This window comes from Schistocerca piceifrons, chromosome 9, assembly GCF_021461385.2.
Source record: "Schistocerca piceifrons isolate TAMUIC-IGC-003096 chromosome 9, iqSchPice1.1, whole genome shotgun sequence".
Classification (NCBI taxonomy): domain Eukaryota; kingdom Metazoa; phylum Arthropoda; class Insecta; order Orthoptera; family Acrididae; genus Schistocerca; species Schistocerca piceifrons.
The window spans coordinates 135,877,316-135,949,404 of NC_060146.1; the positions used below are offsets into that span (position 1 = coordinate 135,877,316).

The 72,089-nt window shown below is 42.9% G+C and overlaps 1 protein-coding gene across 1 annotated transcript; it reads right to left on the reverse strand.

Moving 5' to 3' along the window:
* Positions 1 to 7,760: 7,760 nt before the first annotated feature.
* LOC124717178 (gamma-interferon-inducible lysosomal thiol reductase-like) lies at positions 7,761 to 53,260 on the reverse strand. Its single transcript, XM_047243955.1, has 6 exons — positions 53,106 to 53,260; positions 39,884 to 40,033; positions 28,802 to 28,972; positions 16,726 to 16,872; positions 10,346 to 10,405; positions 7,761 to 7,900 (listed from the first exon to the last, which is right to left on the reverse strand). The coding sequence occupies exons 1-6, from the start codon at positions 53,163 to 53,165 to the stop codon at positions 7,874 to 7,876; spliced, it is 615 nt and encodes a 204-aa protein (XP_047099911.1). The 5' UTR covers positions 53,166 to 53,260; the 3' UTR covers positions 7,761 to 7,873.
* Positions 53,261 to 72,089: the final 18,829 nt, after the last annotated feature.

Consider the following 72,089-nt stretch of genomic DNA (forward strand, 5'->3'; position numbering starts at 1 on the left):
GATCCAACGGAGAGCAGCGCGCTTCGATACAGGATCATTTAGTAATCGCGAAAGCGTTACGGCGATGATAGATAAACTCTAGTAGAAGACTCTGCAGGAGAGACGCTCAGTAGCTCGGTACGAGCTTTTGTTGAAGTTTCGAGAACATACCTTCACCGAGGAGTCAAGGAGTATACTGCTCCGTCCTACGTATATCTCGCGAAGAGACCATGAGGACAAAATCAGAGAGATTAGAGCGCACACAGAGGCATACCGACAATCCTTCTTTCCACGAACAATACGAGACTGGTATAGAAGTGAGAACAGATGGAAGTACTCAAGGTACCTTCGGCCACACACCGTCAGGTGCCTTGCAGAGTATGGATGTAGATGTAGAAAGACAGACAGCGGCAAGGGCTGCCGAGTGTACGCACACCAGATGACGTGAAGAGCCCGGCTGAGCAAGCCGACGAGGCGTAAGTAAGCGGGGCCCGACCCTGCGTAGCACGCACGAGCAGTGGGCGACAAGAGACTTACTAACGACGGCTCATCGCAGCACAGATTATTTTAATTAGAGGGAATTCCAACACACAGCTGTGCATCAAATAGATACGAGAGTTGTCCAGAAAGTAAGTTCCGATCGGTCGCGAAATGGAAATCACAGTGAAAACCAGAAACGTTTTATTTCGAGCAGTTAGGCACACCTTCCTCCTACTTCTCTACATAGTCGCCTCTCCAACTTTGAGTGTTGTCGTAATGTTGTATCTAATTTCCAATATCCTCCTCATAGAAGGCAGCCGCCTGTGCTTTCGGCCAGTTATCTGCACTGGTCTGCAGCTCGTTGTCTGTGGAAAAATTTTGTCTTCATAGCCAGAGGTTATTGTGAGCAGAGATGAGATTCAGGGGGAGACAATTACGGACTGTATTGTGGGTGATCAAACACTTCTGGTCGGAAACGTTGCAGGAGCGTCTCCATTGCCCCTGCAGTGTGCGGCCGAGAATTGGCACGACTAAGGAACTGCTCGACAGTTATGTGGGCTACATGACACAAGCGAAATCTCTAACCAGGCCGTCATACTTGGCCCGAGACGCTATTCAATACGCGTCTTTACGTGCTCACTGTTCATTCAAAACTGAAAAGAGCGACGCCACACGATCGACGGGCGTACTAGAGACACTGCCCAATACATCTGCCCAAAGCTTTATCGGATTTTCCCAGTGGTTTCCATTTCGCGACAGATCGGAACTTACTTTCTGGACAGCCCTCGTGGACAACCCTCGTAAGTCTCAGGGTAGAATTAATTACTCTGAACTCTAACCCAACACCATAAAAGTTAACTGCTTTTTAATAAGTTAACCAAAACATTTAACAAACCAACTACCAATATTTTGAAAAAGTTGTTGCAGCAATAAGAAGGTAATATAAAAAAAAATTGTTTGCAGCAAACCATTAGAACAGCCCCAAGGATACTTGCATGATATTAAAAGCTCATCAGTATTCACATTAGTCCATAGCGGTTCGGAAAGAACAAATGCTTTCTGGAATGGTCTAAAATCTATCCGAGCGACTTACATAGAACAGACACACCATGTAATATCTTAGACAGCGTAGACCTTTATTATTGGCTTCAAAGAAACCAGAACAACAAAAGCAATTTATAAATTGCGAAATAAAAATAGCAAAACAGACACACATTCTGACATGAAGAATTAATCATCTGTGGTAACTGGTAATAATAAAGATTTCGCTGCGCCTCCAATTGAAAATTACAAGATCAATCAACAACACGGCGAATGGACCGCTCAGCACCGGCTCCACGTTCTCTTCACCTATGAGTGTCGCATATCCCTTAACCAGACGATCGTCGGAGACGTGTTTGAAGGCAACCCGGTCAGGTTTAAAGCCTTAGACACTGTCCGGCGAGTGCAGCAAGTTGGAGGTCCCCTGCTGTTTCGGGGTGGTATTATGAGGGGCCGATGGACGCCGTTGGTGGTCTTGGAAGACTCCGTAACGTCTGTACGGTACGTGAATTCCATCCTCCGACCGATGATGCAACCATATCGGCAGCATACTGGCGAGACATTCGTCTTCATGGACGACAATTCGCGTCCCCATCGTGCACATCTTGTGAATGACTTCCTTCAGGATAACGACATCGCTCGAGTAGGGTGGCCAGCATGTTCTCCAGACATGAACCCTATCGACATGCCTGGGATACATTGAAAAGAGCTGTTTATGGACGACGTGACCCACCAACGACTGAGCCATCTACGTCGATTCGCCGTTGAGGAGTGGGACAGTCTGGACCAACAGTGCCTTGTGGATAGTACGTCACGACGAGTACAGGCATACATCAGTGAAATAGAACGTCTCACTGGGTATTAGAGGTACCGGTGTATACGGCATTCTGCACCTCCACCTCTGAACGTTTCACTGTATGGTGGTACAAGATGTAATGTGTGGTTTTCATGACCAATAAAAGGGCAGAAGTGATGTTTATGTTGATCTCCATTCTAATTTTCTGTGGAAGTTCCGGTACCCTCGGAACCGAGGTGAAGCAAAACTTTTTTTGATGTCTGTGTAATTCTCACTTTCTGATTTCATTCACCGACATCACATCATCCTTGTTATACTTTTACTGATCCCCATTTTTTGTTTATTGTTGTTTTCAGACATTATTCATTTAGCCAGTCTCAAATATTTGATATGTTAGAATTTAAGTATGTTAGACTTTAAAAGGTACATCCAATCATATTCATCACACAGAGAGCGCGCACACACACACACACACACACACACACACACACACACACACACACACACACACACACACACACCTCTCTCTCTCTCTCTCGACGAACCGATTCCACAGACCGAACGTGAGGAGAGGGGCTAGTGTAATTGTTTAATACAAACCATACAAAAATGCACGGAAGTATGTTTTTTAACACAAACCTACGTTTTTCAAATGAAACCGCGTTAGTTTTGTTAGCACATCTGAACATATAAACAAATACGTAATCAGTGCCGTTTGTTGCATTGTAAAACGTTAATTACATCCGGAGATGTTGTAACCTAAAGTAGACGCTTGAAACCTCCGACGTTCAGTTGCGTGTTGTAACAAACACGGGCCACGGTCTGCGAGCAGCATCTGCAAGGACATGTTTACGATGACGACCGTGTTTACGAGTGTGGCTGTAGTGCACTGTTGTGGTTTGGTCTAGCTGTCGCAGTGTACGCATGTAGCGCTTGCTGCTATTGTTATTCTGCATTCGTCTTCGCACGCAGACCAACTGTAGTACACCGTGTTACCAGATGTCTGTGATGTGTAGTGTTGTAGGAACTGTGACCATGGTGTATTCGAACTCTGAAAAGGCGGAGATGATACTCATCTATGGCGAGTGTCGACTAAATGCAGCTGAAGCCTGCAGGGTGTATGCAGAACGGTACCCGGACAGAGAGCATCCAACGTGCCGCACATTGCAAAACATCCACCACCAACTCTATGCAACAGGTATGGTCGTAGCACGCAAACGGGTCCGTAACAGGCCCGTCACACGAGAAGCGGGTGCAGTTGGTGTGTTAGCTGCTGTTGCCATGAACCCACACATGAGTACACGGGACATTGCGAGAGCCGGTGGACTGTGTCAAAGTAGTGTCATGCGCATACTGCATCGTCACCGCTTTCACCCGCTTCATGTGTCGCTACATCAGCAATTACATGGTGATGACTTTAATCATCGAGTGCAATTCTGTCAATGGGCATTAACAGAGAATGTGTTGCAGTTCTACCTGTTTACCGATGAAGCGGGTTCAACAAACCACGGGGCAGTGGATCTACGGAACATGCATTACTGCTCCGTGGACAATCCTCGCTGGCTCAGACAGGTAGAGCGACAGCGACCGTGGACTGTAAATGTATGGTGCGGAATCATTGGTGACCACCTCATTGGTCCTCACTTCATTGCAGGGGCCCAAACAGCTGCAACATACATCGCGTTTCTACAGAATGATCTGCCAACGTTTCTCGAAAATGTCCCACTGGAAACGCGGCGACGTATGTCGTATTAGCATGATGGTGCACCTGCACATTCCGCAATTAACACTAGGCTGACCCTTGACAGGATGTTCGACGGACGTTTCATAGGACGTGGAGGACGCATAAATTGCCCAGCCCGTTCTCCTGATCTTACACCTCTGGACTTCTTTGTGTGGGGTACGTTAAAGGAGAATGTGTACCGTGATGTGCCTACAACCCCAGAGGATATGAAACATCGTATTGTGGCAGCCTGCGGCGACATTACACCAGATGTACTGCGGCGTGTACGACATTCATTACGCCAGAGATTGCAATTGTGTGCAGCAAATGATGGCCACCACATTGAACATCTATTGCCCTGACATGTCGGGACACACTCTATTCCACTCCGTAATTCAAAACGGAAACCACGTGTGTACGTGTGCCTCACCCCTCATGGTAATGTACATGTGCGTCAGTGAAAAAGACCAATAAAAAGGTGTTAGCATGCGGACGTAATGTGCTGTTCCAATCTCTTCTGAGCGTAAGGTCCATCACCGTTCCCTTTGGATCCCTATGTAATTCGGTGCTCTCCGATACACAAGATCGAACAGCGGAGGAGTGGTAATCAAGCGTCAGCTTTAGTTTACAATATCTCCGGATGTAATTTGCATTTTACAATGAAACAAACGGCACTGATTACGTATTTGTTTATATGTTCAGATGTGCTAACAAAACTAACATGGTTTCATTTTAAAAAAACGTAGGTTTGTGTTAAAAAACATACTTCCGTGCATTTTTGTATGGTTTGTAATAACCAATTATACTAGCCCCACTCCTCACGATCGGTCTGTGGAATCGATTCGTCAGTATTTGACGTGGTTTACGAAATATATCCAGCGGTAATGTTAGGTGACTCACCCTGTATATATATATATATATAAGAAGAAATGCAGATGATAAACGGGTATTCATTGGACAAATATATTATACTAGAACTGGGAACTGACATGTGATTACATTTCCAAGCAATTTGGGTGTATATATCCTGAGAAATTAGTACCCAGAACAACCATCTCTGGCCGTAATAACGACCTTGATACGCCTGGGCATTGAGTCAGACAGAGCTTGGATGGCGTGTAAAGGTACAGCTGCCCATGCAACTCCAGCACGATACCACAGTTCATCAAGAGTAGTGACTGACGTAATGTGACGAGCCAGTTGGTCGGCCACCATTGACCAGACGTTTTCAGTTGGTGAGAGATCTGCCCGAAAGGCCCGTACAGGACCTGCAACATGCGGTCGTGCATTATCGTGCTGAAATGTAGGGTTTCGCAGGGATTGGATGAGGGATAGAGCCACGCCTCGTAACACATCTGAAATGTATCGTCCACTGTTCAAAGTGCCGTCAATGCGAACAAGAGGTGACCGAGGCGTGTAACCAACGGCACCCCATACTATCACACCGGCTGACACGCCAGTAAGGCGCTGACGAATACACGCTTCCAATGTGTGTTCACCGCGTTGTTGCCAAACACGGATGCGACCATCATGATGCTGTAAACAGAAGCTTAATTCATCCGAAAAAATTACGTTTTGCCATTTGTGCACCCAGGTTCGTCGCTGAGTACACCATCACAGGCGCTCCTGTCTGTGATGCAGCGTCACGGGAAACCGCAGCCATGGTCTCCGAGCTGATAGTCCATGCTGCTGCATTCGTCGTCGAACTGTTTGTGCAGATGGTTGTTGTCGTGCAAACGTCCCCATCTGTAGACTCAGGGATCGAGACGTGGCTGCACGGTCCGTTACAGCCATGCGGATAAGATGCCTGTCATCTCGAGTGCTAGTGATACGAGGCCGTTGGGATCCAGTACGGCGTTCCGCTTTACCCTCCTGAACCCATCGATTCCATATTCTGCTAACAGTCATCGGATCTCGACCAATGCGAGCAGCAATGGCGCTGTACGATAAACCGCAATCGCGATAGGCTACAATCCGACCTGTATCAAAGTCGGAAACGTGATGGTACGCATTTCTCCTCCTTACACGAGGCATCACAACGTTTCATCAGGCAACGCCGGTCAACTGCTGTTTGTGTATGAGAAACTGGTTGGAAACTTTCCTCATGTCAGCAAGTTTTAGGTATCGCCACCGGCGCCAACCTTGTGTGAATGCTCTGAAAATGTAATCATTTGCATATCAGAGCATCTCCTTCCTGTCGGTTAAATTTCGCGTCTGTAGCACGTCATCTTCATGGTGTAGCTATTTTAATGGCCAGTAGTAAGACTCATACAAAATGTTTACAATGGTTTATCAGAACAATTAAACGATGATGCGTTCATCTGCCAAAAAGTGAAATTTATCTCGATACAGTGCGATTAGTGACGTCACTGATACGGAGATGATGTCGGCTGCCCGTGGTGTCGCAGTAACACAGTCGATGTCCTCCTCCGTGTTGCAGTGACATAAGGCCGAATCAACCAACAGGTGTATCGGTGAGAACAGCCCATGGCTCAAGTGGACGTGAAACGTGGCAGCCGGAAACTTTCTGTGCTACACACTATCCTTTCCGTTGCTACACACTATCCATTCCGTGAAACCGCTCCTCCAATTCTTTTTGCGTCTCTGGCAAAGTTGCAATGTCATCAGCAAATCTGCAAGTCACTGTTACTTCTGTCAGAAAATTAATTCGGTTTCCAAGTTTTCTCCTTTGTTTCCTGAACTGCTTGCTCAGCGTTCAAAGTGAATAACATAAAGAGCAGGCCACAACCGTGTCTCACTCCCATCTCAGCTAATGCTTTCCATTAAGGTATTTCGACTCTTAGAACTGCAGTGTGGTTTATGTGTTACGAAGTCTCTTTTGAATGTATGTATCAGGTGTGTAGACTTATGTCATCTTGCTCGGATAGGAATGCACAAGTCATATTTTAAGGTCTAAAACAGCAAACCAGTCAAATCTTTTGTGAAATATTTTAGAGGAATAAAGCTAGACCCACTGAAGATGACACATAGGTGTCGAAACATGTATACATAAATGATAAATGAAAAATGTTTGGTTAAAGGTGTAATTTTAATATCAAAATGTAGTCTAATGTGTTACGTAAAATGTGGACAGCAAATAGGACGAACAAAATGACAACAGAAGCGTTTTAAATATGATGCTACACATGACTACTGAAGATTATACATGTAGATTGAGAAACTAATGAAGATCTACTGATGTAAATAGTGAGAAAGAGTTTTGTGACGCTACTTCCCAAGACGTTATGGATGTGATGTTACATGGTATTATGCTCAAGGTTTTTCAACAAGTTTCAGTATATTAAGCGTGCATGCAGTTTTCACACGTGCTTCTCGAAAATAATGAATGGGTGGCCTTAAATTAAAATGTAAGGGGAAACAAAGAGATAGGACACATACTGAGGTGTGAAGGAGCGTTTTAAAATGTGACAGTTTGGTAGTGGGTGCCACTGGGCAAGTGGGGAGGGTAATAATTGTGAAGGGAGACTTAAGGCTTAGCTCCAGTGACACGAACTAGTCTATTAATAATGATTTCAGTGTAACATTTTCAAGGGATTATATGGTGTACTGCTCACTTGTCATACTCTGTGTGTTCTTTTTTAGTTTGGTATCTTTCCTCAGTCCTGGTTAAGATCATTGTAAGCAGTTACTTGTATCATATTTAAAATGTGAATGGTCACAAAATGTTTTTGGGCCTTATGAATAATTCTGTATTCAGCAACGAATGAAACAATGACTATATATGTTCATAATATTTTATTTTATACAGTAATACAATGTGGGCTGACAATCAGAATCTGTGCTCTGCCATCGTCATCTATTCCTTAGTGTTAGCCACTGGAGCGTGATTCAAGTCATGGACAAGTTGAAGGCTTCGGTTGCTGGAACAATTTGCACATTGTCAATTAGTCGTACTTCACACATTAGAGTTCTCTCAAACGATAACAACACATAATGAAATTTGGTGTATACATAAAGATTCATTGCCTGATTCTGATGGAGTTAACATATTCATTCAGTCTAATGAGTTAACAGACTAATCTACCCTTCGATTCCGTAACAATGGCAGAAATCTGATAAATATATGAAACACTTTTAATCGTTTCTTAATATTGTTATGTATAATACCATGTAAAGACAAGTTGTTGTTTAAAGTTGTTAGCAAATATCTGGAAAAGTTCTTGAGTGATATACATCAAATTTTTACATGATATTTTAATAAATATTCGGACAGACATAGCTCACACATTTTTAAATATATGTGGTGTATAAAGTTAAATGCACTACACAAAGGGGAAATGTTTTTATGAAAAATTTCGAAAAGTTCTTGACTGATTTACTTCAAATTTTAACGCAATAGTCTAATAAGTGTTCAGGTAGACATAAGCTAAATATTTTTAAATGTATATGGCATACAAATATATATATATGAAATATATACAACTATACAGATGTGTTGCTACCGAAATTCTCGAGAAGTTCTTCACCGATTTACTGAAAATTTTGACACGATACTGTAATTATCATTCAGTCGAACATAGACTAAATTTTTTGAAACAACAGTGTACAGGCACTCGATTAAAAGCGACTGCAAGAAAGAGAATGTTGTGCAGTGTTCTGCTCTGCTGTGGAAACGTGTGGTTTCGTTTCATTTTTAGCAGTTAGTTTTAACTACAAAAACAGGCGCTTCAACCATCAAACAAAAGAACAGGCAACTTGTATTGATGTCTTATCGGCATATGATTAGAATACTACTACGGAATCTGAACTTTCAATAACAATAAACGAGACTCAGAGTCTAGGAGAGGTGTTAATAGGAGGTGGACAGAGAGGGCAGGGGGAGGAAATGGACATAAATAGGAGGAAGTCTGAAATGTAAAGAGAGAGGGGGAGCAGGAGGTGTACAGAAAGAGGAGAAGGAGAATAGGACGTGTATCGAATTATCCTACATCTTTAGCAACTGCGTTACTGGGTCTGTTAGTTATATTACATTGTGTACTTATTTTGTGACCTTCTTTTTTTAAAAGTGGCTTGGACAATGTGAGCCATGACACACCGTTATGGAATGAAACAGTATGTATACGATAAAATATTGATTTGAAAATTTACAAATATCAATATTCATAAATTAAAGAATTAGAAAAATAGAGAAAAATTGTGAGAGTAGAGAAATAAACAAGACATTACAAAGGAAAGTTCATATCTACCAGAAGGAACTCCTGTACAGAATAGAAGTTATTCACAAGAAAATTTTACAGCTTACATCTGAAGGCTTAGGTGGTATTATTAATTTTTTCAATTTTTTCAGTTGTGTTGGAAGGCTATTGAAACTGATAGCATTCTGTACAGTACATAAGAAGTATCTAAATGCAAGTTTTGTCTGAGAGCCTAGAGTTCACTGAATGCATGTTGCAGTTTCACCCAGTTAAGTCAGTACTGTCAACAACAAACCCCGTGATGGAATATGTGTACAGAGATGGCAGAGTTATAATTCAGAGGCACCCGAACGATGTCTTACATGAAGTTCGTGAGCTGACGCACTAGACCAATCTGAATACCATTTTTTTGCCCGAAGAATAGTCTTGATGGGTGCACAGAGTTGTTCGAACATTTGATACCACAGAAAATAATAGTATGATGATGAAATTAAGCAAAGGAACTCGAATGCTTCAGTGTGAGACATAGTGGAGATTGCAGCATTCGGCACCTGCGCAAGGTCTTGAACGTAAGCTCCCAAGTAAAATTTTGATCTATTCACAGTCCTAAGAATTTAAAATGGTAGATTTCACTGACTCTTTGGTTACCTTGGAACAATAATTTTTTTCTTTTACAAGAGCTATGTGCCAGAAAATGCGTGCACTGCATTTTGTGGCTGTCAAGACTTGATCCTTTCTCCGAAAGCCATGTGCTGACATTAAACGCTACCGAGAACAGAGCTCTGTGGCAGCCCACACCTACCCCACTTTACATGACACCAATTGCACCAGGCAGATCCGAATATCCTCCCTGTTTTTTGACACTGACGCTGGAGGACAACCTTCTGGTCCCTAATGCAGATAAGAAGAGGATAAGAAGAGGATGTGTGCGTGTGCGTGTGGGTGTGTGTGTGTGTGTGTGTGTGCGCGTGTTGTATACTGGTATTTTGATCGAAATAAGTCCACTTCATAATGGGAATATCAATAAAATCGACTTATTACAGTTATTTGTCTATTTCAGTTAAATATTCTCAGCAATATAACGTAAGTCTAATATAAACTTAAGCAAATGAAATCTACCTTGATTATGAAACAAGTGTTCACTAATATTATTTCTTATATAGTACTTACCAACACTTTACAAATCTCATTCCAGAGGTTTGTGCGTAATTGTGTTTCATCGTTCTGGCTCTGAAAGCAGATAAACAGGAAGTCAGTTGAAGATGATTACAAACACCGCTAGTGTCAAGCTAATAATCTACATTTAAATATATACGACCGTCAAAAATCAGCAATTTCTAATTTAAAAAAGAATAAATTGAAAGAAATGGAATGAATAATTTTCATAATGTGAAAATATGTGCTGTATATGCATCACAGAAGTGAAACAGGGTTTTGACCACAAAAGCATAGTGTCGGGCTAAAATCGAAAGAATGACAAATACTGAAGTAGGGGAAACTTCAAATACGATATTAGATGGTTCAAATGGCTCCAAGCACTATGGGACTTAACATCAGAGGTCATCAGTCCCCTACAACTAAGAACTACTTAAAGCTAACTAACTTAAGGACATCCCGAGGCAGGATTCGAACCTGCGACCGTAGCAGCAGCGCGCGTCCGGACTGAAGCGCCTAGAACCGCTCGTCCACAACGGCCGGCCACGATATTAGAAATGACGTTTCACACACCAGTAGAATGAGCTGTGTGGAACAACCTTATTGTTGTTGTTGTTGTGGTCTTCAGTCCTGAGACTGGTTTGATGCAGCTCTCCATGCTACTCTATCCTGTGCAAGCTGCCTCATCTCCCAGTACGTACTGCAGCCTACACCCTCCTGAATCTGCTCAGTGTATTCATATCTTGGTCTCCCTCTACGATTTTACCTTCCACGCTGCCCTCCAATACTAAATTGGTGATACCTTGATGCCTCAAAACATGTCCTACCAAATGATCCCCTCTTCTAGTGAAGTTGTGCCACAAACTCTTCTCCCCAATTCTATTCAATACCTCCTCATTAGTTATGTGATCTACCCATCTAATCTTCAGCATTTGTCTGTAGCACCACATTTCGAAAGCTTCTATTCTCTTCTTGTACGAACTATTTATCGTCCATGTTTCACTTCCATACATGGCTACACTCCACACAAATACTCTCAGAAACGACTTCCTGACACTTAAATCTATACTCGATGTTAACAGGTTTCTCTTCTTCAGAAACGCTTTCCTTGCCATTGCCAGTCTACATTTTATATCCTCTCTACTTCGACCATCATCAGTTATTTTGCTCCCCAAATAGGAATTCTCCATTACTACTTTAAATATCTCATTCCCTAATCTAATTCCCTCAGCATCACCAGAGTTAACTCGACTACATTCCATTATCCTCGTTTTGCTTTTGTTGATGTTCATCTTATATCCTCCTTTCAAGACACTGTCCATTCCGTTCAACTGCTCTTGCAAGTCCTTTGCTGTCTCTGACAGAATTACAATGTCATCGGCGAACCTCAAAGCTTTTATTTCTTTTCCATGGATTTTAATACCTACTCCGAACTTCTTTTGTTTCCTTTACTGCTTGCACAATATACAGATTGAAGAACATCAGGGAGAGGCTACAACCCTGTCTCACTCCCTTCCCAACCACTGCTTCCCATTCATGTCGACCCTTATAACTGCCATCTGGTTTCTGTACAAATTGTAAATAGCCTTTCGCTCCCTGTATTTTACCTTCAGAATTTGAGAGTATTCCAGTCAACATTGTCAAAAGCTTTCTCTAAGTCTACAAATGCTAGGAACATAGGTTTGCCTTTTCTTAATCTAACTTCTAAGATAAGTCGTAGGGTCAGTATTGCCTCGCGTGTTCCAATATTTCTACGGAATCCAAACTGATCTTCCCCGAGGTCGGCTTCTACCAGTTTTTCCATTCGTCTGTAAAGAATTCGCGTTAGTATTTTGCAGTCGTGACTTATTAGACTGATAGTTCGGTAATTTTCACATCTGTCAACACCTGCTTTCTTTGGGATTCGAATTATTATATTCTACTTGAAGTCTGAGGGTATTTCGCCTGTCTCGTATATCTTGCTCACTAGATGGCAAAGTTTTGTTAGGCCTGGCTCTCCCAAGGCTGTCAATAGTTCTAATGGAATGTTGTCTACTCCCAGGGCTTTGTTTTGACTTAGGTCTTTCAGTGCTCTGTCGAATTCTTCACGCAGTATCATATCTCCTATTTCATCTTCATCTACATTCTCTTCCACTTCTATAATACTGTCCTCAAGAACATTGCTCTTGTATAGACCCTCTATATACTCCTTCCACCTTTCTGCTTTCCCTTTTTTGCTTAGAACTGGGTTTCCATCTGAGCTCTTGATATTCATGCAAGTGGTTCTCCTTTCTCCAAAGATCTCTTTAATTTTCCTGCAGGCAGTATCTATTTTACCTCTAGTGAGATAAGCCTCTACATCCTTACATTTGTCCTCTAGCCATACCTGTTTGGCCATTTTGCACTTCCTGTCGATCTCATATTTGAGACGTTTGTATTCCTTTTTGCCTGCTTCATTTACTGCGTTTTTATATTTTCTCCTTTCATCAGTTAAATTCAATATCTCTTCTGTTACCCAAGAATTGCTATTAGCCCTCGTCTTTTCACCTACTTGATCCTCTGCTACCTTCACTATGTCATCTCTTAAAGCTAGCCATTCTTCTTCTACTGTATTTCTTTCCCACATTCGTCTCAATCGTTCCTTAATGCTCTCCCTGAAGCTCTCTACAACATGTGGTTCTTTCAGTTTATCCAGGTCCAATCTCCTCAAATTCCCACCTTTTTGCAGTTTCTTCAGTTTTAATCTACAGTTCATAACCAATAGATTGTGGTGAGAGTCGACATCTGCCCCTGGAAATGTCTTACAATTTAAAACCTGGTTCCTAAATCTCTGTCTTACCATTATGTAATCTATCTGAAACCTGTCAATATCTCCAGGCTTCTTCCATGTATATAATCTTCTTTTATGATTCTTGAACCAAGTGTTGGCTATGATTAAGTTATGCTCTGTGCAAAGGTCTTCCAGGCGACTTCCTCTTACGTTTCTTACCCCCAATCCATATTCACCCACTACATTTACTTCTCGCCCTTTTCCTACTATCGAATTCCCGTCACCCACGACTATTAAATTTTCGTCTCCCTTCACCGTCCGAATAATTTCTTTTATTTCATCATATATTTCTTCAGCTTCTTCGTCATCTGCAGACCTAGTTGGCATATAAACTTGTACTACTGTAGTAGGCGTGGGTTTCGTGTCTATCTTGGCAACAATAATGCGTTCACTATGCTGTTTGTAGTAGCTTTCCCGCACTCTTGTTTTTTTATTCGTTATTAAACCTACTACTGCATTACCCCTATTTGATTTTGTATTTGTAACCCTGTATTCACCTGACCAAAAGTCTTGTGCCTCCTGCCACCGAACTTCGCTTATACCATACAGTAAAGCTGCATGGCCTTGGGAAAAATTACGGCTGTAGTTTTCCCCTTGCTTTCAGCCGTTCGCAGTACCAGCACAGCAAGTGCCGATTTGGTTAGTGTTACAAGGCCAGATCAGTCAACCATCCAGACTGTTGCCCCTGCAACTACTATATGGCTGCTGCCCTCTTCAGGAACCACACGTTTGTATGGCCTCTCAACAGATACCCCTCCGTTGTGGTTGCACCTACGGTGCGACTATCTGTATCGAAGAGGCACGCAAGCCTCCCCACCAACGGCAAGCTGTGGTTCATATGGGGGAGGGGGGGAGAACAACAACATTATTAAAGTTGTTTAAATTCTGTGTGTGTAATTAAAACAAAATTTGCATTTAGTTTTATTCATATAAAACCCCATCAGCTGTCTGCAATGAAACAAATTTGGAACCAGCTGTCACCTATAGCTGCACTCCCACATTAGTAGTTTTGTTAAGGTGAGTGATGGTGAGTAAGTGAGCAGTTGTACATGCAATGACGTCAGCTGTCCTCAAGTGTCTCCCTGCTCAGGTGAGCATGGCTTGTCCTGTGCATCCCCCCCACCCGCACCCCCGCCCAGTCAACTGATCTAACACGTGGCGTGGTAGCACGTACGTCGTCGCTGCCGACCAGTGTATGCAGGGGGTTAGGGGGCAGGAATGCACGTCTATGCATTGTGCTATTGAAGTAGCTACGGAGTACACAGCGCTTAGACTATACAACAAATGTAATAATTTTTTAACATGGTTTACCTTCACTAATAGAAGAAAGATATTCCATTGCATACTTCACCCTCTTAGGATTAGACTGTTGTATGCTATCACGCTATCAAATTTCATCGAACTGGATCAGCAGTTTAGTCGCGAAAACAAAAAGACAGAGTTATTTTTGTATTTCGTAATATCACTATGGAACTGGTAAAATTGTGTCAAAATATACAGACAATGTAAAATACAGACACTGACCTACTGTATTTCATGGCAAAGCAAGCAGCCTGACGAAAAACAGATTCTCTCCCTGTGTGGGAATCACACGATTTGTGTGCGAGCACCAAGGGACGTAGACACCAAGACACATGGAAGTTATTTCGGTCCTGTAGATGTCCTTAGACAGGGTAGGTGGTTAAGGTGACCGCTTGCGTGTAGTGGGAGATCGGGGTTCATGTTTCTGTCTGGTACAAAATTTCGTATTTTACTAGTAAATCGCATAGCCATTGTACAATCGTGTTCTCCATTGGCGAATGCATTTCATAGTTTAATATGGCTGCTCCTCCAGGAATGCATGCATGTAAGGAGGTATGTTACATCGAACTTTAAAGACGCTGTAAAATGAAGAAGGGGGTCGACCGAAGCGTCCGATCCCACCCGTCGGCTTTGAGCAGTAACGTAAGGCTGTTGTGGTGTGTGACGTCACGACGGCGTGGAATTTAGTTTGTGAGAGTGGCGTGTTTGTAGGTGTCGTTTTGATACGATCGGTGGTGCTCTCTGGTGGTGCGTTAGGTGATGTTTTTGGTTTAGTTTGCGAGTGTGGTGTCGTGTGTGAATTCTGGTAAATTGATTTTTTTTATGTCTTTGGTAGGTATGGATATGACTGACAGGGTCAACGATTTCGGTTGTCGCTCCACATACCGCCGCCCCTTGTCCGTGACGCCGGAACTTTAAGTAAGCCCCATTTCTTCACGACATACTGAACACGACTTCATCCAAAAATTCGAATAGTTGAAGAAATTTTATTAGAGACAACGCACTGTCCCCCATCATAGCCGACAACCGAAAGCTGTTTTGGGGAGTTTTGTGATGTCGGTTTTTTGCGTCGTTTTGCGTGGGGGTGGGTGTCTAAATTTGTTTATATTTGGTATGTCCCCACCCTAAAACACCCTATTTCCCGCGCTTGTACCGTTAGTGTCATTAGGCGTTTTGCGGAACGTGTGTGAGTTTGTTTTTCGATATGTGTTTTAGATGGAGTGCTATCGTCTATTGTGACGAAAAATGAACAATACGGCGAAGAGAGTAGAAATACGTAGAAGCTTTTAAGATGTGGATGTGGAGATGAATGGGCGGTGTGGAATGGGCAGATGTAGCAAAGAGTGTTATTGTGTTACAAAAGCTGAACGAGAAAAGACAAATACTGGAAACAGTTTAAAGGACCAAAAGAAATTGGCTAGGCCACTGCATGAGAAATGACTTTATAATAAATAACTTCTAGAAAGCATTTCATTTCAAATATAGAGAAACAACAGATAAAATCACAATCGAATTTGGTGTTACAGCAGAATCAGTAAACATGTTCACATGGGGATGAAATGATGATGAGACAACACAACACCCAGTCCCTGAGTGGAGAAAATCTCCTACCCAGCCGGAAATCGAGCCCTGGCCCGCAGGACGGCAATCCGTCACGCTGACCAATCAGCTAGCGGGGCGGACATCATGCAACTGATGTGGAGGTATTGAATAGAATTGGGGAGACAAGAAATTTTTGGCACAGCTTGACTGGAAGGAGGGATGAATTGATAGGGAACATTGTGAGACATTAATCGATTACGAATTTTGTACTGGAGGGGAGTGTGTTTGTGTGTGTGTGTGTGTGGGGGGGGGGGGGGGATTGTGGAGGGGGCGTAAATATCGTAGAGGGAGACCAAAGGTGAATACAGTAAGCAGATTCAGAAGGATGTAGGTTGCAGCAGTTATTTGGAAATGAAGATGCTTGCATAGGATGGAGAAGCTTGGAGAGCTGCATCAAATCATTCTTGGGACTGAAGATCCTGACAATAAAGTGCCATCTGCGAAAAGCCGCTTATGGGACAAGAGCCCCATTCTCGGCGGAAGTCTCTTTCCGCAGCATTATCTCCCCAAACAGGTGTTTCAACCTTAAAGAATGCTGTGTTGTGCGGTGATAGACCTGCCTAATTAGCAGAACACATGATCGTTGTAATCATCGTAACCAAGCAATTTCACCGAAAGTAAAACCTCGTTCAAACAGGCGAATAAAAAGGATAATTTCCGTCGTGGTCGGTCACCCACTCACCCCGTTCAACGTGATGGTGGGTACGTCCTTAACTCCCGGATTCAGCTCTTTAGTTTTGTCTCCGTTGAGTTTCAGCAGATGGCTGCCATTCGTCGACTTGGCGCAGTCCGCTATCGGCTTCAATTCGATCCCCAGGTTCGTGGCACACTGAAAACAAACACAACAATAAATTTTCTTGAGGGATAAAAGCGTTTATGTACAAATCCACATGGATTTACAAAGTATAACTCGTGCTGAATTTATACGCATACAAAGTATTATACAGCGTGTTACAAAAAGGTACGGCCAGACTTTCAGGAAACATTCCTCACACACAAAGAAACAAAATATGTTATGTGGACATGTGTCCGGAAACGCTTACTTTCCATGTTCGAGCTCATTTTATTACTTCTCTTCAAATCACATTAATCATGGAATGGAAACACACAGCAACAGAACGTACCAGCGTGACTTCAAACACTTTGTTACAGGAAATGTTCAAAATGTCCTCCGTTAGCGAGAAAACATGCATCCACCCTCCGTCACATGGAATCCCTGATGCGCTGGTGCAGCCCTGGAGAATAGGGTATGAACCACATGTTGTGTCGTACTTGTAAAGGCACATGTTCTAGCAGCACAGTACCCCGTATGAAATCATGATAACGTTCTCCATTGAGCGTAGGTGGAAGAACATGGGGCCCAATCAAAACATCACCAACAATGCCTGCCCAAACGTTCATAGAAAATCTGTGTTGATGACGTGATTGCACAATTGCGTGCGGATTCTCGTCAGCCCACACATGTTGATTGTGAAAATTTACAATTTGATCACGTTGGAATGAAGCCTCATCCGTAAAGAGAACATTTGAACTGAAATGAGGATTGACACATTGTTGGATCAACCATTCGCAGGAGTGTACCCGTGGAGGCCAATCAGCTGCTGATAGTGCCTGCACACGCTGTACATGGTACGGAAACAACTGGTTCTCCCGTAGCACTCTCCATACAGTGACGTGGTCAACGTTACCTTGTACAGCAGCAACTTCTCTGACGCTGACATTAGGGTTATCGTCAACTGCACGAAGAATTGCCTCGTCCATTGCAGGTGTCCTCGTCGTTCTAGGTCTTCCCCAGTCGCGAGTCATAGGCTGGAATGTTCCGTGCTCTCTAAGACGCCGATCAATTGCTTCGAACGTCTTCCTGTCGGGACACCTTCGTTCTGGAAATCTGTCTCGATACAAACGTACCGCGCCACCGCTATTGCCCCGTGCTAATCCATACATCAAATGGGCATCTGCCAACTCCGCATTTGTAAACATTGCACTGACTGCAAAACCACGTTCGTGATGAACACTAACCTGTTGATGATACGTACTGATGTGCTTGATGCTAGTACTGTAGAGCAATGAGTCGCATGTCAACACAAGCACCGAAGTGAACATTACCTTCCATCAATTGGGCCAACTGGCGGTGAATCGAGGAAGTACAGTACATACTGACGAAACTAAAATGAGCTCTAACATGGAAATTAAGCGTTTCCGGACACATGTCCACATAACATCTTTTCTTTATTTGTGTGTGAGGAATGTTTCCTGTAAGTTTGGCCGTACCTTTTTGTAACACCGTGTATATCAGAGCTTTGTCTTCATCTCATTTACGGGCACGTAAGTCAATGTGAGAGCGTATTAACGGATAACACATGTATTATCCTCTATTATGTTATAAATAAATATTCCCATCCTATCCTACTGCCCATTACAATCATAGCACTATTTAGTAAGCTGTATGATGTTGATAGATGAAAAGACTTTACGATATAAAGCTTATTAGTTGTATCCTTGGAGTGCACTATCTTTGCTACGTGCACAGGCAGTATCTTTAGTAAATGTATTTTCGCGCCAACTGACTTAGCTCCACATGTTGTCAGTGCACCTGAACTTGTATGTGTGATAGATTATTAGAACGATCGTAACATCGACAGTTCAGTATATATTTAACAACATATTAAGATGTAATAAGTGTCGTACTCATCGGACCTTGTGGGACTCTCAATCAAAAGGCTGCATTTTGACGACATGTCTTTCCCTCCACCTTAACTCCCGTCGCTCCGCTGTCTTTGTTTCCCTTGATCTCCAGAACGCCAATGCGCGTGTCTGGCATCCCGGGCTTCTCTTCAAACTCCAGACCTATGCTCTCCCCATCAACTTCGTCCATCTCGTTGCTTCCTTCCTCTCCCATCGTCCCTCCTATGTGACTATCCACAATTCCAACTCCCGTACTTTCTTCCCTCTGCCGGCGTGCCCCAAGGTTCTGTCCTTTCCCCTCTCCTCTATCTCCTGTCCACTGCTGATGTGCCCAAACCTCCCCCTCCTGGTAATCTTCCCCAGTTCGCTGATGACACCGCCTTCCTAGCCCTTTATCCTACCCTTCAACGGTCCAAACTAACTTTGACCAACTCACTTTGACCAACTCACCGCTTGGTGCAACCAGTGGTTCCTCCGTGTTAATCCCTCCAAGACCCAGGCGATCATCATAGGTCGCACCACCCGCTCCCTCTCCCTCTGCCTCACCATTTATGGCCGTCCTATCCACCTCACTCCTACCCTCAAATACCTTGGCCTCCTCACACTCGACCGCCACCTCACCTGGACTCCCCATCTCCTTACCATCCAAAACAAAGCTGACAACCGCCTCTGCCTCCTGAAACTCCTGTCCAGCCGGATGTGGGGTTTGCATCCTTCCACCATCCTTCACACCTACAAATCCTTGATCCGCCCCATCCTCTGTAATGCCAGCGTAGCTTGGATTTCCGCCCCTTCCCGGTTCTGTAAAGCCCTCCAAATCCTCGAATGCCATGCGCTCGACCTCGCCTTTCGCATCAGCCTTCCGTCCCCCACGTGCATCCTCTATGACCTCTTCCCCTTCCCCCACCTACTCCTTTTCCTTGAACACATCCGCACACTATATATTGTCCGCCGCCTTGATCCCCCTCACCCCCTGGTGTCTCCCTTCCTCTCCACCCCCATCCAGTTGCCGCACCTTTCCCATTGTGTCCCACCCTCTCTCCATATCCAGACCCTCTATCTCCTTTCCCAACACAACTTCCACCGTCTACCCCTCCCGGATGATGATCTTCGCCCTGACATCTACCCTTCCAACTCTAACCCCCTCTTCCTGCCTCCTCCTCAGGGCTCCCTCTTCTCCCCCTCCCTCCTCCTGAGCGGCTTCCCCCTCCTACTCCCCCTCCATCTCTTGTGTCCCCTTTCAGTGTCTCTGCACTCTCTCCTGCCCTGTCTTCCCTCTTCATCTCCTGCCTCACGTGTCTCCTGCCTCTTCGTGTACCCACTGATGCCCCTCCTCTCCTCATCCCGCCGCTTCCCCTGCTGCCCCATGCTCTCCCCTCCTTTTCCATCCTCTCTGCCCTTTCCATCGGCAGGTCCTGCCTGGCAGTTTTATTCTTCATCGTGTGTACTCCAAATGGGTTTTAAGTGTGTTATTCCGGAGTGTTTTTACTACTGTGGCCGACTTTTAACGTGTGCATGTCCATTCAGTGTCTCCTCTGAGTTTTGAAGAATCGCCAACTGTGTTTTTTAACTTTCTGGTGACCTTTTTTTTAACTGTCCTCCATGAACGTCTCCGTGTTAGTCTAATTTTTACCTCCATTTTCTCCCATTATTCTGTTTTAAGTTCCCCTTTATCGCCTTATGTATACAACATTTTATTCTTATTTTAAGTTGTCATGTTACTCGGCTGAAGAGCGGCAGATTGTGCCGCTGACAGCCCTCCCTGCCGATGTGGGGCAGGGTAATGAAATGACGATAAAGAAGGGAAAAAAAACGACGACATTCTGACAGAATGTAAGTAATGTATATCTCTCTCCAATTTTTGTAATTGAGCTACTTTATTAATGAAATGTTTGCTTAATTATGTATATACACCCTGTGCTTCACTTTTGTATTTTTGAGTTTAGGTGACTTTGCAGTGTTACTTGAAAATGGCCATAAGGCCGAAATTGCAATAGTAACAATAAATATTTTATACAGTCAACGGCGACTATGATGTCTTTTAAGAAATATTATATGACTGTGATTCCCAACCATGAGAAGTTCATCAAATTCTGAACAGTTTGTAAGAAATATGGAGTTGTGACAGGTTGGATGTTTGTTGCGGCAATAGGTGTTTTGAGATAACGAGTTTTAAAGTATCACTTTATTACCATTGTTTGACATACTTAAGAAACAACTTCTGCACATATATTACCCTTAAAACGTCCTTTGGCAAATGGTACGGAGTTTTTAAGATAACGTTACACATTATGTGGTCAGCCCTATAGCAAATTAAACTATACATAAATTTAAAACTAAGTAAACTGGTTCCAGATTGCGAGAAATTAGTCAATGCTGTGCTGCCTTTTTTGACAAAATTTTCATGTTATTATTCTGTGTTATGACCAACTATAAACTGGCAACACCTGTAGGCATTGATAACTCTCATATAACAAGGAACTATTTGTCTTCTTTGGCGCCAGTGTAATCACAATATGTTCTTTTTTATACAAAGCTACTCTGAGTTCCTTAAAATGCCTTTGAAATTTCGGATGTGGAACTTTGTGAGGCATTACATACCCAGCTACGAGATTTAAAAAAAAAGTGTCTTTTTCCGGTGTTATTTCCACATAACGACGGAAGATCTGTTTTCAGAAGATTCATGTCTATTGCATTCAATGTTGTTGTTCACTGCTGTCGGATACGAACAACATTCAAGTCGACACTAGCATGTACAGAATGAAGTGAATTACTGTAAAACACAAAACTACAGAAGCGGATATTTTAGACATTGTAGAACGTTTTCGCTCGCGCCGAGAATTTTGCTTCTCCGATAAGAGGTCCCTTCTTGATATCCACCTCAGATACGCAGACTGAAGCGACGAATGAAAATTTTATACCAAGACTAGGATTCGAATCCAGGTCTGCTGCTCACTAGGCAGACCACTACGCCATCATCATTCTCGTCGGACAGGGAGTCACGAATCCCGTCTCTAGTGAAATTTTGCGTTAATGGGCTATGGCAGCAGGCGACGAACGTGAGTGCCTTGCCTGCGTCAGCCTCCTCATGGTGCGACGGGTGTGCCAATTCCTCGCCTGTCCTACTTCCCCTGCGTACCCTACCGTTGCCCGACCGCCTATGGAACGTCTCTTTTCCAGTCGCCCAGCTCAACGAGACCATTTGGGATTCGTGCCAAACATTTGCTTGACTCCCTTGGTGTGGAGCGTGTGGCACCCTAACTCCAGGGTTTTACCCGCCTGCCTCCCTGGTTGCTCCAGAGGCCCAGCGTCCTTTTAGACTTGTCAGAGTACTGGAGGAGCTGCACTCCTGCGTTTGTTTTTACCTCCTTATTTTACGATATTTTGCACCAGCATCCCTACCATGTACCAGTATTTACGGATGGCTCTAAACAGAGGGACACTGTTGGTTGTGCTGTTGTTTTCCATGATCGAGTCGTCAAGTTACGGCTTCCTGCGGCGTTTACCATCTGTGATGCCAAATTGTTTGCGATCTTGCGGGCATTGGAGCAGATGATATGTGTTCCCAGTCTTAAGTTTCTCATCAGTTCTGACTGAGTGCCCTTCAGACCATGCAACCTTGTACCCAGCGGATACGGTCGACCAGAACATCCATAATGCCCTACTCCACCTGCAACGACAGGGGAAGGAGGTTTCCTTCTGCTGGGTGCCGGGGCACCTGGGTACTAGGGGAAACGAACTGGCGGATGTGGCTGCCAAAGATGCATGTTCTCTCCCTCACGTTGTTGAATGTCCCCCTCCATGCTGTTACCTCCCTTTTGCGTTTTCGTGTTATGCGTCAATGGGAAGAGAAGTGGCTGGCAGTCGGTGAAAATATGCTGCGTCTGGTCAAGGCTACCACGCGGCCATGGCGTACGTCCTACCAGTCGTGCAGGCGGGATGAGGTTCTCCTCACTCGCCTCCGCATCTGGCACAGTCCCTTAACGCACGGTTTTTTACTCCGGCGGGAGGACCCCCCGATCTGCAGTGCTTGTGGCGTTCAGATTGCTGTCCGCCGCATTTTACTTGACTGTCCTTTATTCTCTGACCAAAGGATGGTGGTTTCCTTGCCACCGGATTTGCCCTCTATTTTGCAAGACGACGCAACGACTGTGGTTAAGGTCTTACGGTTGTGAGTCCTGTCCAATTTGTTGCCTCGGATTTTAGGGAGAGGATTTTAATGTGCTGCTGGGTGACTGGCTCACCCAGGTTTTAGGTAAGAGGTCCGCCAGTCACGATTACCTACTTGTTTCACTTCGATTTCTGTTCTTTTCCTTGTGTTTCCTTTCCTTTTTTAGTGCGTTTCTTCTCCTCTTGTTTTGCCTCTCTATGTGAGGATTTGGAACTGCGTCAGGTCTGTCTCTTTTAGCCGTTCTCCTTGTTCGATGTCCGTCTTCGTCCCTTCACCGCATGTGTTCCTGTTTCTATGCGTTTGGGCGCTGATGACCATGCTGTTTAGCGCCCGAAAACCTCAAACCATACGCACACGCACACACAGACACACACACACGCGCAAGTGCCTTTGCTAACAGCACGACATCGCCTACAGTGCCTCTCCAGGCCTTGTGATAATATCAGTTGGATCCTAGACGACTAGGAAATCGTGGCCCTGTCTGGTAAGTTCTGATTTCAGTTTCTGAGAGCTGATGACAGGGTTCGAGTGTAGCGCAGACCCCACAAAGCCATGGGCCTTGTTTTGCTCGACAAAACAAGGCACTGTGCAAGCTGGTGTTGGCTCCACAATGTCTTGCACTGTATTTACATACAATAAATTGGGTGCTCCGGTCCAACTGAACCAATCGTTGAGTGTAAATGGGCATGTTCGGCTACTTGGAAACCCTTTGTAGCCATACACGGATTTCATGTTTCCGTGATAATGCGCCCTGTCACTGGGCCACAAATGTTAGCAATTGGTGTGGAGAAAATTCTGGAAAATTCGAGCGAACGGGTTGGCCACCTAGATCTCCCAACGTGAATCCCATCGCACATTTATGGGGCACAATCGAGAGGTCAGTTCGTTCACAAAATCCTGCACCGGCAACACTTGAGGAAGTATGGACTGCTACAGACGCAGCATTGCTCATTATTTCTGCAGGTGTCTTCCAACGACTTGTTTAGTACATACCACATCGAGTTGCTGTAATACGCCGGGCAAAAGAGGTCCGACACAATATTAGGAGCTATAGTGTGACTTTTGTCACTTTAGTGTATTACCCCCTTGGTATCCCTATGGTGTAAAATAATCCCGGTAGCAGAAGTGTTGACGTCATTATCTCAGGGGCTGATCACATTCAACAGCGAAAACCATAACAGTTGTTAAACCAGTATTATTTTCATCAGGTTGCCCTCCATGGGGTGGGTGCACGCAACGACTGTGGTTATATTGGGTTAGATAGAGCAGCAATTAGTCGTAGAATTAAGTTGCTTAAATACGACATTTATAGTCACAACGCAGATCAGATTTCGAACTGTGTCAGGTCATTATCAATGCTAAAAACAAATACAAGAGTATATATTACAATGTGATTTACAAAAGTTGTAAGTCCATCACATCGTTGTCTTGTAATGTCAACATTACATACCAGTCCGGAATTGTAGCAGTTGCTCGTGCTCAAGTGAATGCTTACACAGTTCAACCATTACTGTCGTAAAATTATATGTTGGTTTCACAGTGCACATCGGATTTGCGTATGGCGCCCTCTATGAGCTGCGCCTGAAGTTTACAGTTTTGACGACATTTTTTGTAATATTTATGTTGTATAATAACTAAGTAGCATCATGAAATAGCACGAAACAGCGACATTTTACGCCTCATGGGCTAAAATTAATTATAAAACTGCTATGGCTACGTAAAGTACGTCATAGGAAGTATTGCATATTTTGTCGTGTTGGGACCTGTCTTAACTTAATTAGGTGTTACTTAACAAAATAGATAACGTGAACTTATTTACAAAATGCACTTTGTTGGCGCTAGAAGCGCTTGTAAGCATCATTTCAATATGTCGCACTTAGTGGCCGAGAAATAAAAACAATATGATAAAGCGTAATCTTTTGAACACTTATTTTGAAAAGTGACAGTTTTACGTATTAGTTGTTGCTAATAGTTACCCTCGTGAGTTTGTGTTTTATTTCTCGGCCACTAAGTGCGACGTATTGAAATGATGCTTACAAGCGCTCCTAGTGCCAACAAAGTGCATTTTGTAAATAAGTTCAAGTTATATCTTTCGTTAAGTAACAACTAATTAAGTTAAGACAGGTCCCAACACGACAAAATATGCAATACTTCCTATGACGTACTTTACGTAGCCATAGCAGTTTTATAATTAATTTTAGCCCATGAGGCGTGAAATGTCGCTGTTACATGCTATAGTAATTTTGAACATCTAGCACATTACAGACATGAGAAAAAGTAAGAATTGTAATTTTACATAGTTTTACTCATAATAATTTCATGTTACTACTTAGTTATCATACATTATAAATATTACAAAAAACGTCGTCAAAACTGTAAACTTCAGGCGCAGCTCATAGAGGGCGCCATACGCAAAACCGATGTGTACTGTGAAACCAACATATAATTTTACGACAGTAATGGTTGAACTGTGTAAGCATTCACTTGAACACGAGCAACTGCTACAATTCCGGACTGGTATGTAATGTTAACATTAAAAGACAACGATATGATGGACTTATAACTTTTGTAAATCACATTGTAATATATACTCTTGTATTTGTTTTTAGCATTGATAATGACCTGACACAGTTCGAAATCTGATCTGCGTTGTGACTATAAATGTCGTATTAAAGCAACTTAATTCTACAACTGACTGCTGCTCTATCTAACCCAGTATTATTTTATTGTTCACAATAAACAACAAAATATTACTGGTTCACCAACTGTTGCGATTTTACTCCATTTTGAGAAAATGGGCGTATACAGTTGTGGTTACACAACGAAAAGAAGTCTTTGTACCATCAACAGTGTGACATGCCCTCACTTGATAAGACACTACACACGGTTTTGGAATTTAATATCGGACACTGGCGCGCAAACTCTGATGACCAGAAAATTTGCGCGACGACCTGTCCTCCCCTTTACTGCCCACCAGATACTGGCAGTTAAAATTTCATCCACGTCTAGGATTTGAATCGGCTTACTTCCGAGCGGACTGCCGCCCAACTGCTGTGCGTTAGCGAGTTATTTTTTCCCCGATTCTTTTATTGCACTAAAATACAATGAACTACGATGTTATACAACTGTTGATACAAACTTTTCACTATCAAACCATCCTTCAAATGATTACATTAATCAAGAAACTAAGTTTTCAAAAAATTAAGTGGACAAACTATAAGGCAAAATCAGCAAACACAATTCTTCAAAACACTAACACTGACGATATCTAAAGATAAATTTGTAGGAGCACTACCTCGGCCATTTGAAATAAAAATTGCTATTAGACAAGGGGACGGTTCATCCCGTTTACTGTTTCACTGCGTTCCAGGAAAAATACGCTACTGGCAATTAATATTGCTACACCATTAAGATGACGTGCTACAGACGCGAAATTTAACCGACAGGAAGGAGATGCTGTGATTTGCAAATGACCAACTTTTCAGAGCATTCACACAAGGTTGGCGCCGGTGGCGGCACCTACATCGTGCTGACATGAGGAAAGTTTCCAACTGATTTCTCATACACAAACAGCAGTTGACCGGCGTTGCCTGGTGAAACGTTGTCGTGATGCCTCGTGTGAGGAGGAGAAACGCGTACCATCACGTTTCCAACTTTGATAAAGGTCAGATTGTAGCCTATCGCGATTGCGGTTTATCGTATCGCGACATTGCTGCTCGCGATGGTTGAGATCCAATGACTGTTAGCAGAATATGGAATTGGTGGCTACAGGAGGGTAATACGGAACACCATCCTCGATCCCAACGGCCTCGTATCACTAGCAGTCGAGATGACAGGCATCTTATCCGCATGGCTGTAACGGATCGTGCAACCACGTCTCGATCCATGAGTCAACAGAAGTGGACTTTTGCAAGACAACAACCATCTGCACGAATAGTTCGACGACGTTTGCAGCAGCGTGGACCATTTTCTCGGAGACCATGGCTGCGGCTACCCTTAACGCTGCATCACAAACAGGAGCGCCTGCGATGGTGTACTCAATGACGAACCTGGGTGCACAAATGGCTAAACGTCATTTTTTCGATGAATCCAGGTTCTGTTTACAGTATCATGATGGTAGCATCCGCGTTTGGCGACATCGCGGTGAACGCACATTGGAAGCGTGTATTCGTCATCGTCATACTGGCGTATCAGCCGGCGTGATGGTATGGGGTGCCATTGGTTACACGTCTCGCTCACCTCTTGTTCGCATTGACGGCACTTTGAACAGTAGACGTTACATTTCAGATGTGTTACGACCCGTGACTCTACCCTTAATTCGAACCCTGCGAAACGCTACATTTCAGCAGGATAATGCACGACCGCATGTTGCAGGTCCTGTACGCGCCTTTCTGGATACAGAAAATGTTCGACTGCTGCCCTAGCCAGTACATTCTTCAGATCTCTCACCAATTGGAAACGTCCGGTCAATGGTGGCCGAGCAACTCGCTCGTCACAATACGCCAGTCACTACTCTAGATGAACTGTGGTATCGTGTTGAAGCTGCATGGGCAGCTGTACCTGTACACGCCATCCAAGCTCTGTTTGACTCAATTCCCAGGCGTATCAAGGCCGTTATTACGGCCAGAGGTGGTTGTTCTGGGTACTGATTTCTCAGGATCTATGCACCCAAATTGCGTGAAAATATAATCACATGTCAGTTCTAGTATAACATATTTGTCCAACAAATACCCGTTTATCATCTGCATTTCTTCTTAGTGTAGCCATTTTAATGGCCAGTAGTGTAGTAAGGATCTGGAATTTGGAGCTAGAAAGATCACAAAATTGAATCAATAATTCCATGAAGGAAGACAAATGGTATTAAGGTAAACTGCCTGGCTTTTGGAGCCCAATTTGGAACACAAGAGATGCAGTTATTCAAATAAATCTTCTGGAAGAAATAGTGAAAAATCTGGTCTCAAAATTTTAGCTGAAAAAAAAAACCAAATTCATGACAAATATAAAAAATGCACCAAAATTCATAGAAAAACAGGTAGGTAAAACAGAGTGAGTAAGTAAATTTAAATATCTTGGAGAAGCTATACAACAGAAGGGAGTAGAAAATTTTGAAATATATGTAAGAGGTAACGATAAGGAGGGAGCATATGATCTGACAAAGAATACTTACAAGAAGAAATACATATCTAGAAAAACGAAACTAAAATACATTACCACAATAATACTACCAGAATATTATATGGATCTGAATGCCTAACAATGAACTATAAGCTGGATAGGATAGAGGTCCCTGGAAGATGCATTGTTGAAAAAAAATGATGGACGCAATACAAACTACAGATACCTGGAAAATGGTAAATAGTGAGAAGATAGACAAAAACACAAAGGAAATATCAAAAGCAATGGTTACAAGAAGATTAATCTTTTTCGGACACCTCTACCGAATAAATGAGAACAGGCTCGCGAGATAAATGTTTCTGTATTTCTGGAAGAAGAAATCACAACAGCATGAATTATAGAAACAAGGAAAGGAATAGAAAAAAATTAGAATAAAAAATCGGAAATAGCAGAACGAAATCTTTTTAACAATAAAATACTACATTCAGAAGGCTTTCAGTGGAGATAAAATAAGAAATGCGGAACAACATGGAAAGAAGGAAGGAGAAGGCAACATAGGGAGAAGGTGAAGGACTACTGCAATAACAGAATACAAGGAAAGGAGAGGGTCTGAATTTATTACTTGTCCACAGCTGGTTAATAAGAAGATAAAAAACTATAAAAATAAGAAGCAATATCTGCAAGGCTACAAAGGCGGGGAGCGCTTGGTTAAGTCGTTCTCACCGCCCGAGCTCAGCTAATCTGAGTCGACTGAACGATAATCGATGCGAATTCACGGCTGGCTTACCTCAGTCAGAATTGCTTCTGGGTCTGTCTGGTTGCGGATCGTGCACTCCGTCAGGTTTAGCAGCGTGGTCTGGTCTTGGATGAGGGATACGGCACACGAGTGGATTTTGAGTCCTTCGCACTCCGTTTCACCGTGCTCGCATGTGAAAATGTAAGGATTCGTGCTATTAATCTGTGAAAGTAAAAGCAATTGACACACACAGTCTGTAATAAACATAAGCAAGTAAAAACTGCATAAGTTAGTAACTAAGTTAAGAGAATCTTCCGTCAGTTCTTGGTGCTTTTCATTAATTAGTAACAAGTCATCGAATCTGTAGCTGAGTTTCTGTACACTGCTAAAAAAACAAAAAAGAAAAAAATTCACACACCTGGAAAGACGACGTCGATTTCCATCCATGACGGCATATGAGACCTGGGATACACTCATGCTCATAAATTGAAGATAATGCTGATACATGATGAAACAACGCTCTGGTGGGCGCTTTGCGGGTTTAAATCACCTCCGGATAAGACCATGCGGTGCATTTGACCTGCGGTCGTCGCACGATGGCGCTGGCAGAAGTCCACATACGCAGAGGTGTCTTGGTGCGTGTCAGAGTACGGTGCAGCGAATAAGTGTGCAGACGTTTTCAGACGTGCTAATGGTGACTGTGTGCTGAAAATGGCTCAAAGAGCACATATTGATGACGTTAGGAGGGGTCAAACACAACAGGTCGTAGCACAGGCCGTCCGTGTGCCACAAAGTGTGATGTCAAGATTATGGCAACGATTCCAGCAGACAGGAAACATGTCCAGGCGCTACAGTACGTGACGGCTACAGTGTACAAGAAGACCAATATCTCACCATCAGTGCCCGCAGACGGCCACGGAGAACTGCAGGTAGCCTTGCTCGGAACCTTACCGCAGCCACTGGAACAGTTGTCTCCAGACACACAGTCTACAGAAGACTGAACAGACATAATTTATTCGCCCAGAGACCTACAAGGTGCATTCCACTGACCCCTGCTGTTAAGAACACCGTACAAGGTCACTGGAACAGTGGTTCTAGGTTATGTTCACGGACGAGTTCAGGTATAGTCTGAACAGTACACCCCTGCACGTCTTTGACAGAGAAGCTGTGACAGGTCAGGTGTATCGGGACGTCATTTTGCAACAGTATGTCCGCCTTTTCAGGAGTGCAGTGGGTCACACCTTCCTCCTGATGGATGATAACGCACGGCCCCACGGAGCTGCCATCGTGGAGGAATACCTTGAAACAGAAGATATCAGGCGAATGGAGTGGCCTGCCTGTTCTAAACCCCATCAAGCACGTCTGGGATGCTCTCGGTCGACGTATCGCTGCACGTCTTCAAACCCCTACGACGCTTCCGGAGCTCCGACAGGCACTGGTGCAATAATGGGCGGCTACACCCCAGCAGCTGCTCGACCACCCGCTCCAGAGTACGCCAATCCGTTGTGCGGCCTGTGTAGTGTGCATGGTGGTCATATCCCATATTAATGTCGGGGTACATGCGCAGGAAACAGTGGCGTTTTGTAGCACATGTGTTTATGGACAGTATTCTCAACTTATCACCAATAGCGTGGACTTACAGATCTGTGTCGTGTATATTCTCTATGTGCCTATGCTATCAGCACCAGTTTTGCGTAGTGCCACGTTGTGTGGCACCACATTCTTCAGTTATCCTTAATTATGAGCGTGAGTGTAGATGTACTGACACTGAATGTTATCCCACAGCAAGTGGCGCAGCTACGGGAGCGCCGTCTGTGTCTACACTTTAATCGGGAATGCTCCCACCCAGAAGGCTCAGTATGGTGCAAAAGTGTGAAGCAGGCAGGCAACCTTGCCACGGACAGGCACTCGTGCCACCTACAGCCAAATGAGCGTGAGTGACAGGGATCAGATTGTGGCGGGATGGTTCTTTTCGAGAATTACCACACACGTTGGACGTGCTGCATCAGTTGTGTAACGATGCTGAGATCAGCAGTCACGTGAACGTTCTCATAAACCGTAGGTGACGTTCTGGACGTTGACGCAGCACAGACGCCCACCAGGATCGTGGTATTGCAAGGGCAGCAGAGGCAAATGGTACAGCTACCAAGTGGCTCATGAGAAAGCTTGTGAGCCCAGACGTGTCAACAAGAACTGTTGCGAACTGTTTATTAGCAGTGGGGACAGGTACACGATTCGCGTGGTGTCGTCAGAAGATCGCTCGGGAGAGGAAATTGTGCGCCGTGGTCTTGAGCAATGAAGGTTCCATGGGACTGGAAGAAGGCCCAGACATAGCAATCTATAAGAAAGGGTAGAAAATCGGATGCACATAGTTACTGGCCCATTTCACCGACATCGATTTGTTGTGTTCAGACATAGTGACCTTTATAGACTCTGAGAAGCTGATCTGCAGAAACCAGCACGGTTTTAGGAAAAAGCGGTCATGCGAGACACAGCTGGACCTCTTTGTGCATGATATACAACAGGTTCCAGATACCAACTCCTAGGTTGATGCCATATTTCTCGACTTTCGAAAGGCGTTCGACTCAGTTCCGCACTGTCGCTTGCTCCAAAAAGTGCGCGCTTACGGTTTATCCGATGAGATATGCGATTGGATAGAACGTTTTCTAACAGACAGGGAGCAGTATATCGTCCTGATCGGGGAGACTTCAACAGAAACAAGGGTAACTTCAACTGTGCCCCAGGGCTGCGTAATAGGTTCGCTGCTTTTTGCGATTTACATAAATGATCTTGTTGATGGTATTGACTGTTTGCCGATGATGCTGTAGTCTACAGGAAAGTAGTATCAAACGAAAGTTGTGAACATATCAATGAGGATTTGCAGAAACTAAATGCGTGGTGTAATGACTGGCAGTTATCTCTCAATATTAGTACGTGTAACCTATTGCGTATAACAAGGCGAAAATCCCCATTAATGTACGGGTACAAAATAAATGCCCAGTCTTTGGAAGCGGTAACATCCGTCAAGTATCTGGGTGTGACTATTCGAAATGATCTCAAATGGAATGATCAGATTACACAAGTAACGGGTAAGGCGAACTCTAGGTTGCGTTGTATTGGTAAAATCTTGAAGCGACGAAGTCCTTCAACAAGGACAATGCGTTAGTTCGTCCAGTCTTAGAGTATTATTTGTCTGTATGGGACCCTTACCAGTGGGATCTGATTCAAGAGATTGAGAAGGTCCAAAGAAGAGCGGCAAGATTCGTTACTGGTACATTTATCTATCGCGAGAAGGTTACAAATCTCATAGAAACTTTGAAGTAGGACACACTTGCAGATAGAAGGCGCGCTAAACGGAAGGGGCTGCCCACTAAATTCCGAAATCCGATCTTCACCGAGTATGTAGAGCATATATTATTATCACCAACTTTCAAATCCCACAATGATCACCATTCAAAGATAAGGAAAACTAGAGCTCGTACTGAGGTGTTCAGACAGTCGTTTTTCCCTCGCACGATCCGCGAGTGGAACAGAGGGGGCGGAATATGACCTTGGCGCGAATTGTGCCCTCTGCCACACACCGCTTGGTGGCTAGCGGAGTATGTACGTAGATGTTGAGGTTCTACCTGCACGCAAGTGATGGTCGCTTGCGCGTACGACGTAGACCTGGTCAGTGCTGTCTCTTAGAGTGCATTCGTCCAAGATATACTGACCCAAACCCAGGCCTTATGGTGTGGCGTGCACTAAGCTACAACTGTCGCTCACATGTGCTGTTTTTGGAGGGGACGTTAATCAGCGCCCGGTACTTGCAGTATGTTGTTATACCCACTCTTCTGCCTTCTTTGGAAAAGAAAGGTAACGTATTGCTCCAACAGGATAATGCCCGCCCACACGCTGCCCCTGTTGTGCAAGACGCGCCGCAGCTTCCCTGGCCACTACGATCTGCGGACTTGTCTCCAAACGAGCACGTGTGGGCTACGATGGGACGAGGAGTGACTGGTGCGGCTCATCAACCAACAACTACTACAGAACTACGTGAACACGCCGAGCAGTCGTGGCATAACGTTTCCCTTCGTACGATCGACTGGATGCCAGATTCAGCGCCTGCATTGCCGCCTGTGTAGACTGCACCACGTACTAATATGGGTGTTTCAGCATGGCTCGATACCTCACACCTCAGAACCGCCTGTGCTATTGATGTGTAAATGTAATCATTTCGTGTACTCCATATACAGTGTTGCAACAATAAATCTTGAGTGAATTGGAAATCCCTGAAAGGGTGTACTAATTTTTTTTCCGCTAGTGTACTTATCCGTCTGTGCGGGAAGATGCGACTTTTCAGGGTCTCATATCTTGGCTCCTATTCATAACAGAGGTAAGCGGTCATATGTTTTGGAGAACCGTTTGCCTAACGACCGTTTGTATATACATCGGAAGAACGGGCATACTGTAAGTGTCCTGCATTACAGGGTCAAAATTTAAACATTACATACGTCCTCCGCTCCAGCCAAATTGGGCAGATCAGTTGATTCTTCTGCGTTAGGAGCGGTCTAACACCGACCTTAGGCTCTATTTGTTCATCAGCGGTCCGTGAGAAAACTACTAAAAAAAAACATGATTTTTGAGTACGAAAAGTACCAATTGTGGGAATGGCAACTTTTATGATTTATATTCATAGCAGATCGTCGAAATTTGTACCACAAATCCTTAAGATAATTTTCTGAGGACCTTGAAACTTTTTTCGAAATCATTATCCGTTATCGAGGTCTATGTTAGACATAACACACATAAAAATGCGCCTGATATTCGGTCTTAGGCGTAAATGTAATTTTAACTGACGTAGTGAACACATGGCAAGGACTATAGGCTCATCGAAATAGTTCGGACGTCACCAAACTAAGTTTTTAGTCGGCATCTTCTCACGAATAAAACCTTGTGACTTGCTGTCTCTAAGGTGGACACTTCATGCCTTCACAAATATGCCGAGCGTAGTGCTGGAAAACATGTGCTGAAAAAGGTCTCAACATACCAAACTGAACTTAAAATCAATGTCAGAGATTTTATAAAATTGGCATGACTGAAAATTCAGTGAAATATTTTTAATAATATTTTTACAAATCATTAACTGCGAATTTTCGATGAAATGCGATCGGTGAACAAAGTATTCAGAAGAAATACAAACTATTTTGTCTTAATCTCTTACGATGCGAACTTATTTGTTATTTGATATTTGAATGTATCAAAGTATACAGTATTTCCAAGCACATAAACAAACAGTCAAAACTTTGGTGACGTACATAATTCGTTTTATATAAGCAGCACACACTACTATAGCAAGGAAAAGAAGGGGAGTAGCAGAAAAATACTCCTATCAGAGCACAAATATGGCGGATATGTTCCTCTCGGAAAGACTGACAGGGAAGTCAGTACCCATTCCGTCTTCCTCCCAAAACTTTTTGTGCTGGAACACAGCAGCAAAGAGACGGTGGCGGCGGCGGAGAGAGGAGGCATGGCAGTGTGAGAGAAAGGGAAAGGAGGCGGTGGTGATGGAGGAGAAAAAGACGTCAGTGAAAGAGAACGAGAAATAGATGGAGATAGATGCACTGGGACCGAAAGAGACAACAGACTGGAACTTAAAAATACAGATGGGTCGATCATCCATAGTCTTCCCAGACCGGCAAATTGGGGAGTAAAATAGGGGAGGGCGCATTTTGGACCGAAAATTTAAAGATGCGTGTGCAGGAGCTGGACTACTCAGAATTATTAAGCTACCAATTTATGGTGGAGACAATAGTAGTGGGAAAGAAAGACAGAGGGAGACATTGTAAGAGGGAGAGAGAGAAATAGGAGTGATAGTGGGATATACTGTAAATCAATTGGAGGTAAAGGAAACAGTGGGAAAGGGACATATGTGGATAGTGGCAGTTAGAGGGGGATGCTTTGTACAAACGCTTAACTACAAAGAGAGACTGGGTTAAATGATTTACAATGTTCTTGTTAAAAGAGTGAGAATGCATTAATCTGTCAAAAATTTTGGGCAGGAAGATGGGATGAGGATTGAGACAGCTGATTTCCCACTTTCCTGTCTTTAAAAGAGGAAGAGCGTTTGTCCACTCGTGTGGTAATGAATTACATGCAGTAAACGAAGTCGGCGTGTGAAACGCAGACATACCTCAGGCGTATAAACCGCGTGGAAAGGCCTCAGCTTCTCTCCACTCGGGACACTTAACAAAGAAAGAGAGTTTAAGAAAATAAACACCTTGCTCCCAATCGCGGATTCTTACTGCATACATACTCACGATCTCAGTTATGTAGTTACAGGCCTACGGCTTAATTAATTAAAAAGTTAGTAAGATTAATTGGTAAATTTATGGACGGAAAACAGTTTTTGCCTGTCGTAACTGTTATAGCATAGCACTCCATCTTCAGGTCACAAGTGGCCCATCGGGACCATCTGACCGCCGTGTCATCCTCAGGTGAGGATGCGGATAGGAGGGGCGTGTGGCCAGCACACCGCTCTCCCGACCGTTATGATTGTTTTCTCCGACCGGAGCTGCTACTATTCGGTCGAGTAGCGCCTCAATTGGCATCACGAGGCTGAGTGCATCCCAAAAATGGCAACAGCGTATGGCCGCCGGAATGGTCACCGATCCAAGTGCCAGCCACGCCCGGCAGCGCTTAACTTCGGTGATCTCACGTGAACCGGTGTATCCACTGCGGCAAGGCCGTTACGTAACTGTTATAAGTTTCCTATATGTCATTTGGTTAACACCAGACACCAGGTCACAAGCAAGTTATTTGATGTCTGAGCGGATATCAATATGCACGGATATCTTTGGTGAAGTTGACTTTAAAGACAGAAGAAACCTCCACCGATCGTGAAGTTTTTCTACCACTGTCCACGACGATAAATTGGCGGAAAAAAATTAGAACTCAAAAAATAGAGTATTTGCAAGCAATTAAAGGTCTTTACACGGCTAGTCAGGCAGCAGTTAGAGTTGACGGTAAATTGAGTTCATGGTTCAGAGCAGTTTCAGGTGTAAGACAAGGCTGCAACCTGTCTCCACTGTTGTTCGTATTATTTATGGATCATATGTTGAAAACAATAGACTGGTTGGGTGATATTAACATATGTGAACACAAAATAAGCAGTCTTGAATATGCGGATGACTTAGTTGTGATGGCAGATTCGATTGAAAGTTTGCAGAGTAATATTTCAGAGCTAGATCAGAAATGTAAGAAATATGGTATGAAGATTAGCATCTCCAAAACGAAAGTAATGTCAGTGGGAAAGAAATATAAATGGATTGAGTGCCAAATAGGAGGAACAAAGTTAGAACAGGTGGACGGTTTCAAGTACTTAGGATGCATATTCTCACAGGATGGCAACATAGTGAAAGAACTGGAAGCGAGGTGTAGCAAAGTTAATGCAGTGAGCGCTCAGCTACGATCTACTCTCTTCTGCAAGAAGGAAGTCAGTACCAAGACTAAGTTACCTGTGCACCGTTCAACCTTTCGACCAACTTTGTTGTATGGGAGCGAAAGCTGGGTGGACTCAGGTTACCTTATCAACAAGGTTGAGGTTACGGATATGAAAGTAGCTAGGATGATTGCAGGTACTAGTAGATGGGAACAATGGCAGGAGGGTGTCCACAAAGAGGAAATCAAAGAAAAACTGGGAATGAACTCTACAGATGTAGCAGTCAGGGCGAACAGGCTTAGATGGTGGGGTCATGTTACACGCATGGGAGAAGCAAGGTTACCCTAGAGACTCGTGGGTTCAGCAGTAGAGGGTAGGAGGAGTTGGGGCAGACCAAGGAGAAGGTACCTGGGTTCGGTTAAGAATGATTTTGAAGTAATAGGTTTAATATCAGAAGAGGCACCAATGTTAGCACTGAATAGGGGATCATGGAGGAATTTTATAAGGGGGGCTATGCTCCAGACTGAACGCCGAAAGGCATAATCAGTCTTAAATGATGATGATGATGATGATGAAGATGAAAATAGAGTAATGAAATTTCGGGAACACATTTGTATAGGTAACAATTTAAGTGATTAACATTGCTAGATCACAGATAATATAAGCGCGAGATAAGCCATTATAACTGTGAAAGCAGGTGCATGAACAACAAGTGTAACTGCAAGAATGTTCAACGCAAGCAAGCAAACATGCATGCATTGTATTGTATAGGTGCGGTTGTCAGTTTTTAGGATGGAGTTCCACGCCAGTTTTACACTTGGTCGTTCCATATAGGAATGCTTAATGCTATTTGTGGGTAACACTGGAGTTGCTGCCCCATCATGTCTCATTTGTGCTGGACTGGAGACAGATCTGGTGTTCGAGCAGGTCAAGGCACATGTCGACATTTTGTACAGCATGTTCATTTACAAGAGCGGTATGTGGGCGAACGTTGTCCTGTTGGAAAACACTCTCTGGAATGCTGTTCATTAATGACAGCATGACAGGCCGAATCACCAGGCTGCGTACAAATTTGCAGTCAGGGTGCGTGGGATGACCCCGAGAGTGCTCCTGCTGTCATTTGAAATCAAACCCCAGACCTTAACTCCAGGTGTATGTAAAGTGTGCCTACCTCGCAGACAGTCTGGTTGAAAGTCCTCCATTGGCCTCCTCCTAACGAACGAATGGCCATCGCTGGCACCGAGAGAGAGAACCAGCTTTCATTGAAAAACACAACAGACCTCCACCCTGCCCTCGAATGGGTACTCACTTGGCACCACAGAAGTCGCAAATGGTGGTGGTTCGGGGTCATTGGAAAGCACGCTACAGGCCGTGTGGGTCGGAGATGTCCTTCAAGTAACCAATCTGTAACAGTTGTGCCATTGTTGTGCCAACTGCTGCTCAGATTTCTGCTGCAGATGCAATGCGCCATAGCCATACTCCAAACACGATGGTCTTCCCTCTCGGTAGTGCCAAGTGGCTGTCCAGAGCACGGTTGTACATTCTCGTGACCAGCGCTGCCAGTAATTATGTACAGTGGCTGAAATATCGCAAAAGGAATGTCCAGCTTTTCGAATCGTCAGAGACGAGGGTATGGTCAGGAGTCCTCCATGGAAGAGTAGGTGGACCACTCTTATTCTCCACACACAAAAACGTCCCGACGAACAGGGTGAGCAGCAATTAACAGCTGTTTGCTGATGTACAGGAAGATGGCGAGTATGGGTGGTGTGTGCGAATAATCTCTAACTCTGTATGAACATGCCTCTCAAGGCACAGCGGCACCGACCGACCGCCGTGTCATCCGCAGCCGTTAGGCGTTACTGGACGCAGATGTGGAGCGGCATTTGGTCAGCACACCGCTCTCCTGGCCGTTGTGAGCTTTTGTGACGAGAGCCGCTACTTCTCAGTCAAGCAGCTCTTAAACTAGCTGTCGTGTACATAGTTCCGTGTAGTCAGCACGTACACAACTTTCCCACTAGAGTGCGCCCCGCTAAGCACAACAGCGCAGGCGCAGCGCTCGTCCGTCTCCGCACTACGAGATGGCGCTGCCTTAGAGATGGACCAAATTTTGCTTCCGCCGATCCGTGTATTAATATGTAACGCAGCCAATGAGATTACTGCTAACGTAGAACCTTTTCTCCTCGCAGATCATACTCGCGCATTGATACATGAACGCGCGAGGTATTATAACGAGTGTACAGATCTCCGATTAGTCAGTCTGTACCAGTCTGCATTTGTCTGCACCAGTGTGTACCAGTCTATAGTCAAGTTTCAGTCTGTGCCTAATAAAATTACCCATATTCCTGTACATAGCTATGAAGATAAATGAATAGACACTTTTGTCAAGTATCAGAGATATGTGAGAATAAGATTAACGTACCAAGACCAAAGGAACTTCAGATTGTCAATTGTAAACAGCATCCAGAATCAAGTTACGTAATGTCTATGCTTTTTATTATTTTAACAAATGTGTGTGAAAATTAATCAAGTTCTGTTTAAAGTTGGTCACCTTCAATCTGCTACTCTAAGCTTGCAAGTGGCATTTCTATCTGACCTAACGGCAGAAGATAAACGTGCCACGATAAGACCACAAGACATATTGCTGACACTCACCTACTTCGTTAGAGCGACGAGTCAAATAATTTGATGGTGTGTATACCAAAGGTCTTACAGTACGTGCACCACACTGGCCTCACAGGCTGATTGCACACTGTTTGCCAACAGTGTTTGGCAGACCCCAAATGGTCACCCACCCAAGTGGTAGCCAAGTCAGACAGCGCTAAGCTTCGGTGATCCGGTGGGAACCGATGTTACCACTGTGGCAACGCCATTCGACGCTAAATGGTTAGACACAGGGAGTGCTTCTTCGTACAGCCGGGCAGCTGGATTTGGCATTCGCCAGGCTGAAGTGAGTTGTGTCTGGGCTAGTGGTCGTCCCACCGTAGAGCCTCCTGGAGCGTCGCTGTGCTGTGGAAAATGGTTTGGATCCACTTTTGCCTTGGACAGTAATTTATTTCTTGACTAGTCAGGTGTTTTGGTATTGGGAAGATGGCTGATTATGTGGGTAATACCCATTTTCATGCTTTGCAATTCCTTATGCTTTTACTTGTGGCGCTGTTCGCTGTGTATTTTAGGAAGTGCCTTTTAAGCTGTGATATGAAGATATATGTTACCTTCATTTTTTTAAAAAGGAAAAGGAAATACAAAACGTTCCAGCTGATTTCCTAGCAAGTGTTATTTAAGATGCCTGTTTCTGACATAAGCTTGATCTTGATAAGGAATGAGCTCTTTCTATGATGCTAAGACTGAAATGTGTCGAATTTTTTCATTTTGAGAATACTATAAGGCATATAGGCAGTCGTTTTTCTAGCGCTCTGTCTGCGGCTTGAACAGCAAAGAAAACGAGTACTAGTGGTACAAGATACCTTCCGCCATGCACCGTAGGGTGGTTGGGAGGCAATGTATGTAGATGTAAATGTAGATGTAGATGTATAGAGTAGAATGTGCTGTCTTCTGAAGCAGGTCTGTGTGTGTGTGTGTGTGTGTGTGTGTGTGTGTGTGTGTGTGTGTGTGTAATGTAACACTGATGAGTGGTGTGAAATAAAGCTTTACGTGTAGTTTACTGTGTTTCAATCGTCTTAAACAGTAGAAAGTAGAGAGAAAGTGTTACTTACCACAGTTTTGCCAAATGGGACCAGTCTAACGGTGATACGATCTGGAGCCTGTCTATAAGCCGGAAGCAGCTGGTTTATGAAGAATCCTCTGCACACTGGGCTCAGCGTTTCATAGTAGACGCCAACTGTCGCTGTGGTATCAGCAAATACCTGTAACATTATATCTTCCGTAACGACTGGCAGTACACATACATGATGGAAAAGAGCCACCGTTGTACAACAACCGAGCTTGAAAACTGCTGCGGAAGCAAAGGGAACTTCACAGCAAACATAAACATAGCCAAAGCCTTGCAGACAAACAAAAACTACGCGAAGCGAAATGTAGTGTGAGGAGGGCTATGCGAGAGCCGTTCAATGAATTCGAAAGTAAAGCACTATGTACTGACTTGGCAGAAAATCCTAAGAAATTCTGGTCTTATGTCAAAGCGGTAGGTGGATCAAAAAAAATGTCCAGACACTCTGTGACCAAAATGGTACTAAAACAGAGGATGACAGACTAAAGGCCGAAATACTAAATGTCTTTTTCCAAAGCTGTTTCACAGGGGATGACTGCACTGTAGTTCCTTCTCTAGATTGTCGCACAGATGACAAAATGGTAGATATCGAAATAGACGACAGAGGGATAGAGAAACAATTAAAATCGCTCAAAAGAGGAAAGGCCGCTGGACCTGATGGGATACCAGTTCTATTTTACACAGAGTACGCGAAGGACATGTTTTTTGCTCGAGTATCATGTCGTTTTTGGAAACCCAGAATCTACTATGTAGGAATCAACATGGATTCCGGAAACAGCGATCGTGTGAGACCCAACTCGCTTTATTTGTTCATGAGACCCAGAAAATATTAGATACAGGCTCCCAGGTATATGCTATTTTTCTTGACTTCCGGAAGGCGATCGATACAGTTCCGCACTGTCGCCTGATAAACAGAGTAAGAGCCTACGGAATATCGGACAAACTGTGTGGCTGGATTGAAGAGTTTTTAGCAAACAGAACACAGCATGTTGTTATCAATGGAGAGACGTCTACAGACGTTAAAGTAACCTCTGGCGTCGGCCGGTGTGGCCGGGCGGTTCTAGGCGCTTCAGTCTGGAACCGCGTGACCGCTACGGTCGCAGGTTCGAATCCTGCCTCGGGCATGGATGTATGTGATGTCCTTAGGTTAGTTAGGTTTATGTAGTTCTAAGTTCTAGGGGACTAATGACCACAGATGTTAAGTCTCATAGTGTTCAGAGCCATTTGAACCATTTAACCTCTGGCGTGCCACAGGGGAGTGTTATGGGACCATTGCTTTTCACAATATATATAAATGACCTAGTAGATAGCATCGGAAGTTCCATGCGGCTTTTCGCGGATGATGCTGTAGTATACAGAGAAGTTGCAGCATTAGAAAATTGTAGCGAAATCCAGGAAGATCTGCAGCGGATAGGCACTTGGTGCAGGGAGTGGCAACTGTCCCTTAACATAGACCAATGTAAGGTATTGCGAATACATAGAAAGAAGGGTCCTTTATTGTATGATTATATGATAGCGGAACAAACACTGGTAGCAGTTACTTCTGTAAAATATCTGGGAGTATGCGTGCGGAACGATTTGAAGTGGAATGATCATATAAAATTAATTGTTGGTAAGGCGGGTACCAGGTTGAGATTCATTGGGAGAGTGCTTAGAAAATGTAGTCCATCAACAAAGGAGGTGGCTTACAAATCACTCGTTCGACCTATATTTGAGTATTGCTCATCAGTGTGGGATCCGTACCAGATCGGGTTGACGGAGGAGATAGAGAAGATCCAAAGAAGAGCGGCGCGTTTCGTCACAGGGTTATTTGGTAACCGTGATAGCGTTACGGAGATGTTTAATAAACTCAAATGGCAGACTCTGCAAGAGAGGCGCTCTGCATCGCGGTGTAGCTTGCTCGCCAGGTTTCGAGAGGGTGCGTTTCTGGATGAGGTATCGAATATATTGCTTTCCCCCACTTATACCTCCCGTGGAGATCACGAATATAAAATCAGAGAGATTAGAGCGCGCACGGAGGCTTTCAGACAGTCGTTCTTCCCGCGAACCATACGCGATTGGAACAGGAAAGGGCGGTAATGACAGTGGCACGTCAAGTGCCCTCCGCCACACACCGTTGGGTGGCTTGCGGAGTATAAATGTAGATGTAGATGTAGAACTTGCACCCCTTCTTGCAGCGGTGTACCGTAGGTCTCTAGAAGAGCGTAGCGTTCCAAAGGATTGGAAAAGGGCACAGGTCATCCCCGTTTTCAAGAAGGGACGTCGAACAGATGTGCAGAACTATAGACCTATATCTCTAACGTCGATCAGTTGTAGAATTTTGGAACACGTATTATGTTCGAGTATAATGACTTTCCTGGAGACTAGAAATCTACTCTGCAGGAATCAGCATGGGTTTCGAAAAAGACGGTCGTGTGAAACCCAGCTCGCGCTATTCGTCCACGAGACTCAGAGGGCCATAGACACGGGTTCACAGGTAGATGCCGTGTTTGTTGACTTCCTCAAGGCGTTCGATACAGTTCCCCATAGTCGTTTAATGAACAAAGTAAGAGCATATGGACTATCAGACCAATTGTGTGATTGGATTGAGGAGTTCCTAGATAACAGAACGCAGCATGTCATTCTCAATGGAGAGAAGTCTTCCGAATTAAGAGTGATTTCAGGTGTGCCACAGGGGAGTGTCATGGGACCGTTGCTGTTCACAATATACATAAATGACCTGGGTGATGACATCGGAAGTTCACTGAGGCTTTTTGCAGATGATGCTGTGGTGTATCGAGAGTTTGTAACAATGGAAAATTGTACTGAAATGCAGGAGGATCTGCAGCGAATTGACACATGGTGCAGGGAATGGCAATTGAATCTCAATATAGACAAGTGTAGTGTGCTGCGAATATATAGAAAGACAGATCCCTTATCATTTAGCTACAAAATAGCAGGTCAGCAACTGGAAGCAGTTAATTCCATAAATTATCTGGGAGTACGCATTAGGAGTGATTTAAAATGGAATGATCATATAAAGTTGATCGTCGGTAAAGCAGATGCCATACTGAGATTCAGTGGAAGATTCCTAAGGAAATGCAATCCGAAAACAAAGGAAGTAGGTTACAGTACGCTTGTTCGCCCACTGCTCGAATACTGCTCAGCGGTGTGGGATCCGTACCAGGTGGGGTTGATAGAAGACATAGAGAAGATCCAACGGAGAGCAGCGCGCTTCGTTACAGGATCATTTAGTTATCGCGAAAGCGTTATGGAGCCGATAGATAAACTCCAGTGGAAGACTCTGCAGGAGAGACGCTCAGTAGCTCGGTACGGGCTTTTGTTGAAGTTTCGAGAACATACCTTCACCGAAGAGTCCAGCAGTAGATTGCTCCCTCCTACGTATATCTCACGAAGAGACCATGAGGATAAAATCAGAGAGATTAGAGCCCACACAGAAGCATACAGACAATCCTTCTTTCCACGAACAATACGAGACTGGAATAGAAGGGAGAACCGATAGAGGTACTCAAGGTACCCTCCGCCACACACCGTGAGGTGGCTTACGGAGTATGGATGTAGATGTAGATGATGAAGCTGCCTTACACGATAAAACGCACTGAAGACGGACAAAGGCAAGGGTCTGGTTGTGAATTCCCTGGCGTAGGTAAAAGCCGTGTACGGCAGTCGCTTAGTGAACAAAACAGGAATGTCGGCCAGATTTGTGATGGATTCAGGACTTATTAGCGGATGCAACTTTGCACGGCGCTCTAAACGGAGCAAAATTATTAGATGTGGAAGTACCCTAAGGGAGCCCGCCCGGCTAGCCACGCGGTCTATTGCGCTGCTTCCCGAGCGGGAAGGCATGCCGGTCCCCGGTACGAATCCTCCCGGCGGATTTGAGTCGAGGTCCGGTATGCCGGCCAGCCTGTGGATGGTTTTTAAGGCGGTTTTCCATCGGCGGCGAATGCGGGCTGGTTCCCGTTATTCCGCCGCAGTTAAACTATGTCGGCGATTGTTGCGCAAACACTGTCTCCACGTATGCGCACACAATAGGTACACTACCAAGCAAACATTTGGGGCTACACTCGTCTGGTATGTAACGTTCCCGGGAATGGGGTGTCCAATGGGGGCCGAAGGTGGAACCACACAATAACCCTCGGTTTGGTGTAGGGCGGCAGTAGGGTGGGTGGACTGTTGTGAGGTTGTGGACCACTGCGGGTTATGGTGGGACGGAGCCTCCCCGTTGTTTCTAGGTCCCTGTTCAACAGACACAATACACACAAATGTTCAGATGTGTGTGAAATTTTATGGGACTTAATTGCTAAGGTCATCAGTCCCTGAGCTTACACACTACTTAACCTATATTCTCCTAAGGACAAAAACACACACCCATGCCCGAGGGAGGACTCGAACCTCCGCCGGGACCAGCCACACAGTCCATGACTGCAGCGCCCTAGACCGCTCGGCTAATCCCGCGCAGCACAGTACACACACACACACACACACACACACACACACACACACACACACACACACACACACCCTAAGGGAGTGTTGATGAGAGGCTTATATTTTTCGTCATATTACATGCCGGGTGTGTGACCGAAGACACGGCACCCAATTTACAGGGCAGTGCAGTTAAAAGCGGTCCTCCTCGCATTTGAATGTGAATGCAGCATTTCGGCTTCTGCAACAGAGCAAAGAGCTACAACAATGGACAGTGTTATGCAATAATCAACTGATACTATTCTTCTGTCAGCATTTCAGCTTTTTCATTAGCGACATTAGGTATGAGACGCGAATGCAGCATTTCGAATTCTGAAACAGAGCAAAGAGCTACAACAACGGACTGTTTTATGCAATAGTCGACTGTTACTATTCTTCTCTAAGCATTTCAGCTTTTTCATTAGCGACACTGGAAATTCCTCTTTGCGGTCTGCAAAATGACTTTCTCGATAGAATGAAGAACTGTGGAAGCATGTGCGAAAACAAATTCGGTTAAGGAAACTCGCGAAATTTTCATGGTATGCAATCCGGATGAAGGACCACCAGCAAAGAGAGCAATACAGAGTCTGTGTAAAAACTGGTGCACCTACAGTACTGTGCAAAATGTAAAACGACAAGGAATTCCTTCAGTTTGCACACCAGAAGTTATTGCAGATATTCGCAGAAGAATTGTTCAGAGTCCAAAGCAGTCGACACGTAAATTGGCACAACTTACACATGTAACTAGGATCGTTTGCCAGCAGATGTTCAAAAGTCTTAATCTGAAGCCAGCTCCTGTGACACTTGTGCAGCAGTTACGGGAGGAGGAGTCAGAAACGTGTAGATTACGGCACGTGGCTTTTGAACAACATCAACGGTGGTTTGTCAGACCCTTTCTATTACATCATCAGTGTCCGCTCCGATAGCCGAGTGGTCAGCATGACTGATCGCCATCCTATGGGTCCGGGCCCAATTCCCGGCTGGGTCGGGGATTTTCTCCACTCAGGGATTGGGTGTTGTGCTGTCTTCATCATTTCATCCCTATCCTGCTCTCCCGTCGCCCAATGTGGCGTCGAATGTAGTAAGACCTGCGCCAAGGCGGCTGGACCTGCCCCAAAAGGGGCCTCCCGGCTAGTAACGCCAAACGCTCATTTCATTTCATTTCATTACATCATCAGCGACAAATCTTGGTTTCATCTTTCCAGTGATGTGAATTCACAGGACACGAGGTACTGACCAACAGAGAGCCGTAACATTGTGTGTCAGCAACCTCTCCAAAATGGTTCAAATGGCTCTGAGCAGGATTCGAACCTGCGAACGTAGCTGTAGTGTACATAGATCCGCGTAGTCTGCGCGTACACAACTTTCCCACTAGAGGGCGCCCCGCTAAGCACCACAGTGCAGGCGCAGCGCTCGTCTGTCTCTGCACTACGAGATGGCGCTGCCATAGAGACGGACCGAATTCTGCTTCCGCCGATCTGCGTATTAACATGTAATGCAGCCAATGAGATTGCTGCTAACGTAGAACCTTTTCTCCTCGCGGATCACACTCGCGCAGTGATACATGAACGTGCGAGGTATTATAACGAGTGTACAGACCACCGATTAGTGAGTGTATTTGTCTGTACCAGTCTGCATTAGTCTGTACCAGTCTGTACGAGTTCTACATTTGTCTGTACCAGTCTATAGTCAAGTTTCAGTTTGTGCCTAATAAGATTACCATATTCCTGCACATAGCCATGAAGATAAATGTATAGACACTTTGTCAAGTATCAGAGATATATGTGAGAATAAGATTAACGTACCAAGACCAAAGGAACTTCAGATTATCCATTGTAAACAGCATCCAGAATCAAGTTACGTAATAGCTATGCCTTTTTATTATTTTAATAAATGTGTGTGAAAATTAATCAAGTTCTGTTTAAAGTTGGTCACCTTCAATCTGCTACTCTAAGCGTGCAAGTGGCATTTCAATCGTCTGACCTAACGGCGGAAGATAAACACGCCACGATAAGACCACGAGACATATTGCTGACATTCGCCTACTTCGTTAGAGCAAGAAGTCAAATAATCTGATGGTGTGTGTACCGAAGGTCTTACAGTACGCACACCACAGTAGCGGTCGCGCGGTCCCACACTGAAGCGCCTAGGACCGCTCGGCAACACCGGCCGGCGCAACCACTCCATTATGAAAAAATTACCGTTTGGCGCGCCGTAACGTGAACGCGCATCATCTCATTCTTTGCGTAAGGTGTTCTCCGCTACTAACGATCATTTTATACGAGCACAGTAGCCGCGAGGAGTGGCCTTGTGGTTTGAGGCGCTTTGTCACGGATTGCACGGCAGCTCCCGCCGGAGGTTCGAGTCCTCCCTGGGGCATGGGTGTGTGTGTTGCTCTTAGCGTAAGTTAGTTTAAGTAATGTGTAAGTGTAGGGACCGATGACCTCAGCAGCTTGGTCGCTTAGGAATTTAGACACATTTGAACATTTTGGCGAGCGTAGTGCAGTTTCTGATTCGTGATCGGACGAGAACAGTGGACGCTATACACTATGGAAAGCTATATTGTACATGTATCACAAAGAATCTCAGTTTTAAGGAAGCAGTTTTTCATTTCATAGTTTTTCACCGTAGTTTAGCGTAGAGAAACCTGCAAGGAGAACGTATCTCATGCGCTGGAAATACGTTTCTTACAAGGAGATAGTAATAGCGTTGCATTCCATGCGAGTAATAGGTCGGATACCGCAACGATCTGACGTTACAGCTTGTTTTAAATGCAGAACCTTATAGCCTTAGAAGTGCATGTATTTATGTTCTCTCTTACTAATACCTTCTCGATAATGACCCCATACACTAGAATAATATTTTAGAATTGATGCCGCAGATGATTTACGTAAAAGGCTGCAAACTCCGTTCGTCTGGAGCTCCACCATGCATAAAGAATATCCGTTTCTTGTTCTTAACCGTCTGTTATATCATCACAACAGTTTCACATCTACTGCACACCGAAAAGGCGTGCTAATCTCCTCAATTTCGCGCGTCTGGAGAAATCTTGTGCTCTTGGATGGCTAGTGGGCAGCAGTTACGTACTCGATTCGCTGTGTTCCTTTACGAAACGTGGAATGTAGAGGTCTTCTTCTGGTCAGCTGCAGATTAAATTGGTGACGGTGGCCGGCCGGAGTGGTAGAGCGGTTCTGGGCGTTACATTCTGAAACCGCGCGACCGCTACGGCCGCAGGTTCGAATCCTGCCTCGGGCAAAAATGTGTGTGATGTCCTTAGGTTAGGTTTAGGTAATTCTAAGTTCTAGGGGACTGATGACATTAGGTGTTAAGTCCCATAGTGCTCAGAGCCATTTGAACCATTTTTGAAGAACCATTACCCAGCGCAGATTTTTGCCAAGAGCAAGATTTATATGTTGTAGTTTGGTTTTCGAAATGTGGAGCTAGAGTGCGCCCGGGTAATTACTACTCCTCACATACTCCATGCAATGCCCAATGTGAATGTAAAACGTCAGTTGTTTCCCGGTAGAAACAAGATTGTATTTAAAGCGGAATTTTATGTGGTCATGCAACAGAGCGGTTTCAAATTGTTCTGTTGTCACACGTGTTCTATCGATACTTATTAACGCTGACTGTAAAGTACGCAGTACATCTGCAACTCCAGCACTCCAGTCCTCGGCCAGTTTGGTCGTTTCGCACGCCACCCTGGCCCGCACTCAGTGTCGCTGGTAGATGGCGCGGTTGCTCAGTCGGTCGTGGAGTAACGGCTACTCTCCTCGTTTTACTGTCACTGTTAATGCATGTCACCAAACCGAATATCGCATTAGAGTGATTTTGGGCCACCCTATGGAGTGAGCACGTAAAATTCTGCTTTAAGAAATGATTTCTATTTATACTGGGAAACAGACCAAAGTTTGGTGCAGCATGGAAAACGTGATGAGCAGTACTTGTTTGGGCTGACTCCTGCTAGACATTGCGAGAAACGCCAACATAACTGTTGTAAGGTGTCACGCAAATCCAACACCTTCCATGAAAACCCTGACATGATAGAAAATCCGGCAGTATGTCACATAGCTCCGAATAAATCCTGACATTAAATTAACCAAAGTAATACGATCAACGAGTGAGCAAATGGAATACCACAGACTAACACAAGAACGCCTAAATGCATGTGACACCTTCCCACTGTGAAACAGACGCAGTTCCGAGGGAAGAAACGAGAACAGAAGCCAAGAGCAGAACCGTGTTAAGCTAGAATGCCCTATGATAAGGGACGGACATCCACATCGCGGCTGACCGCCAGGACCACCCCCCAGCCCATGTTAAAAGATAGAGCCCTCCAGAAGAACAGTATAGATCTTACTATAACACTAAAAGGGCTACACTAACTGAAAGTTTTAGCGTGAGACTATACGCGTCTCTGTTACGTTGCAAACATTAAAAACATTGCCCCACCACGAAAAGTATGTTTCTCGTTGGTTCAAATGGCTCTGAGCACTATGGGACTCAACTGCTGAGGTCATTAGTCCCCTAGAACTTAGAACTAGTTAAACCGAACTAACCTAAGGACATCACAAACATCCACGCCCGAGGCAGGATTCGAACCTGCGACCGTAGAGGTCTTGCGGTTCCAGACTGCAGCGCCTTTAACCGCACGGCCACTTCGGCTGGCCGTTTCTCATTGGATAGACAGAACTTTTGTAGGTGGAGCTTAAGGTTAACATTGAGACCCTGATTGGTCAGTTGAAAATACAGCCAGATAGCTTTTCTTAAACCAACTTCAGTAAATTGTAGTAAGGAGAAGTTAGAGAGAGTTGCTTCCGAGACGGCGAGGTGTGTGGAGCTGCGCCGCCCACCGCACCCTGACACTGCCTAACCAATGACAAGGTAATGAACACACGCGATGCCGTATAAGAGTCATAAGGATTCACTCAGAACTGCAGAAGTCTCATCTGTTACATCCCCTTTTTGCGTAATACTAGTGTCGATCGTCAATTAAAGCTCATGATATTCACATTTACTATTAGAAGTTAAAATCTGAAACCCGATGATTTTTCTGTTATATAATTATTGAGAAGCCACATCAGCCACTGTAATTTACGAGAAGTTAAATAAGTAACTAAAGATAATTGAGGGTCACTGTAGACCGTTTTGATAGTTTTCTCTTTTATGAAACTTAACTCAAACATAGATTATAGATGTGATATGGCATAGGTCATCCTTCGATCCATTGTAGAACTTGGAAACCCATTCAGGGAATATTCGTTCAAATTTTTGTTGAATGCAGTTGGTTTTTATCATCCTGTATTAAAATATTTCCTTTTATCAATAGTGCAATTTATAAACAATGTTTTGCGAGTAGAATAAAATTTCCAATGGTAAACTTAACTGCATTTTCGACGTTATTTTACCAGCTAACTAAAAATAGGAAAGCCTTGAACCCGTTCCACTAAATTCAGTTAGTATTAAGATTCTTTTACAGGGAGTGCAGTGGAGCTGACGCTGAAATCATTAAGTATTTGATTATATCATCGCTAGTCTCACTGAACTCTTCTGAACTCTACATGTCATGTGTGGTCTGGCGTCTCCTTACCAGCAACAGGTCCCATGTTCAAACTAGTCAATTCCCTAAAAAACACGCTCAGAGCGTCGTTGTGCGAAAGTAGTAGGGAGACATGACTTAGAACAAACAGACACCACGCAGAATGTTAGATTGTTTGTAGGAGTCCGTGCTGGAGAATGATCTTCGACCAAAATACACCATACTGTAAAGCAGATCAAATTGTTACGTAATGTGATTTCTTCATATTCTTGAATCATTTTTAATAAACAAAACATTTCGTCAATTTCAGTTATTAACTGTATGAAAATGCAAGTCGTTAAAACAAATTAAAATTCCTTACCAAAATGTGTAAGATCAAATAGAAAAAATACTTTTCTTATTTCTTTATGTACCTACGTTTTTCAGGATATATCGTTTCTTATCTCTCTGCAAATTGTAGTTCATTTTCATGCGATTAGTGAGTGGAAACAAAAACATTTTATTTTCATTTAGACAAAAATGTTCAAATGTGTGTGAATTTCTAAGGGACCAAACTGCTGAGGTCATTAGTCCCTAGACTTACGCACTACTTAAACTAACTTATGCTATGAACAACACACACACACACACACACACACACACACACACACACACACCCACACACACACACACACACACACACACACACACACACACCTATACACACACACACACACACACACACACACACACACACACACACACACACACACCCATTCCCGATGGAGGACTCGAACCTCCGGGAGGGGCTGTGTAAACCGTGACACGGCGCCTCAAACCACGCGGCCACTCCGTGCGGCTTCATTTAGACAATTATGACACAATGTCTTTGGTTGAAATTTCCATTTCATAGTAAACTAGCTTACCACCCACTGCTTTGCTTATGTACACTATATGGTCTCAACAGTTTTTTTTTTTTATTTAATGGAATTATGTTTTTCACGAAACGCAACATCACCTAAACTTTCCACGCTAATTTAGGCCATTGAAGCAGAGTCTTTTCCGGATGTACTTCTGACCAAAAAGCGGTTCTGGTAGCTGAAGCCGGAGCTCCTTGTTAAACTTGCCTTATCAGTTCTCGTGGTGGCAGTTGCATAGAAAGTCTCATCCCCTAACATACGTTTTCTTACAAGTCACAAACCGAATTTCACAAATTTAAATTAAAAGAAAATTTTTATATGACGAAAAACTTTCATAAAAATTTCATTCCCTATATCACTATGTCGGCAACGGCCTTTCCGCAGTGGATACACGGAATCCCTTGAGATCACCGAAGTTAAGCGCTGTCGGGCGTGGTTGGCACTTGGATGGGTGACCATCCAGCCGCCATGCGCTGTTGCCATTTTTTGGGGTGCACTCAGCCTCGTGATGCCAATTGAGGAGCTACTCGACCGAATAGTAGCGGCTCCGGTCAAAGAAAACCATCATCGCGACAGGGAGAGCGGTGTGCTGACCCACGCCCCTCCTATCCGCATCCACCACTGAGGATGACACGGCGGTTAGATGGTCCAGATGAGCCACTTGTGACCGGAAGACGGAGTGCATACATCACTGTGTCAGAGGTTATATTTCCAAAAAAAAACTTTGAAAAACATATTTTTTTATTTGTAACTGACAAACGCAATACAAATTTTCACAGCTTTAGCTTTGAAAATGTTTTCATAGTGACACGTTTTATTTTCATAAAAGCTTAAGGGTTGAACTTCGAAATAGAAACATTTATTTTTTAGTTCTAACTTGCAAGTCAAACTCCAATTTTCATTGATTTAAATTGCTCTAGTACTTCTTTAATAATGATTTATTTTCAAGAAAGCTTTCATTCACAGTTAGACCTCCATACAACATCCGCCCAGTTAGCTGGGTGGTCAGCGCAACGGACTGTCATACCAAGGGGCCTGGTTCGGAGATTTTGTCGGCTCAGGGACTGGGTGTCGTGTTGTCTCTATCATCGTCATCTAATCCCCATCGACGCGCAAATCGCCGAACCGGTGTCAACTCAAAAGACTTGCACCAGGCGACCGGTCTACCCCACGGGAGGCCCTGGTCACACGACGGTTCCATTTACCTCCATAGGAGTTAAATTTCCACAATTGCTAAAACGCGTATTTCTTTATTTCTGATCAAGAAACCATTCGCCAATTTTGGTTGCTGGATACTTAGCAGTGATAGGAAATCTTTTAATCTTCAATTCCGACTTTTCCGTACTTTCATTTTACTTCCTTCTTTTTCACTACTGGCCATTAAAATTGCTACACCACATAGTTGTCGTGCTACAGATGCGAAATTTAACCGACAGGAAGAAGATGCTGTGATATGCAAATGATTAGCTTTTCGGAGCATTCACACAAGATTGGACCCGGTGGCGACACCTACAACGTGCTGACATGAGGACAGTTTTCAACCGATTTCTCATACACAAACAGCAGTTGACCGGCGTTGCCTAGTGAAACGTTGTTGTGATGCCTGGTGTAAGGAGAAGAAATGCGTACCATCACGTTTCCGACTTTGATAAAGGTCGGATTGTAGCCTATCGCGATTGCAGTTTATCGTATCGCGACATTGCTGCTCGCGTTGGTCGAGATCCAATGACTGTTAGCAGAATATGGAATCGGTGGGTTCAAGAGAGTAATTCGGAACGCCGTGCTGGATGAACTGTGGTATCGTGTTGAAGCTGCATGGGCAGCTGTACCTGTGCACGCCATCCGAGCTCTGTTTGACTCAATGCCCAGGCGTATCAAGGCCGTTATTACGGCCAGAGCTGGTTGTTATGGGTACTGATTTCTCAGGATCTACGCACCCAAATTGTGTGAAAATCTAATCACATGTCGGTTCTAGTATAATATTTTTGTCCAGTGAATACCCCTTTATCATCTGCATTTCGTCTTGGTGTAGCAATTTTAATGGCCAGTATGTTTTTATTCATTTTAGATCTGCTGCATACTGCATTAGAAAATAGATGTATGGGCACTAATCTAATTCTATAGGAAGTAAATTTGATTATGCGATTCCATGAGGACCCGTTTGTTAGGCATCAAGTATCTTGTAATTTTTTGTTTTTTCATTGTCTTAATAAAATTGTATGGAGAAACAAGCGCTCATCACTCTTACAGTGATTCTCGAATTTCCTGCTAAGGAATGCAAGAAGACGTTGGGAGGTACTTACTTGTGCGTGAAACAAGATGGCGAGACCGAACGCAGAGAGAACACCCCGTGGCAGAAACATCTTGGCGGTGTGGCGGTGGCGACAGTCCAGGGAAGGGCAGCTCTGTCCATTTATACGCTGCCCGCCGGCTGGTGTGCGTCGGAAAGTAAACAAAACCTCACCGACGGGTGTTGCGTATGTTGCGTAGAAACGCGGGTGCAGACCCTGACCCGCGACACGCAGCTGCGACGAGGTGACTCCGTGCCAAGCAGGAAAGCCTGTAATCTCTCGCGAGGCGATAACACACCCCGCTACAGAGGTCAGCAGACTTGTTCCATTGCGGAGCGGATAACTGGCAGACTCACGCGGTCAAAGACCGCACCGTCCTTTAGGCAAGCCAGAACGGAAGCTCGCAAAAACCACAGAATAACACTCGCTCATAAAAAGAGACTGGTCTGTGTCATTTCCATAGAAAAGTTTGCATTCTGCCACGGGTGACATCTTAACAGAGAGAAACAAAGTAACAAGATGTCAGTAGCAGACGAGGAAAATTATGCATTACTCAATGACGTCAGTGTATCATTACATTTTCCAATCAACGGTGCAAAAAACCCTCTCCATAAAATTAAACCAATAAACAGCGCTCGGTCGCAAAATTATTTGACCTTGGTTTCGGTCACTTCGAAGAGTGCCTTCATCTGAAGTAAAACATTGAAACTGGCCTATAACATGAGTGCAAAGTTTTAGGGAAAAATGTTTTTATAAGTTTAAGTACTGACTAGCAGTATAAAAAGAAAAGGCACAGTACTTACATGTCACGTACAAAGTAAATATTAGGCGATAAAGCTTTAGTCACAGAATTCTGAAATAGAAAACATAGAAGCAACCCACTACAGGCTGCTCACGCCTATCGAGCTGCAGTAGCATCAGACTTAGGCGCCCGGCAGGTGAACATTACGCCAAAAGTGCCATCCAATAGCCGCAAATACAAACAGGCTTCTTAACATTCGAAATATAGACAGGCGTATATTGTGATGAGCATTATTTAATATATGAAGTAGGAGACAATATTTTATCTGTCAGCAGCAGATATGGTAACAATTTGTTTACATAAGAGCATAGAAGTACAGTTTAAAGGCTGAAAACGTCATTGAAGAATTACAAAGGGAGCTGAATAACTCAGCGAGTAGAAATAACGATATAATATGGAATGTAGATAATATAAACCATTTAATGAACAAGAAATTATAAATCAACTTAGAAAAAATATTTCGGTAACTGCACGAAGGAACACGAAATCAAATATCAAGCAACGGCTTTATACCGTTGAAGAAGCTTCTATTACGTAGTTGTAGCTGCTCATTAAGAAGGAGGCCATTTCGAGAAAGATGTTTAAAAACTTTCTAATTCTTCGAGAACATTTAATCTACACCTTTCTTCTCAGTGTGCAGAATGCTTAGGCGAGTGACCTGTAATCAGAAGGTGGTCGGCAAAAGACTAATTCTCAGTGCTAGTACCATTTTTTCTTTAAAGATATTTGTATCTGACTGTAAAAGCACGTCTTGTTTGTCCTACGCAGTAAGAGGAGCAGGTGTCGCAAAGCATTTCATACACACCAGAGTCTTTCAAAGGGGAACGGGTCGATTTTAAATTATGAACACATTTTTTTCAAACTATTATTGGTTGAAAAGGCAAAATAACAGTTGTATTTATTACGAAGAAGGCGATGTATCTGACAGAAGATGGACCCCAAGAAAGGAATAGAGAAGAACTTCTTCTTTAGACTGGACTCAATGATAGAGGTGCCGAGTTTAGTAACTCTTTTAACAGTTTTCTTTTTAAGAATGCTATTCACTATGGCAGGTTCGTATTCGTTATTAACTGCTATCGTTTTGATTAAATTAATTCCTTCCTCGAATTTTTCTTTCGACAATAGAACATAAGCAGCTCCGTGAATAGCCGGGTCAAAGAAAGCGTTCTTATGAGATTGTGGGTGCATAGAAGACGCAGGTACGATCCGATCGGTTTATGTTTCTTTACGAAAAATATTAACTGAGATTTTATTTTCTTCTACCGTAAGCGTAAAGTCAAGAAAATTCAACTGAAGGGCCTCGTTTTCGAATTCGCTGGTGAAGGATATTTTCTAGTTCAAGTTCTTTGAAGAGATTGAAAATACGGTTAATGCCATCAAAAACTCCTTTGTAGATGACTAAAATATCATCGACATATCTGAAATAAGAGAGAATGCCTATCGCTGTAGCTGAGAAACGGTTGAAGAGCTTTACTTTTAGAGAGTTAATGAAAATTTTTAAACATCTGTCTCGAAATGATGGCCTCCTTCTTAATGAGCAGCTGCAACTACGTAATAGAAGCTTCTTCAACGGTATGAAGCCGTTGCTTGATATTTGATTTCGTGTTCCTTCGTGCAGTTACCGAAATGTTGTTTCTAAGTCGATTTATAATTTCTTGTTCATTAAATGGTTTATATTATCTACATTCCATATTATATCGTTATTTCTACTCGATGAGTTATTCAGATCCCTTTGTAATTCTGTAACGGCGGTTTCAGCCTTTGAACAGTACTTGTAAGCTATTATGTAGACAAATTGTTACCATGTCTGCTGCTGACAGATAAAGTATTGCCTCTTACTTCATCTATCAGATAATGTTCATCACAATATTCGCCTGTCTATATTTTGACTGTTAAATAGCCTGTTTGTATTTGCGGCTCCTAATGGCACTTTTGGTGTAATGTTCACCAGGCGGCCGCCTCAGTCTGATGCTACCGCAGCTCGACAGCTGTGACCAGCGCACAGTTGGTTGCCTTCTATGTTTTCTATTTTAAAATTCTGTGACTAAAGCTTTATCGCTTGACAGTTATACGTGACATGTAAGTACTATGCCTTTTCTTTTTATACTGCTAGTCAGTATTTACACTTGTAAAAAACATTTTTTTCTCTAGAACTTTGTACTTATGTTACAGCCAGTTTCAATGTTTTATTTCTGATGAAGGCACTCTTAGAAGTGGCCGAAACCTAGGTTAAAAAGACTTCATTTTGCGACCGAGGGATGTTTATTGCTTTAATTTCTTCTAACAACCCTACCATAACAAAGGTCAAAATTTATTATGATTGTACTGTTGCTCACGCTGCTAAATATTGCATTTTCGGGCAACAACAAAGTTATATTATGTGGCAGGTGTCATTAGAGCACAGTTAATAAAGTCATTTCTTGAAATAATGGATAAACTAGGCAGTCATCTTTCCGTGTTTTCCACGCTGGTCTCGTTGTGAACTCATGGCTCAATCGTCGAAAATCTAGGTAGTGATGATTCCAAGCTCGGATGCAAAGAGGCCTAGGTGCTATTTTTCCACTTTCAAAAGTTTTATAGATGTGTTTCATAAACCATTCTTGAAGATTAAACTTTTGCAAGGTAGGACAACGGTGATGTAAAAAAGTAATCAGCACTCCGAACTTAAGTTACATTTCTTTTTTTATTACTTTTGTTGCAGTATCACGTAACTCGCTCCAAAATATCACTTCACAATATAAAACATAATTGAAAATATCTTCCTCACCGTTAAAGTTCACATTTCATAAACTGACTACAATTTGCGTGTTTTTAACATGACGACCAAAACTTGACTCTCTAATAACCGCTTACGCGCCCAAAAATCAGAGTTACAAGTACATCAGTGATCGAGGTGACAAAAGAAATAATATACATAAGAATAATACCATTGCAATATATACATATCGATGTATCGAAGTACGTCTACATTAATGAAATCGAATCTGAATGTTGTCACAGAAATATGTTAACTGTTTTACAGAAACACACTAGAATATTGCTGGTATCGAGAGGTTGAGTTGAGGTGCCATAATGGTTACGTAATTCAAGTACCATTACAAACTGTCGCTGACTTTAAGATCTTTGCTTAAAGTAATTATAATAGCACGAAACACACATATCCTACACACCTGTAGTCCGATAGCAAGAGCCACACTAATTACATTTTCAAATCATGATACGGGTATGTCAATGTCATTACCTACCTCTCGCCAAACGTATTGCGAATTCTTTGCTGCAAAAAATGGACTGTAAATCAGGGAGTAAAGTTTGATTATGAAATAACGATCATGTATTTTCACTTGTGGTTTGGCACGTTGTAACGTTACAAAATCAGCAGTCCTCCTGATATAGAACTCATACTGGCGAAAGAAGTAAACGTCATGGTTGGCAATATTTTATTGTTTGCGGTGGCAGTATCTTCAGCGTAACACATTTGTTCGTAAAACCTGTATCCGACCAGGAATCACACAACAACAGGCTCTTTTCACTTGTGGCATGGTCCCCAAGGAATGAAGTTAGAAAACATTTATTGTGTTCTTTATTCATTTTCCCAATTTTGCCTGCCGCCACATGAATGTTTCATGGGCAGGTTGTTTGAAGTTTGTTTGAAACATTCGGGCAAATTGCCTTATCCCTCCTGAAAGCAGATGTACGCCTTGTCTGTCAGTTTTTATATCACTCCAATTGTGTAGTTGTGTTCAGAGTTACGCACAGACTGCAACTAACTAGCTGCAGTTTCCCCTCCTCTATGATACAATGCTGATGATGAAGATCTTTCGTACTGGAATCGACTCGGGTCATTATTCCAAACATTTCCTTTCACTACAGCCTGCTCTGTCAAAAGCGTGATCACTGCCTCTATAGGCTGTTGTGACTTCTGACGTATGCTATTATTGTGTTCTATGTCCTCGCGGGTGCCAAAGGTAGTATAATGCCTGATCAGTTGCCATATTCAGCTTTAAGGCTGACGACGAAACAAACTGAAGCTTTGAAATTGTCCAAGCCAATCATTTTAGACTCTTCTAGTGCCCACATTTGCAGATGCCAATATTGTAGATGCATACCATCTTGCTCTATCAAATTTGGATATTACACGCTGTTTTACGGTTTGTAATAGTGACAGTTAGTTTCCTTTGAAACGATCTCCTGCTCGCCTTTTGCTAGACGCATAATTTAAAAATAATCTGCAATTTGATTTACTTTTAAAGGACTTGTAGTGCCTCATTAGTTGGCTATAGGAATTTAAAACTACGATTCAACAGTCTTTATGAATGTTCTCTAGTACGCTGTCATCAGTATCTTCTAAAACACTGGACCTCGACTGTTTGGGAGGAGACTGTTTGTACTCACTTTGACCGGACACTTCAATCCAACGACAAGCAAACTCAACAGTGCTCTGTGGAAGAGACAAGTTCAATCTATTCCCATGATTCCGACATGTTCTTCAAAACAATCTTGAAAAATTTGGGCCTGCTGACACGGTTGGGATCATGAAGTCCATGAATGGCTGCAGATGGTCTCCAAGCAAGTGGATATAAACACTACCAACCAATGATCGGTTCAGTCGGACCACAGGACTCACCAGGAAAGTACTTGGTCTCGAACAAACACATATACACTAAAATCGTGTGAGAAATAATGTAAAGGTCTCTTATTGCACTATACTCCTCTTCTGCAAAACTCTGCAGTCGTCCGTTAGAGGCCTCTTCGTATGCCACGCCGCATTGCACACTGACCTGCCGGTACGCCAGTCGGGAGCAGTAGGGACGGTGCAGTGTGCCTCTGAAGTTGCGTTTTGTGACATTATTTGTGTATTGAAGCGTCAGATGGCTCGGCGATTGGTAATCAATCCTGCTAATGTATTGCGATTGGTTGAGATGAAGTTACGAAGAACCCTTCTTCGTGAAGATGGTATTGGTGTAGAAGACGAATCATTCTCGTGTTTTCTGGTATCTGTTATAGTGCAGAAATATGAGCATAAGTTAGAAACAGATACTGTTGTACCACTAACACATAATGATGATGACAGGGATGATAATGACGAACAACTCATTGCAAACGGTAGTGCTACGGCAAGTGCGGGAAGAGGCGATGGAAGCAGTGACAGTGAATACCAACCGTCTCCCAAGAAGGAGGTTAAAGTTGCAAGTATCATCACGGCGATTGATAACAACACACCGGAGAACATGTACGATGATTATTACGTAAGAGGTTTCGACACATACGACAAGCTTCTGAAAAGATACCCTAAACTGAAGTCTAAAAGCAATATTAAAAACATACTGGATTACGTGGCAAAGAAAAGAGAAGGAAATACAGTTTTCAAAGGAAATCGTACACTGCTGTTCAAGACCATCAAGGAGCGTGTAATGGCGAAATTCGATGAAGCGCGAGAACGCGGTTCCGCCGTTCATTATTGGCATTTACAACATTGGACATTGGACGTAGCCAGAAATTTCGGGTGTACAAACTTTACAGCTTCACTAGGATTTATTACTAATTTGAAAAAGGAGTTTAGGATAACATCACGCCTTATCACTATGCTCCAAGCACGAAAAGATAACGATGACGAAGAAGAGCTGATTGAAAGAGCTCAAACGTTTGTTGCTGACGTCAATGAGCATATCATGAGAGAAAACATCGATATTAGTTCTGTATGGAACTATGACCTTTCTTGTGACAGAACACTATCCATGAAAGGGGGGAGAAACACTGTCGCGATGTTGCAATCAGTTAACTGTGCAACACATAGTTACACGACCGATGTTGCTGTATCAATGGACGGACGATTGGCAGACAAACTCTATATCTGCTTCCAAGAATCCAATAGAAAGTTTGGACCCCGCGTGTCAAGGGAAATAGAAAGGCGGTGCCCTCCAAATGTCGTCGTCGATGCAAGTGTGAGTGGGAAGATGACGAAACAACATCTGAAGACGTTTTTTCTGTCAGTTTTGAATCCAAATTTGTCGAGAAAGTCATTAGTACTTCGTGACTCTTTGTCTGGACATAAGGATGAACGAGTACTACTGGAAGCATCTGGCGGAAAACATGTAGATTTAAAAATCATTCCGCCTAAAACTACAAAATATGCACAACCTCTGAATGTGTATTTCTTCAGGCAATATAAAATATATGTCAAGAGACTAACAGACTTCATTAAACTACGTTCCAGTAATATTCAGCCGAAATTGCACGACAGATTTTTTTATCATGAATATGCATTCTGTCATTTACAATCAGTTATCTGCGGGAGTATACAGACCAATGCTTCGTTACGCGTGGCAGAACGCTGGCTACGATATTGGTGAACCAGTGAACAACTTCAAAAGTGTCATTGACGTGGCGTTCAACACTGATATTATAGAATGTGCAAATACGCCATGCGATCAACTTGCATTTCTTCACTGTGCGTTTTTCAGTCATTCGCATTGGTCGGGGCATTTTATTGACATTCCGCATTTACATTTATAGTTAACAGTTGCATACCAATGCTGTATGTTGGACTGGCCAACGCCAATGGGAGGGGTCAGCGACTGACCCCACAACTATCACACATTCTCTATCTAGAATAAATCACATTACTTACGTATTTCCATAATTTTGGCAGATTAGTAGATTAAAATGTTCATTATTATTACTGGGAAAGGGTTTCTGGGACATTTTTAGTAAAAAATAAATAGTTTTTTACACTTATTTGTAGTAATTTCACAATTACAAGGATTACTCAGTTCACATTCAGAACACTTTACAATACGAACTACTTCCTGCAAGGCAGACATACTTCCTGCAAGAAGTGCAACCCTTCATGTACTTACGGTCTTTGCTTCTGGCGCATAAGTAACAGCGTCCTTCCTTTGGCAGATTATGCACAACTGCACGTGTTACTTTCCGTCGCGGCTCCGTAACGTTGTTTCCTTTGCTCACAGCACCTTGATTTTGATTACAGTCATACCCAAAAGTTGATAACGCTGTAGTGTATTTTGAGCGTAGGCCTACAGCATTTGGAGCGCGTCTTTTCATGTTGAGGTCACAAAGTTCACAAGCAAGATCTTTCAGGTACTTCTTTCTTCCAGTACTGTTTCGGATAGTTCACCACTAAATTCATTGTGTGAACTCTCAAGCAAATTCCTAATTCTGTCATCTGTCGATTTCATGTTCTTGTACATTCTGTCAAATGCCACAAAGATATTACCTTCCACTCACCACACTGTTTACCGGTTGACTGCGAGTGGTGATTGTTGACTGTATACACCTTCAGTTATAACAATCGCTGTCACTCAACAATGAGTGTAAACCAAAAGCTGTTCTTATTGTCGATTGTAGCAATTATAAACTATGATAAATGTCATGTGTTTATTAAATAAACTACTGAACACGTCGCCGGCCGGTGTGGCCGTGCGGTTAAAGGCGCTTCAGTCTGGATCCGCGTGACCGCTACGGTCGCAGGTTCGAATCCTGCCTCGGGCATGGATGTGTGTGATGTCCTTAGGTTAGTTAGGTTTAATTAGTTCTAAGTTCTAGGCGACTGATGACCTCAGAAGTTAAGTCGCATAGTGCTCAGAGCCATTTGAACCATTTGAACTGAACACGTCAGGAGTTTTAGCCTAAAACTTCGTTGGTGTCAGTTATGACCCCACCCATTGGTATGCAACTGTTAAGATTGCTGCATTGCGTATGGCGTCTACAATTACATCTACAGTGATATCTAGAGCACGACTGCAGAGTTTTGTAGAAAAACGACACCCACCAGCACATTCAGAGGTACATAATGGTCCTGTAACCAAACATCCATACAGATCTGTTTGTTCGAGCCCAAGTACTTTCCTGGTCAGTGCTTGCAACCCACACCATTTTGGAGCGACCACAGTGTCTTCTTGACAACTTGGGTCCATGGCTTCGAGAGGTCTGCGCGACACTCGAACCCTCCTGTCAGCTCTTACCAACTGAAATCGGGTCTCATCTGACCAGGCCACATTTTTCCAGTCGTCTAGGGTACAACCGATAGGATCATAAGCGCAGGACAGGCGCTCCAAGCGATGTTCTGCTGTCACCAAAGGCACTCGGTGGGTCGTCTGCTGCCGTAGCCCATTAACGCCATATTTCGCCGCACTGTCCAAGCGAATACCGTCGTTGTAGCACCCAAACTGATTACTGCTGTTATTTCACACAGTGTTGCTTGTCTGTTAGCACTGACAGATCTTCACAAATGGCGCTGCTCTCGGTCGTTAAGTGAAGGCCGCTGGCCGCTGCCTTTTCCGTGGTGAGAGGTAATGCCTGAAATTTGGTATTCTGCACACACTATTGACACTGTGGATCTGGGATATTGAATTCCCTAACGGTTTCCGAACTAGAATTCCCATGGGTCTAGCTCCAACCACCATTCAGCATTCAAAGTCTGTTAATTTCCGCTGAGTGGCCATTAACTACATGGGACATCTTTTCACATGAATCACCCAAGTCCAAATGACAGGTCTGCCAGTGCACTGCCATTTTATACCTTGTGTCTGCGATACTACTGCCATCTGTATACGTGCATATAGCTATCTCATGTCTTTTGCCACCTCAGTGGATATACTGGGTGATCAAAAAGTCAGTATAAATTTGAAAACTTAATAAACCACGGAATAATGTAGACAGAGAGGTAAAAATTGACACACGTGCTTGGAATGACATGGGGTTTTATTAGAACACAAAAAAAAGTATTGCTAGACGTGTGAAAGATCTCTTTCGCGCGTCGTTTGGCGATGATCGTGTGCTCAGCCGCCACTTTCGTCATGCTTGGCCTCCCAGGTCCCCAGACCTCAGTCCGTGCGATTATTGGCTTAGGGGTTACCTGAAGTCGTAAGTGTATCGTTATCGACCGACATCTCTAGGGATGCTGAAAGACAACATCTGACGCCAATGCCGCACCATAACTCTGGACATGCTTTACAGTGTTGTTCACAACGTTATTCCTCGACTACAGCTATTGTTGAGGAATGATGGTGGACATATTGAGCATTTCCTGTAAAGAACATCATCTTTGCTTTGTCTTACTTTGTTATGCTAATTATTGCTATTCTGATCAGATATAGCGCCATCTGTCAGACATTTTTTGAACTTTTGTATTTTTTTGGTTCTAATAAAACTCCATGTCATTCCAAGCATGTGTGTCAATTTGTACCTCTCTGTCTACATTATTCCGTGATTTATTCAGTTTTCAAATTTATACTGACTTTTTGATCACCCTGTATATGTGTTTGTATGTACAGCTTTCAGCCGAGAGCCAACAATAGATCAATAGATGCTTGTCCTTCCACCTCAGTGAGGTTCGAGTTGACTGTTTTTGTACTGAATGGAAACAAGTTAAGTTTTTTTTTTTTTTTTTTTTTTTGTAGAACAGGGGAAATGTATTGTAAAATAAGTTCTATGTCGACACTTTCATAACGAAAATAAATTGCTGAAACTTATTCTAGTGCAAAATAGTGTAAGAAGAAGCAATTTATTCCCCTCCACCATAATATCTGAGTGCTCTAAAAGCTTTTAGTCGAAGCAGGTAGAAGCAGATCTATTCAATAAAAGTGTGCTGTCTATTAAACTTGCTGGAAGGAAACTTGTGTTACTTTTGAGTTTAATAATGGAACCTTTTAATCCAGTAAGTTTCAAATTATTTGACTTTCTATCTGGCAAAGGGGGACAGAAATGAAAATAATCCAGTTTTATGACGATATGTTACACATAAGTTATTGTTTAAGTGCCTAAATAGTAAGGTACATTTCGAGTTAAGTTTCTCCTTGACAACTGCTATTTTGTAAAAGACTTTCTATTTTAGTGAAGAGTGAAATTTAATATGGGAGACTATTACTAACTCAAATTTGTCTATTAAAAACTCAAATTTTCGGCAAATAGCCGTATTTACGAATTAATTTGCGACGTGAATCTAAAATGACTGGTGCCAGAGAGCTACCTTTTAGGTTAGAATCAGTATTTAGGCATTATTTTTTAAAAGAATTCAAAATAGCAGGGGTGCTCCAAAAATGCTTAAGAATGTGTAGAGAAGTAAGGTTAGCTTATTTCGTCAAAATATTAGAAGATTGGGTAAGAAGAGCTTTTTGTCTGCTAGGAAAATTTAGAGAGCTCTGAAAATAGACATCCTATGCCTATCTGAGCAACACATAATCATGGGTTTACACATAAAAGATTACACTGTAGCAGTGTACTCACGCAGAACTAATATGGGAGAAGGAGGAGTAGTTACATATTTACATAGAACACAAGTTCAGAAACGTACAGAAAAGTAGATTTTGTGGTGATCAGCACATATAAGTGTATACTTGTGAATTAATACTGAAAAATAATTCACCCTTGATTGTAACTGCATGTAGATCCCCACTGGGAAATTTTGAACAGTTTATGAGGAATCTACATTCTTTACGATGCTGTCTGTCAGACAACAGCAAGAAGTTAATAGTCTGTGTTGACTTCAGTGTAGATCTTCTAAAGGGCTCTGATAGGAAAAGTGATATGGAAACCTTATTTGGGTCCTAAAAATTAATCTCAGTAATGAACTTTCCAACAGATGGATAAAGACAGTAGGGCCTTAAGTGTTATGTTCTCTTCATTAAAGCTCAAAGCAAGAAAATTATTGTTTATTCAGTAATAAACACTCTCTCTGATTATGATACACAGTTAGTATAAGTAAGATAGTGCCTTGAAGTATAGATACTCCTTAGTGGAAATCAGAATAATTAATGACCCTAGGACAAATGTCCTTGAAAATACTTTACAAGAGATTATATTTATAATTAACCAAATAATAACATAAAATTTAACCTATTTAATGATAACTACATATAGTTTGAAATTAGCTTTCCACATAAGCTGATCAGGAAAGACATTAAACAACCACATAAAAAAACTGTGGATCATTAAAGCGATTAAAGCAGCTTATGAAAGGAAAAGGGAAATGTATGTGTTGGCAAGAACAGGTAGAGATCCTCTGGTAGTTGCAAACTACGAAAACAAAACAAATCAAAATTACTAAGATAAGTCATTAAGAAATCAAGGAATACACACATAATGTCAGGAACCATTAATCTGACGACAGAGTTAAGGCTGTATGGAATGTAAGGAAATGACTAACAGGACAACCAGCCACAGAATGGTGTAACGTCACTACCAAACTGAATGGAAGGGCTATAAATGATGAGTCACAGGTAGGAAATGTAACTAATTATCATTTCGTAAATGTATTAGAAAGTATAGGGAAACACAGTTCAAGAGAAAAATCACTGTGTTGTAAAAGCAACTCTCACAAAATTCAGTAATGTGAATCTATCACCAACTTCTCCTTCTGCATTTAAGAACGTTGTATATACGCTCAACAATGAAGTCTCATCTGGGTTTGGTGGTGTTTTCTATAGGTTACTAAACATTTGTTCCCGTACAATAAACCCCGTCTTATCTTAAATATGCAATGTATCACTAACTTAAGGCATTTTTCAAGAGGTGCTGAAATGTACCCTTGTCAAACCTCTCATTAGCAAAAGTTATGAGAAAGAAGTGAATAACTACCGACCTGTGTCACCACTGACATTTTACAAAATTTCTGAGGTGATGTGCTCTAGATTAGTATTTCACCTAAGCAACAGTAATATCTATGGCAAATCACAGTTTGGATTTCTGAAGGATTGTTTTACTGAGAACGCCATTTACATGAGTCACCAAACTCTACAAACCTTTAATAATAAATATCGCCAGTTGATATTTTTTAAGGCGTTATCTAAGGCACTGGGATGTGTGTTGCACAGCGCTCATCAATACAAATTTTGGTTTTATGGGATTGATGGTACAGCTAACCAATGGATAATGTCATATTTAACCAAGATAATGCACAAATCTATACTTAGTAATACAACTTGTGTGATCTAGGGACGTTATTCTGACTGGGGAGCAATCACATATGGATTTAACGATCTTAAGTTAAATATATAGAAAAAAGCAGAATTATTTCTTTTTGTAGATGACATTAGTATTGTAATCGATCGAGGCATAGATACAGAAACAAAAGAAAAGGTAAACATTGTTCTTAATACCGCCACCGATCGTTTTTCTGCTAATAGTCTTTGTCTCATTTTTAAAAAGACAACATATGCAGTCCTGCATACTCAGTGGTAAGTGTAAGAGTTGGCGAGTGAATAATAAATTTCATGGAAACTTCAAAATTCTTAGGTGTCCACATTGATGATAATCTAAACTGGAAAAAGCACATTTTTGCAACTCGTAAAACAACTTAGTTCAGCGCCATTTGCTTTTCGAATCATGAAAAAGGTGCTCACCCAGGATCATCTTGTAGACATCTTTTTAAGGAGTTGGTATTCTGAGTACTGCTTGTTATAAATAATACACAATAGTTCAAAATAAACAGTGATGTACATAATTACAACATCAGCAGGAGAAATGACATTCATTACTCCACATTAATGCTGTCTTTGTCTCAGAAAGGGATGTACAGTGCTGAAAACAAAATTTTTGGTAACTTATCCAGTGACAAGAGACAGCAAATTAAAATTTGAAAACAAACTGAAAATATTTCTCCTTGACAGCTCGTATTTCGCAGATGAATTTCTGTTATTGTAATGTATAGAAGAAGGTGCTTGGTAGGAATCAGTACCGCACATCTGTATGTTAAAAAAATTGTAAATGTTCAACATGCAGCGGCCGAGCCGTTCTAGGCGCTTCAGTTTGGAACCGCGTGACCGCTACGGTCGCAGGTTCGAATCCTGCCTCGGGCATGGATGTGTGTGTCGTCCTTAGGTTAGTTAGGTTTAAGTAGTTCTAAGTTCTAGGGGACTGATGACCTCAGATGTTAAGCCCCATAGTGCTCAGAGCCATTTGAACCAACCATTCAGCATGCAGCAATATTTAAGAACTAAATTGCGATGTGAATGAAGAACGACTCGTTGCACTTAATTCCGATTTAACGTGCAAATGGTCCATGGAATATGAAGCTAACTAATTAGCCAGTAAGCAGCTAAATTCTAGGAAATTGTAAAAGGAAAAACTAGAAAACTGAAAAACGAAGTGAAAATTTTTTCTTTGAACTGGAAAGGATAATGCCCATTTTTTTGTGCCCTGAAAAAGAAATCACGCGGGGCATTCGGTTATTGGCGATAACACCGCTTTAAACTGACATTATATAATTGAGGAAAACCGGTCTGTCTTCAGTAATGATCTTCAGGGTTATCTGCCTTTGGAAAAAACTTTGCCAGTTGAAATTTTTTCCTGCAGACATGAAAGTTCAAAGATCTATTTGTGACTATATGGCTGTTTTCTTCTACATTGTGTTAACCATAAGAAGAGACCTGATGTAAACATTACACCGTGTATTCTTCCGCGTTATCTAGAAACTCATTGGATTTCGTTTCACGTGAAGCGGAAGCCACGCTGTCTCGAGTACACAGTCAAGTACTATAATGAGGATAAGTTTTATGGTGTGCGTTATACGCACACCGACGGGACAACAGCTTTACGGGCGTATGTAACTTGGAGAGCAAAGGTCAGCTAACAGGTCCACGTGACCTGCAGCTGCAGTTACGACGTAAAAAGACACTAGCACAGAAACAGTATAGCTTCGAATGTCATTTAATTTTTAAACAGAATGAAATAATATTCGGCAAAACTCCAGTAATACTGCACGCTTCCTCGAGGACCAGACGGTGACCATAAGATGCTCTCGTTCCTGCTAGAAACGATAAAAGTTCCAAACTTAAACAAAGGGTAATTTTTCTGCGAGAGAATTGTTTGACGCAAAAAAAGCAGGAATTTCACAGTGAAGTTAAATATTGAACCCAGCAAACGTATCACTTACTCTCAGTCGTCTGGTAATCTCTCAATTTCTTCCATATCGGAATCTTGTTTCAGTACTGGAACTGTTATGTGCTACGTTGAAAACGAGTTCATCAACAGAATTCTCGAAGCCCTCGATGCGTCACATTTTCTCCTCTTCTTTTATGACGTTACGTTCTCCATCCCACCAGCATTCGGCAGTGATTTTGGCAGACCTTGGCCCATTAGTTCTAGTACTTCTGAGAGCTTAAATGTCTTGTCATTTCTCCCGAAAATTCCCTTAACTTGGCTCCAGATCAGCTATGTTGGGTTCATATTGCAGTAGTACAGTGGCGACTGTAAAAATGTAGCAACTGTGTGGTGTGCTCGGATGCTGTGAAGATTGTTGTCCATGTTCCGATGACATCACTCTGGCTCGTGCGAGACCACATCCGTGGTATAATACGCAGGACAAAGTCCACATAAGGAGAATTTGGTTTCTCATCTTTGTCTCAAAAATTTAATTTGTAATGTTTTCTTTATTTAAACAATCTTTACTAAAAATCTTTTACAAAATATATATACAGGATGAGTCACCTAACGTTACCGCTGGATATATTTCGTAAACCACGTCAAATACTGACGAATCGATTCCACAGACCGAACGTGAGGAGAGGGGCTAGTGTAATTGTTTAATACAAACCATACAAAAATGCACGGAAGTACGTTTTTTAACACAAACCTACGTTTTTTTAAATGGAACCTCGTTAGTTTTGTTAGCACACCTGAACATATGAACAAATACGTAATCATTGCCGTTTGTTGCATTGTAAAATGTTAATTACATCCGGAGATATTGTAACCTAAAGTTGACGCTTGAGTACCACTCCTCCGCTGTTCGATCGTGTGTGTCGGAGAGCACTGCAACATACATCGTATTTCTACAGAATGATCTGCCAACGTTGCTCGAAAATGTCCCACTGGAAACGCGTCGACGTATGTGGTATCAGGATGATGGTGCATCTGCACATTCCGCAATTAACTCTAGGCTGACCCTTGACAGGATGTTCGACGGGCGTTTCATAGGACGTGGAGGACGCATAAATTGCCCAGTCCGTTCTCCTGATCTTACACCTCTGCACTTCTTTCTGTGGGGTACGTTGAAGGAGAGTGTGTACCGTGATGTGCCTACAACCCCAGAGGATATGAAACAACGTATTGTGGCAGCCTGCGGCGACATTACACCAGATGTACTGCGGCGTGTACGACATTCATTACGCGAGAGATTGCAATTGTGTGCAGCAAATGATGGCCACCACATTGAACATCTATTGGCCTGACATGTCGGGACACACTCTATTCCACTCCGTAATTGTAAACGGAAACCACGTGTGTACGTGTACCTCACCCCTCATGGTAATGTACATGTGCGTCAGTGAAAAAGACCAATAAAAAGATGTTAGCATGTGGACGTAATGTGCTGTTCCAGTCTCTTCTGTACCTAAGGTCCATCACCGTTCCCTTTGGATCCCTACGTAATTCGGTGCTCTCTGATACACACGATCGAACAGCGGAGGAGTGGTACTCATGCGTCAACTTTAGGTTACTATATCTCCGGATGTAATTAACATTTTACAATGCAACAAACGGCACTGATTACGTATTTGTTTAAATGTTCAGATGTGCTAACAAAACTAACGGGGTTCCATTTAAAAAAACGTAGGTTTGTGTTAAAAAACATACTTTCGTGCATTTTTTTATGGTTTGTATTAACCAATTACACTAGCCCCTCTCCTCACGTTCGGTCTGTGGAATCTATTCGTCAGTATTTGATGTGGTTTACGAAATATATCCAGCGGTAATATTAGGTGTCTCACCCTGTATAGTTAAGAATTTATAACTGCAATGAAATTGTAATTTTGTGTACAATACGTACTTACCTGCATTCTCACTAAAAATAATGATTAGGTATGCGTTAAGTAGCATATAATTAATGAATTTTACATTTAAAAGATGTACGTGTTCTAATTGAACGTTAGAAATTACGACCAAAGCGAGCTAAATTTTAACCTTCGATCCGTGGATTGTAATCAGTTACTATTTTGCAACGCTATCGTCACAGCTGTGCATTGCGTTTTGAAAGACTCCGTAATTAAATACAATTTCTTGGATAAGTTCAAAGCTGATTTTTCTCTGAAAGCTTGTGACAAACATTAAGAACAACCTATTTGTCGGCACTTTCCAACCCATACACTTGTTTCACCACGGAACACGAAGCAGCCTCAGTCATTTTCATACTGAGTATTAACAGCGCGACAATCAGAGCACAACAGTGCAGAGGCTGTAACTGTACACTGTTTTTGAAATAAAAACTACACAGCTGAAGCGTGACTAAGAAACACCTTGACGGCTATTAATACAGGGTGATCAAAAAGTCAGTACAAATTTTAAAAATTAATAAACCACGGAATAATGTAGATAGAGAGGTAAAAATTGACACACATTCTTGGTTCTATTAGAACAAAAAAAAAAATTAACAGAATGTCCGACAGATGGCGCTGGACAGCAAAACTGATACCGTGACGAGTGAGAGGTACGCTGATATGTTACAGAATCGCATCATCCCCAGCCTGGCTGATAAACACCTGCTGGAACGTACGATGTTTATGAAGGATAGCGATCCACCCCATATTGCTAGAAGCGTGAAAGATCTCTTGCGCACGTCGTTTGGTGATGATCGTGTGCTCAGCCGCCACTTTCGTCATGCTTGGCCTCCCAGGTCCCCAGACCTCAGTCCGTTCGATTATTGGCTTTGGGGCTACCTGAAGTCGCAAGTGTATCGTGATCGACCGACATCTCCAGGGATCCTGAAAGACAACATCCGACGCCGACGCCTCATCATAACTCCGGACATGTTGTATTTACTGTGCTGTTCGCAACATTATTCCTCGACTACAGCTATAGTTGACGAACGATGGTGAACATATTGAGCATTTCCTGTAAAGAACATAATCTTTGCTTTGTCATACTTTGCTAGGTTAATTATTGCTTTCTGACCAGATGAAGCGCCATCTGTCAGACATTTTTTTGAACGTTTGTATTTTTTGGTTCTAATAAAACCCCATGTCATTCCAAGCATGTGTGTCAATTTGTACCTCTCTATCTACATTATTCCGTGATTTATTCAGTTTTCAAATTTATACTGAATTTTTGATCACCCGGTATATTAGAATATGTAAAAGTTTCATTTACCTTAACGTCCGCACCGATAGTTGAGTGGTCAGCGTACGGGCCCGGGTTCGATTCCCGGCTGGGTCGGGGATTTTCTCCTCTTAGGGACTGGATGTTGTGTTGTCTTCATCATCATTTCATCACCATCCGGCGCGCAGGTCGCCCAATGTGGTGTCGAATGTAATAAGACTTGCACCAAGGCGGCCGGACCTGTCCCGTAAGGGGCCTCCCGGCCAATGACGCCAAACGCCCATTTCCATTTACCGTAACATTGTAATAAGATATCCAGCATACAAGTAGGACTCACTTCCAAGAGTGTAACAACACCAGTGTACGTATACTACAGCTACTAGCCAGTCATTTTGCGTTTGTTTACGTCAGGTTTATTCTTATGACGAACAAAGTACAATTTTATTTATTTCAAATGGCATTGGCTCATATAGACGAACACGAAATTCCGAAACGCAAGACAAAATTGAGTTACAGTTACTTTTCACATCATATGTGAACATACGGGAATTTGTTAAATTAGTGTTTGTACTCTTTGTTAACATGTATACTGTGTCATTCAAAATTAAGCTTATCCATAAAATACTTAAATTCACTAACGAATGCGGTAGCAGGTACAAAATCAAAGTAGCATTTAAGATCGCATTCACAAAGTCTAATTAATTTACAAATACATTTATAGGTATCATAATTCAAAGATCTTTGAATTAATCGAAGCGGAAAGTAAGCAACAATTTCAAGTTCATGTAATGTTTTCGGTCTCTTTTGTATTTTGCAGGGTGTCCAGAAAAGGGCTCCCTGATTTCAAAATTAAATATCTCGAAAACAAAGATCGATAGAGGAATGCAGTAAACGGTATGTTTATTGTGAAAGCTGTAAAAAGTTTACACAGCAGTTTGAAATAATAGTTACAAAAGCTGCTAACAGATGGCGCTGTACGCTGTGCAGCTCATATCAGCATACATAAGTGAAATAATCGCATGAAAACAGTCTTTGCAAACAATCACATCACAATATTTTCAAAATGTTCACCATTGGCACTACAGAGGTGGCGCAAACAAAGAATTAAATTCGCCATCACATTTCGTAGTGTCTCAATCGAAATA

Coding starts and splice junctions, on each gene's coding strand:
- LOC124717178 (XM_047243955.1), bottom strand. CDS start 53,165: ATGTTTCTGCCACGGGGTGTTCTCTCTGCGTTCGGTCTCGCCATCTTG. Junction 16,873..28,801: donor CAGAAGCAATTCTGACTGAG/GTAAGCCAGCCG, acceptor GTTTGTTTTCAG/TGTGCCACGAACCTGGGGAT. Junction 7,901..10,345: donor ATGAGATTTGTAAAGTGTTG/GTAAGTACTATA, acceptor AAATTGTTCCAG/CAACCGAAGCCTTCAACTTG.